The sequence below is a fragment of the Mobula birostris genome, chromosome 2, assembly GCF_030028105.1.
Source record: "Mobula birostris isolate sMobBir1 chromosome 2, sMobBir1.hap1, whole genome shotgun sequence".
Lineage (NCBI taxonomy): Eukaryota > Metazoa > Chordata > Chondrichthyes > Myliobatiformes > Myliobatidae > Mobula > Mobula birostris.
In genome coordinates, this window is record NC_092371.1 from 226,342,943 (window position 1) to 226,415,031 (window position 72,089).

The 72,089-nt window shown below is 42.6% G+C and overlaps 1 protein-coding gene across 1 annotated transcript; it reads right to left on the reverse strand.

Annotated features, from left to right (window-relative positions):
• Positions 1–9,607: 9,607 nt before the first annotated feature.
• On the reverse strand, positions 9,608–20,591 carry LOC140211179 (axonemal dynein light intermediate polypeptide 1-like). The gene is made up of 6 exons (XM_072280734.1): positions 20,523–20,591; positions 20,274–20,383; positions 18,656–18,825; positions 15,705–15,883; positions 12,824–12,988; positions 9,608–9,643 (listed from the first exon to the last, which is right to left on the reverse strand). The coding sequence occupies exons 1-6, from the start codon at positions 20,589–20,591 to the stop codon at positions 9,608–9,610; spliced, it is 729 nt and encodes a 242-aa protein (XP_072136835.1).
• Positions 20,592–72,089: the final 51,498 nt, after the last annotated feature.

The following is a 72,089-nucleotide window of genomic DNA, read 5'->3' on the forward strand; positions in this document are numbered from 1 at the left end:
TCCTGCACCTTACTATCCTTTTCCTGTCTCATTGGAACACCACGCAAATATCCCCTGAACATTTACCACATTTCTGCCGTACATTTCCCTAAGAACATCAGCTCCCAATTTATACTTCCAAGTTCCTGCCTGATAGCTTCATATTTCCCCTTACTCCAATTAAACATTTTCCTAACTTGTTTGCTCCTATACCTCTCCAATGTTATGGTAAAGGAGATAGAATTGTTATCACTATCTCCAAAATGCTCTCCCACTGAGAGACCTGACACCTAACCAGGTTCATTTCCCAATACCAGATCAACTACAGCCTCTCCTCTTATAGGCTTATCTACATATTGTGTCAGGAAACTTTCCTGAACACACCTAACAAACTCCACCCCATGTAAACTCCTTGCTCTTGGGAGATGCCAATCAATATTGGGGAAATTAAAAGCTCCCATCATGACAACCCTGTTCCTATTGCACCGTTCCAGAATCTGTCTCTCTATCTGCTCCTCAATGTCCCTGTTACTATTGGGTGGTCTATAAAAAACACCCAGTAGAGTTATTGACCCCTTCCTGTTTCTAACTTCCACCCACAGAGACTCAGTAGACAATCTCTCCATGACATCCTCCTTTTCTGCAGCCGTGACACTATCTCTGATCAACAGTGCCATGCCCCCACCTTTTTTGCCCCCCTCCCTGTCCTTTCTGAAACATCTAAAGCCTGGCACTCGAAGTAGCCATTCCTGCCCCTGAGCCATCCAAGTCCCTGTAATGGCTACAACGTCATAGCTCCAAGTACTGATCCACGCTCTAAGCTCATCCGCTTTGTTCATGATACTCCTTGCATTAAAATAGACACATCTCAAACCATCAGTCTGAGCACATCCCTTCTCTATCACCTGCCTATCCTCCCTGTCCCTCTACAAGCTTTCTCTACTTGTGAGCCAACCACACCTTCCTCCGTCTCTTCAGTTCAGTTCCCAACCCCCAGCAATTCTAGTTTAAACTCTCCCCAATAGCCTTAGCAAACCTCCCTGCCAGGATATTGGTCCCCCACAGATTCAAGTGCAACCCATCCTTATTGTACAAGTCGCACCTGCTCCAAAAGAGGTCCCAATGATCCAGAAATCTGAATCCCCGCCCCCTGCTCCAATCCCTCAGCCACGCATTTATCCTCCACCTCACTCTATTCCTCTACTCACTGTCACATGGCACTGACAGTAATCTCGAGATTACAACCCTTGTGGTCTTGCTTCTCAGCTTCTTTCCTAACTCCCTGTAGTCTGTTTTCAGGATGTCCCCCTCTTTTCCTACCCATGCCATTGGTACCAATATGCACCATCACCTCTGGCTGTACACATTCCCACTTCAGAATGTTGTGGACGTGATCAGAATCATCCCGGACCTTCGCACCTGGGAGGCAAACTACCATCCGTGTTTCTTTCTCTGATTATGTTTTCATAAAAAAGATGTTTTCTGAAAATCCAGAAAATAATTAATATTTATGGTTCAATGATGAGGGAACGTCAGAGATAAGTTGATGTTTGGCACTGTTTACATAATAACTGTTAACAGCTTCCTTACTAATTTGTTTATTTCCAATTCACTTGACTCATTGAAAAAGAAATTTAATCGTTTTCACACCTAACATGAACATATACTCGTGTTTTTAGATAATGATCAGGAGAGGGGAGCCAGTTTAAATCTGTAAATTTCTAACAAACCAAGTGGCCCAAACTACAAGACAATAGCATATGTCAGGCTGGGAAACTGTATTTAAAAGCAAAACCTAACAATCTTCATTTGCAAACACGAGAAAATCTGCAGATGCTGGAAATTCAAGCAGCACACACAAAATGCTGATGGAATGCAGCAGGTCAGGCAGCATCTATAGGAAGAAGTACATTTGATGTTTCGGGTCGAGACCCTTCATCAGGACTAACGGAAAAAAGAGATAGAGAGAGATTTGAAAGTGTGAGGGGGAGGGGGAGACCCAAAATGATAGGAGAGGACAGCAGGGGGAGGGATGGAGCTAAGAGCTGGGAAGTTGATTGGCAAAAGGGATACAGGGCTGGAGAAGGGGGAGTATCATGAGACAGAAGACCTTGGAAGAAAGAAAGGGGGAGGGGAGTACCAGAGGAAGATAGAGAACAGGCAAGGAATTATTGTGAGAGGGAAAGAGAGAAAAAATAATTAGGGATGGAGTAAGAAGGGGAGGAGGGGCATTAACAGAAGTTAGAGAAATCAATGTTCATGCCATCAGGTTGGAGGCTACCAGACGGAATATAAGGTGTTGTTCCTCCAACCTGAGTGTGGCTTCATCTCGACAGTAGAGGGGGCCATGGACTGACATATCGGAATGGGAATGGGACATGGAATTAAAATATGTGGCCACTGGGAGATCCTGCTTTCTCTGGTGGACAGAGCGTAGGTGTTCAGTGAAATGATCTCCCAGTCTGCGTTGGGTCTCACCAATATATAGAAGGCCACACCGGGGGGGGGGGGGGGGAGGGAAAGATGTGCTTGGTGGTGGGATCCTGTTGGAGGTGACGGACGTTATGAAGAATTATATGTTGGAGGCTGGTGGGGTGGTAGGTGAGGACAAGGGGAACTCTATTCCTAGTGGGGTGGCTGGAGGATGGGGTGAGAGCAGATGTGCATGAAATGGGAGAGATGCGTTTGAGGGCAGAGTTGATGGTGGAGGAAGGGAAGCCCCTTTCTTTAAAAAAGGAAGACATCTCCTTCGTCCTGAAATGAAAAGCCTCATTCTGAGAGCAGATGAGGAATTGAGAGAAGGGGATCACACTTTTACAAGTAACAGGGTGGGAAGAGGAATAGTCCAGGTAGCTGTGAGAGTCCGTAGGCTTATAGTAGACATCAGTAGATAAGCTGTCTCCGGAGACAGAGACAGAAAGATCAAGAAAGGGGAGAGAGGAGTCGGAAATGGACCAAGTAAATTTGAGGGCGGGGTGGAAGTTGGAGGCGAAGTTGATGAAGTCAACGAGCTCAGCATGCGTGCAGGAAGCAGCGCTAATGCAGTCGTCGATGTAGTGAAGGAAAAGTGAGGGACATATACCAGAATAGGCTTGGGACATGGACTGTTCCACATAGCCAACAAAAAGGCAGGAATAGCTGGGACCAATACAGTTGCCCATGGCTACACCTTTAGTTTGAAAGAAGTGGGGGGAGCCAAAGGAGAAATATATTAAGAGTAAGGACCAATTCCACTAGACGGAGGAGAGTGGTGGTCTTCATCTGTCTGCTTTTGAAGAAATATTAACACAACAGTGGCAAGTTCATTGCATAGCTAAGTATGTTTTAAAGAGTCAAAGGAGGCAAGCAAGTTAGTGAAGTTTTGTTGGCGGATTAATATCAAACCAGAATTGGAATAGGACAGGTATTTCAAATGTCGGTATGACTAGACCGGATCACAGAGATGGGGCGGGGGGGGGGGGGGGGGGGTTCAAGATAATGGAAAATACAAAGATTAAATGAGAACTTTAAGTTTGAGGTGCTCCTACATGGAGCCATTTTAGGTCAGTAAGCAGAGATGCAACAGCTAACTGGGATAGTGCAAGTTTGGACACAGGCAGAGTTTCAGATAATCTTCAGTTTATGAATAGTATGTGGGCTGTCAACAAAGAACGCAGTGGCATAGCAAAGACTAGTATAAGGGATGTTGAAATATAGTTGGCTAAAACGTATCCCTCTAATTGTCTGCCCCTTTCCATTCCAACATCAGGGTATTATATTACATTGGCAAGATATTATGGATACTGTAACAAGTTGAAGGTTTGAGAGGAAAGGAGAGAAGTTATATTTAATGATTGGTTCATTGAAATGGGATAAATATTTTGATACCAAATGCTCATCAGAAAACACAATTCACAAAAAAAAATCTTCAGGTGCAGCAAAACCAACAGGAATTTGATAGTGTAGTGGAAACATCTTTTAATGTTTACATTTAAGCAAGCTGTTGGTTCATGGAAACCATATGGCACGATTTCCTACTTATACAATTAATCAGATTATGAGTACCATTGCATTGAAAGCAGTTTATATGCATCAGTTTACAGACTAACTACATCCAGATGTTCTGATCTCTCTACTCTGAAGCCCACCCGAGACCCATCGCCTTATTCTTCTACTGTAAGCTTCATTCTTCAGAGGCTCTTTATTGCTCCCATCTATTATCAGTTATTTTCCTTTCTTCACCATTAAACTCTTTGTATCAGATATCTTTTCAAACCTCAGGGCTGGACTTTCACGCATTTTCGATGCAGCATCTGTAACCCCGAGCTGGTTTCGACCCATTATGTTCTGGACCTTGCTCACTGCCACTTCTTTTGACTATAGACATTTTTATGTAAGGATTACATGGCTAAATCTTTTAGGCAGTAAGTGAAGGAAAACGACACCGTAGTCTGTTTTGTTAGACTTTAAATAAACTCTGACATTGGTGCTATTGAGGCAATCCAGGATTAAGATCTGATAAATTAATATCTGTGAATAAGTGGCCATAGATGCCATAAAATAGTATTTGCATCAATCCCCACAATTCTCATGGAAACTGCCTCTAATCACGGTTCTAAAAAGAAACATCTGCCTTTTTCAGTTACAGGGAAAGGAACGGCTGAAGAATCAGAATGAGCCCCGGGCAGAGATTCAAGAATGGATTTCACATTTGCTCTGTCTTGAGTTTATCCTACAGACTGCAGTGGATTTTCTCTGGAAATCTAGTTTTCTCTAGTTGATGTTATTGACGTACTTATTGAGGTGTTCTTCGGAAAATGCTAGCACAGCACCTAACTTACCTTGGCATCAGTGAATGCAAAGGTGCCTGTTTGCTGGAGATCAGTTTTTTTAAAACCATACCTTACAGGATTACTTATAAGAAACAATATAGAATTGTATAAATTTCAATAACCAAAGGGGCTATTTAGTTTATCATGGCAATGCCATGTCTAAATTAAACCTAGTTGATGGACCAGATAGACCTTTCCTATTTCATGTTCCTAATTTTTAATTAATTTTCCTTCAGGATTATTAACTTCACCCAATAGCAATTTAAAATATTCTATCTTTCTTTTTAAAACCTTCAAGTTATAAAAAAATCTCAGAACTTCCAACATTTTGCTTATTGTAATTAAATTTATTCCTTTTGAAGATAAGGTTGTAGAGTTTTGCGTATAGTCTGCACATGAAGAATCTGAATAGATCCTTTGATACTGATGGATAGAAAATCCTGAAGGTTCATTAATATCCCAAATCTGATGTGCTCTGCAAATTGTACCCTGCCACCAATTCACTGCCCAGTGAACATAATCTTCTAATTATTTCCTCAAATCATTTCAGAACTTTGAACAGTTCCATCTTAAACCTATGTGCTGCAGTGAGCATTTAGTGAGAACAGTGGTGCCTGGGATGAGATTTGCGAGTGCTGTTATAGTCTGCTTGGTGCAGGTGGCAAAAATCCTCTTAACCCGATTCTGGCTAGATAGATGACAACTTTGTATCATGTGCAGGAATAACAGTGGCCAGTTTGGCAGAATGAATTAATAGCAATCAAGTGGAAAAAGGAACAGTCTGTGAATTCAGACAACAGTTTGAGTTGAAATCATAAGCAGATGGTAATTATATGACTATAATTCTGTTACTGAAAGTTTACTGAAAATTAAGTCATGTGCCACATTATTTTCTAGATGGCCAGAAAAGGCTTGAGTTCATTTAAAATACTAAATCTGCATCCAGTTCTAATATGAACCTACAAATTAATGTGCAGATTTTCTGCTGCCAGAATATCACACTCGAGAAAGGCTTTAGATGTGCAGAAGTTCCCCTAAACCCACTTTGGGCTGCTTCACTTAATAGTAAAAGTCCTGGTCTCCCATTCTAAATAACACTCCTCACCTCCCCTCAGTTTGGTTTGTCTACTATCTCCCTTAGTCTTCTGCTTCACAACGCATGTATATGTCTACGTCTTGGTCTAAATCATTCTGCTACATTATTTTCAGTTTAACATCAACTTTGAAAAATAGGAACCGCACTAGTTCATTTGCTATTTCAGCTTCCTCTGCCATTCATTGCAATTATGGCTGATCCCCCATCTCAGTATCATATTCGCAAATTACTTTGTCTTATATTCAGGAGCTTAGAATCTACAGTCTTTTGTGTTCCGCAGGTACACTATCCTCTGAGTGAAGACATTTCTCCTAAAAGTTTTATTTCAGATACTGACAGTGTGATCCAATCACAAACAAGAGAAAATCTGCCGATGTTGGAAATCCAAATAGCACACACAGAATGCTGGAGGAACTCAGCAGGCCTGGCAGCATCTGTGGAAAATGAGTACAGTCGACATTTTGGGCCAAGACACCTCAGCAGGACTGACAGTGTGATCCTGTTTCTAGAAACCTTGGGGCAAGGGAAACAACTAGACTGTTTTATCCTGTCATAATTTTGCATGATTCTATCAGACATTCTCTCATTCTTCTAAAACTTCAGTCAATACAGACCAAGTCAATCCAATCCTTCTGTGTACAACAGTACCTCCATCCAGGACTTCCTCTAAGGTATGTATAAGTAAGGAGATCAGAACTCCACAATATTTCATATGTTCCTACCAAAACTCTCTATAATTGTAGGAATACATCCTTCCTCCTATATTCAAACCTCTTGCAATGAAGGCCAACGTTCCATTTGCCCTCTGGACCCACACATTTGCTTTCAATGACTGGTGTAAATGATTACTGGATTGCTTTATTCATCATAGTTCTCGGTGTCAGGGGGTTGGTGGAGTGGAAGGTTGGAAAAAGGGGTGAGGGGGCCTGAGTGGACCAGAAAGACGGAGAAAAGAGCACAGGGGTGTGGGTTATCTACTGGCCATGGGCTTGGGAAAGTGGGTTAAAAAACAGCACAACTTTATGGGGTTTGTTCAGCCAGGCAGTTCTTCGTGTCCATTATTTTCAAAAGATGGTACAGTACATAGGCAATTGAGCCTTGTACAGCCAAGGATCAGGGCCTGTCTATACCACCCACAAGGCCAATCTAAACGAATCCCATCTGCTTGCACATGGCCTGTATCCCTTTCTTCCCTGCCTGTTCACGAGTCTGTTAAATGTCTCTTCAACAATGTTGTATCACTTCTGCCGGTTTCCCTATGTATAGTTATGCTATTTGTTATGTTTTCAAATCAATTCCAATGATCCAAAAACTGTGAATTTAAAAATCAAATATGGCCAATTTGCATTCAGGTTAGAAAAAAAGGCCAAAGATTGCAAATTTCCACAGATGTACCGTGCAGAGCGTTCTAACTGGTTGCATCATCTGCTGGTAAAGTGGGGGGGGGGGGGAGGGCATTGCACAGGATCGGAAAAAGCTGCAGAGAACTGTAAACTCAGCCGGCTTCATCGTGGCCAATAGACCCCAACCCGCCCCCCCACCCCAGCAGGTAGGACACCTTTAAAAAAGTGATGTCTCAACAGGAGGCATCTATTATTAAAGACCCCCATGACCCAGGACATGTCCTGTTCTCCTTGCTACAAACAAGGTGGTGGTACGGGAACCTGAAGACACGCACTCAACATTTCAGGAACAACTTTTTCCCCTCTGCCATCAGAGTTCTGAATGGACTGTGAACCCATGAACACTACCTCAGTATCTTCTCTTTCTACTTATTTAATTTTATTTTTTATCTATATTTTTTATTGTAAATTATGAGTTTTATTATTATGTACTGCAATGTACTGCTGCTGCAAAACAACAAATTTCACAACATACATCAGTGATACTTTTACTTTATACTTTATTGTCACCAAACAATTGATACTAGAGCGTACAATCATCACAGCGATATTTGATTCTGCTCTTCATGCTCCCTAGAGTACAAATCAATAGTAAATATCAAAAAATTTTAATTAGATTATAAATCATAAATAGAAAATAGAAAAGCGAAAGTAAGGTAGTGCAAAAAAACCAAGAGGCAGGTCCGGATATTTGGAGGGTACGGCCCAGATTCAGGTCAGGATCCGTTCAGCAGTCTTATCACAGTTGGAAAGAAGCTGTTCCCAAATCTGGCCGTATGAGTCTTCAAGCTCCTGAGCCTTCTCCTGGAGGGAAGAGGGACGAAAAGTGTGTTGGCTGGGTGGGTCGTGTCCTTGATTATCCTGGCAGCACTGCTCCAACAGCATGCGGTGTAAAGTGAGTCCAAGGACTGAAGCAACACACATAAAAGTTGCTGGTGAATGCAGCAGGCCAGGCCAGAGGATGGGTAAGGGGTATATTCAGAGGGACAGAGGGAGAAAAAGGAGAGTGAGTGTCTTCTCCCATCATTTTGGATCTCTCCCTCCCCCTCCAACTTTCAAATCCCTTACTCACTCTTCCTTCAGTTAGTCCTGACGAAGGGTCTCGGCCTGAAAGGTCGACTGCACCTCTTCCTAGAGATGCTGCCTGGCCCGCTGCGTTCACCAGCAACTTTTATGTGTGTTAATTCCTGTTGGTTGCCAAGGACTGAAGATTGGTTTGTGTGATGTGCTGGGCTGTGTTCACGATCTTCTGCAGTTTCTTCCGGTCTTGGACAGGACAACTTCCATACCAGGTTATGATGCACCCCAGAAGAATGCTTTCTATGGTGTCCAATATTAAACCCAATTCTGAACTCCACTCTCACAGTGTGTAGTTGACTTTTAATTAGTCTCCCTAACTATTCAGCAATGTTCTGTCAGCAACCTGGATTTTACAAGGTACAGTTATACTTTCAGTAATAATAATAATAATAATAATGGGGTGCTCAGGGAGGGGTAGCTTCTCTGGTCTGGTCAAGGAGCTTGTTGTATCCATTTTTGGGTAACTCACTCACCATCTGACACTCAGCTCTCGCCTGTGGCTCCAAGTAGTTGTTTGTATGTGACAACGACCACAGCAGGGTACACAGATTCAACAGGCTGGCTACATCAGGAGAGGATAGGCAGCCAGTCTCTTATTCCAGCAAGACAGGAACGTGCCTGTCCTCGCACGTGAAGTGAGCTCCAGTGGAATGGACAGATGAGATCAACAGTGAGATCCATCGGCCGGAAAGGTGGTTCAGCAACACTTAGTGGAGAGCGGAGGACATGACAAGGCACAAAAGAAGTGATGGTCATCCACTGAAACCAAGGAAGACCACAGTTCTGACCACTACTTGTACCAGTGGACCCGAACTTCCAAGATTGACAGAGTGAAACTACACCAGTGCAGTGGCTTTTCCAGTATAAAAACTTTCCTGCACAAGTTTCGTTGTGCAGTTCACATCCTCTAAATCCAACATCAAGTCCAGTCAAAAGAAGAACTGCACTATCTATCTTTGTTGGATATGACAGAAAACCAATCAATAATAAGAAAAGTCCAATGAATTCTTTCAAACACTTGTTTTATTGTAATCCATTAACACTCAGAGAATACCTGTTTTACATCTGTGGATAATTACTAATTTGTGATTACCTTTGATGATGTTAAATAGAATAACTTAGTTGCTTTAGGAAATGGGAATCCGTCCATTGCCATACAAGGCATTGTCCCAATACTGCTGATGAAAACATACATCAAAATATCATATTGCCATGTAAGGAATACAGCAGGGTGCAGTTCATCTCCTGTAAGTAATGACAGCTTCAAGTTGCAGCTGTAGAAAACAAAAATAATGTAAAGTACAGTGTGTGAAAATTATTTTTAATGTGTAGTTCAACGCTATAATGAACAACATTAAGTATTCTTCAGGACATTATATTCTACCTCTGAAATTCAGTTCCATTGACTTCTGAAAGACTATGCCCATGACATAAATGCAAGCAGGCTTTTTCCACTAAGGTCATGGGTTAAGGGTGACAGGTGAAATGTTTAAGGGGAACATGAGGGGAAACTTCTTCACTCACAGAGTTGTGAGAGTGTGGGATGAGCTGCAAGAGCAAGTGGTGCATGCAAGCTAAATTTCACTGGAGAGATACATTGATGGGAGGTATGGAGGGCTATAGTCTGGGTGCAGGCCAATGGGACTAGGCAGTTTAAATGGTTCAACATAGATTAGATGGGCAGAAAAGCCAGTTCCTGAGCTGTACTATTCTATGACCCTATAAATTTACTATTCTATGAATATACCAGCCAATATGGGCACAGCAATCTTCTACAAACAGCAATGAAAGTAAGTTGCAGCATCTGGAAATACAATCATTCGTAACTCAGGCTTTTTCATGCCAGTGCAATGGGAGTGTGGCAATCAACTGTGTTCCTTGTGGAAAATGTCTATTTGAATTCAGAGGATGCAGTGTTTAACTTCCCTACGAGATGAGGACAAGTGGCTCAATATAACACACTTCTAAATGCATTAATACCCAGGTTGGCTTCAGTGATCAAACTCCAAAGAGCACCTGTCCACTGAGCCACAACACAGTTGAAAATGCCTTTGGCATTCTGAATTTTGATGACTGGTAGGGAAGGAAAGCAGTGGAGGGAGCACTGCCCTTCATGACTTTGTGACAGTATGGAACCTGCATCAGAAATGAAATGAACGTGGGCAATGAAATCATTGCTACAAATGAGTCTACTGCACCTGGGAAATTTTTTTTTGCCCTGCTTACTTGATTCAGTTGTCATGTCTCAAAACACACACACATGCATCATATTCTTGCTGCTTAATTCATTCCTTGCTATCTCAGCACTTCTGAACATCTCAAACAACTCGAAGAACTGGCCTCTTTCTCTACCACACAATCAAAGCACATGCCTCTCTCCTGCACAAACACACACAACCAAAGTACACTCCTCTCTTCCTTTCTCACAAGGAAACGATGTTGAAATAGGATCTCACGCCGCCCCTTGAGCCTGCTCCATTAATAAACAACATCAGAGCCGGTCTGCTACCCTGACCATTTTCTACCCTGTATTTCGATTCCTCTAGGTATTCAAATAATCTGTTCAACTCTGAATTTAGTCAATGACTGAGCATCCATAACCATCCAGAGTAGAGAATTATGAAGATCACTACCATTTGAATGAAGGAACGAATATAATTTTGGAAGAACATTGCCAACTCTCAGATCAAAACACTGGATCTCTAGAGTCCAGGATCTACAGTGTCAGCTTTTCAATGAATTGATTGATTTTCATTTTAGTTTTAAATAGCCAAACTCATACTTTGAGATTGTGACTCCCAGTCGTAGACTCCTCAGCTAGGGAAACATCCTCTCCATAACTACTAAAAATTTTGCACAATTCAAAGGATCACTTCCCATTCTTCTGAACTCTAAAATTGTTGAGTAGACTAATACTCTATCTCTAGTGAACCATTACTATATTTTCTCTTTAGAAAGAATACCCTTTTTCTAAAGCAGGGCAACCAAAATAGAACATTGTAACAGTGTCGACAAAAATCGACACGAACGTAATTACTTCTGAATCACCCTGGTTTCCTTGGCTGCGTAAGTCTAGTAAAATCTCTCAAGTCCCGCCAAACTCATGAGACTGAGATGGCTCAATCCTACCCCAAAACTCGGTTTGTGTGGATGCTGTGTAATTTGCTACCCTGTTACAAATTAGTGCCACGGAATAACCAACAGTACTCTGCATACGATTAAAGGAATTATATTTATGAATCTTAACTTAAGGGTTAGTAAAAAGTAACAAAAAGAGCCCATTCTAATTAAACAGTCAAATGTGCACAAGTTGGAGCTCATCTTGAACTTCTCATCTTGAACTTCTCTGTCACTCACGCGCTGGGCCCTCGGTCAACGTGAAAGCACACACCACCTTCTGAACGTCATTCACAATCCATCTCAAACAAATGGGTCTCCCACCGGATTGCACGTTATGACCGGTTCTCCCCCGTGTCTTCTCTCTTCATCTCCCGCCCAAAAAAAAAACCCAAGCCCAACCTTAGAGTCCCTCAGCAGAGAAACCTCCCTTAATTCGACCATCCTAACGGATGGCACACATTTCTCCTCATCTCTTATCTTCAAAAATAACCCAAACAAGCTGAAAACAGAGCAAGCTGAAAAGAAGCTGCTCTTACAGAACTGCCACAATGCAATACATACAGCGTAACAGTTAAAATGTTCATTTTATTCCAACCCCCAAATAAATGGCAACGTTGTGTATATATAAGAAAAAACCCACCCCCCAAAAGGTAATAACATACAATATAACACGTAACATACACGGCGAACTTGACCCTTAATGTTCCCAGTTAATTCTGCCTAATGAAATTAAGGAGTCCCTACAACATTCCTAGATGTGTTCTAGCCAAGACCTTGTACAAAAGTAGTAAACATTTCTATATTTTACCCAAATACTCCAGAAATCAAAGTTACCATTGTGGGTCTAACTGCTGCTGTTCCTGCATATAGGCTTTCAGTGACTTACGTACAGAACCTTTGAATAACAAGAAGTCTAAATCTCTGCCCATATTAAAAACACCAGCATTTCTGTAGCAAAATGGATGAGCTCACATTTTAATAGATTGTACTTCGCCTACCCACATGCTCAACTTGTCTTTGATTATTTGGATTTCTAGAAGGTATTCAATAAGGTTCCACATAAAAGGCTCGGGAGCAGAACAAGAGCTTTCTTGGTTTTGTTGCAAACATGGTAACTAGCCATCAATCCAACAACGTTGATTAAGATTGCCTTAAAGACCATTACTTCCAAAGAAATGAAAGAGTATTTATCTTGCAAACAGATGATCTCTCCCTTACTTCTTACAACACTACAAAACTGATTAAAAATTCTAATATTGACTTAAAGGATGACAAACAAACATCTCTTGGCTCATCATCTTTAAAGAAGGGCTCCCTTGATTTGATAACTATACCTTCAATTGTTGATTGATTTTTCTAAGGTTAACAATTTCTTCTGAATTTTTCTTATCATCCAGCTGTTTCCTCTCAGTAAATCGTTTCTCAGCTGCATTATATTTATCCTTCATTTCACTGATTTCATTTTGAAGAGTGGTTATTTCTTGTTTAAGTTCTTCAATCTATTGTAAGAGAAAAAGACAAAAGATATTTCAGGTTTTGATCAATGGACAAAGTAACACTACAGCAGTTTACAAAATAATTCAAAATAACATTACAACTTCTGCAACAATATCAATTTTAGGATTCTCAATGTTTTTTTCTGTCTCTGAACTGAACCATTTAAATTTAAAAAAAAACAGAAATACCAGAAGTACACAACAGATGAAACAGTACCAGGAACAACAAAGCTTGCATCTCAAATTTTCTTCCCCGTTCAAGACATTGTTTGTGTTTATTCATAGTAAGTTGGCTTATTAAGTAAAAGTGTGTCAAGATGTGTCAAGGAGGCAGCAGAAATGAACTTATAGACCATTTAGCCTGGCCTCTGTGGCTGGGAAGATGTTAGAGTCAATTGTTGAGGATGAGGTGATGGAGTACTTGGTGACACAGGACAAAATAGGACTAAGTCAGCATGGTTTCCTTAAGGGAAATTCTTACCTGACAAACCTGTTGGAATTCTTTGAGGAGATTACGAGTAGGATAGATAACGGGGATGCAGTGGATGTTGTACATTTGGACTTTCGGAAGGCCTTTGACAAGGTGCTACACATGAGGCTGCTTACCAAGTTAAGTGCCCATGTATTGCAGGAAAGTCACTGGCATGGCTAGAGCATTGGCTGATTGGTAGGAGGCAGTGAGGGGGAACAAAAGGATCCTGTTCTGGTTGGCTGCCAGTGATTAGTGGTGTTCCGCAGGGGTTGGTGTTGGGACCACTTCTTTTTAAGCTATATACCAATGATTTAGATAATGGAATAGATGGCTTTGTTACCAAGTTTGCAGATGATACGAAGGTTGGTGGAGAGACAGGAAGTGTTGAGGAAACAGGCTGCAGAAGGCTATAGAAGACAGATTAGGAGAATGGGCAAGAAAGTGTCAAATGAAATACAATGTTGGAAAATGCATGGTCATGGACTTTGGTAGTAGAAATAAATGTGCAGACTATTTTCTAAATGAGGAAAAAAATACAAAAACTCTGAGGTGAAAAGGGACTTGGGAGACCTTGTACAGAACACCAAAAAGGTTAACTTACAGGTAGAATCAGTGGTGAGGAAGGCAAATGTAATATTACCATTCATTTTAAGAGGACTAGAATACAAGAACAAGGATGTGATGCTGAGGCTTTAAAAGGCACTGGTGAGGCCTCACCTTGAGTATTGTGAACAGTTTTGGGTTCCTCATCAAGAAAAGATGTGTTGGCATTGGAGAGAGTTCAGAGGAGGTTCACAAGAATATTCCCCAGAATAAAAGAGTTATCATATGACGAACATTTGATGGCTTTGTGTCTGTACTCGCTGGAATTTAGAAGGATTGGGGGGAGCGTGATCTCAATGAAACCTTTCGAATGTTGAAAGGCCTAGACAGAGTAGATGTGGAAAGGATGCTTCCCATGGTGGGAGAGTCTAGGACAAGAGAACACAGCCTCAGGATAGAGGGGTGTCCATTTAAAACAAAGATGCAGAGAACTTTCTTTAGCCGGAGGATGGTGAATTTGGGAAATTTGTTACCACAGGCAGCTGTTGAGGCCAGGTCATTAGGTGTCTTTAAGGCAAGAAATTGATAGGTTCTTGATTGGACATGGAATCAGAATCAGAATCAGGTTTATTATCACCGGCATGTGACATGAAATTTGTTAACTTAGCAGCAGCAGTTCAATGCAATACATGATCTAGCAGAGAAAAAAAAATAATAAATAAACAAGTAAATCAATTACATATTAGATTAGATTAAAAACGTGCAAAAACAGAAATACTGTATATTAAAAAAATAGTGAGGTAGTGTCCAAAGATTCAATGTCCATTTAGGAATCAGATGGCAGAGGGGAAGAAGCTGTTCCTGAATCACTGAGTGTGTGCCTTCAGGCTTCTGTATCTCCTACCTGACGGTAACAGTGAGAAAAGGGCATGCCCTGGGTGCTGGAGGTCCTTAATAATGGCATTAAGGTTACAGGCAGAAGACTGGGGAATGGGGTTGAGGAGGGGGAAAATGGATCAGCCATGATTGAATGGCAGAGCAGACTTGAAGGGCCAAATGGCCTAATTCTGCTCCTATATCTTATGGTGTTATGATATCACAATCCTGAGGAATGCATTGTTAGTTGGCAAGACTTCCAATTCGATGTTCATGTTCCAGACAGCCCAAAGTGCATAACATGTTGTTAGCTTGAGAAATTCAAGGTCCAGGTTTGAAGAACAGGGCTTCATACAACCATTGGTATAACTGCAGTGCATTTCAGGAAGCTGAGTACTAGCAAACATCAGAGGGTCATCTATCAATTGACTTCAAAGAGGATTCTGGGTCTGTAGAGAAGAAAGTAAGATAGTTTTCTTAATTACTTTGTTTTAGCTTGTCATATTTCAAACTGCATTTTAATGTTTTTAATTTTAAAATGAATCGTTTTCCTTTAGTATTTTACTTTTGATGCATCTTAAATGTCTGTAGATGCTCTAACTGTACCTTTTGTCAAAGTCTATCACAACTGTTTAGGTCAGCCCTCCGCTCTCTGCACCTGGCCCAGATCAGTAGGGCTGTGCAAGGACCACAGGGGGTGCTTTAGAACAGTTAAAGGAACAAATCCAGCAGATTCTAACCCACTGCTTTAATTTGCTCAAGCAATAATCTCTTATATTTCAGGCATTCATCTTAAATCCTCTCACTATTGTTTTTGGAATAATTTACCTGTTGGCGCAGTGAAATTTTTCCTAAATCTCCTTGCAGAGCCTTCCTCAATCCAAATGCAACACTACTTTCATACAAGGTCTCATACGCCGCGAGAGTCATGAGGATCTCATTACGCACTCTAAGGAGCAGCAGTCCACGTTCTGGACAGTTGATGGTGACCTGCCTAATCAGCTCATCTGTTCAATAATGCAAATTAAGGACAACACAGATATTAAAATGAACACAATTTCCACACTGCAGAGTTTTAAAACTGCAAAATTTAGTGTTATTTAACCTGTTTTCCCTGTCGATGTCCTCATTTAACCAACTGAGTCTAACTAGAATCTCAATTCTGGGGATGTTATCCAGGGAAAAGATTTTGATATTGGATCCCTTTTCCTTCCAGTAAGTTAGGAGGATTGTGAAAAGGCAAAGTTGCTAGTACTTTTATAGTGCCTTCATATGAATTGTTATCTACCTCACAGTTCTAATAGGCATCCGTTAGTCTCATGAGACCATGGATTTGCGCCTTGGAAGGTTTCCAGGGCGCAGGCCTGGGCAAGGTTGTATGGAAGACCAGCAGTTGCCCATGCTGCAAATCTCCCCTCTCCATGCCACTGATGTTGTCCAAGGGAAGGGTATTAGGACCCACACAGCTTGGCACCAGTGTCGTCGCAGAGCAATGTGTGGTTAAGTGCCTTGCTCAAGGATTGTGTCCTGCTGCCTCAGCCAAGGCTTGAACTCACTATGCAAATCACTAGACGAATGCCTTAACCACTTGGCCACGCGCCAACACACCTCACAGTTGCATTTGCATAAACCTACTAAGTGATGTTCTCTTGTTTGTGAAGGTGACAGGAAATCGGTCTACTGAAATAAAATAAATTAAAAACACATTTTGAGAAAAGCAGACCAGGGAGGTTGATGTGAAAGTAAGAGCTATTGAAAACCATCTAGATTAATTGTGATTACAACTGCAGAATATGTCTACGGCTCAAGAAACAAAAAAACTTTAACTGTAACACTAAAATTCATTAGAGGTGGGAAATTTTTCCAAACAATTTGTTCTGGAAGGAAATCATAGCTCTTAGATTACATTCTATTTTATTGGTCAGTCAAAGGGGCTGCTTGTGGAGAGTGCAGCAGTTAAAGGGATCTAGTAGGAGTTGCTTATAAACCTCCAAACAGAAATTGTATTTCAGACATCATACAAATGAGGATGGTTGGTGGAGTGGAGGTACATCTCTACCAAGGGAGGTGTCAGACACCTTCCCTTCACTAGTTTGCAGGTCATCCTTGGGCAATGTGTAGCAGCTTCTTAGTCCCTTGATCAGGGTCACATGAAGCCTTGGGAGTAGGTGGTAGGTGGTTACATGAGCAGCTGTGTATATCACAAGTCCTGTTTATGTGACCACTGATGCCAGGCAGACACTCTCTGAGGAGTATTGACAATGGCTGGAGTCACCCATCTTGTGAAGACACTGCCCAGAAGAAGGCAATGGTAAATCCCTTCTGTAGAAATCTTTGCCTAGAACAATCATGGTCACCGTGATCGTATACATCATATGACAAGGCACATAATAAATGGATGAACAAATCAGGTAATAGTGCATCCATCTAGGGCAGCGTGTACAATAACTATGGGATCTATTGTCCACATAGAGACCAGGCAAACCAACGTAGCTGTAAGAGCATGGGAGATGAAGTTATGGAGGTTATAAGAAATAATTTTGTAGGTCAATATGTTGTTGAGAAAATGAAAGAGCAGGCTATTTTAGCGCTTTATCATGTGATGAGAAAAGGTTAATTGAGGTTCTGATAGGTCTACTAACCATGCAGTTTAACACCTAGATGACATTAATTGAGCATGGTTGACACAAAATTATTACCAAACTGTATTTCAACTTTTTCCTCAGTCAGACAGCACAGAAGCAAGACAATGTGCACCCATGTTCATCCTGACCATTGAACATCCATGTGCACCAACTTTTGATCTGTAGCCCTCTGTACTTTTGCAATTCATGTGGAGACACCTCCCTTTGCAAATGCTTCTTGACCTGTCGAGTTCCTCCAGCAATGTGCTCTTTAATAATTCAAGCACTCCTCTAGAAACTTCTTAAATTATGTGAGAGTACCCACCTCCATTTCCTTCCTCAATCTACAGTGTTTTTTGGCTTATTCATGATAGTATAACTACCAATAACCATGAATAAAAACATACATTTAGGCAAAATTAGATATTAGGTCAGAAAAAAGGTCGATTTTGAATGTTGCTGGAGCATAAAATTAAACAACTTCCTTAGGAGTTTGCAAAGACTTGGCATGACATCTAAAACTCTGACAAACTTCTATAGATGTGTAGTGGAGAGTATATTGACTGGCTGCATCACAGTCTGGTTTGGAAAAACCAATGCCCTTGAACGGAAAATCCTACACAAATTAGTGGATACAGTCTGGTCCATCACCAGTAAAGCTCTCCCCACCGTTGAGCACATCTACACAAAGTTTTGGTGCAGGAAAGCAGCATCCATCATCAGGGAACCCCACCACCCAGGACATGCTCTCCTCTAGCTGCTGCCATCAGGACGAAGGTACAAGAGCCTTGGGACTCACAAGCCAGGTACAGAAACAGTTATTACCATCAGACTCATGAACCACAGGGGATAACATCACTCAGCTTCACCTGCCCCATCACTGAAATGCTCCCATAACCAATGGCCTTGCATTCAAGAACTCTTCATCTCATGTTCTCGACATTTATTGCTTACTTATTTATTATTTCTTTCTTTTTGTATTTGCACACTTATTGTTGTCTTTTGCACACTGGTTGAACGCCCAATTTGGTGCAGTCTTTCATTGATGCTATTATGGTTGTACTTTGACAGTAAATTTACTTTGGAATTCATTAATAATGAACTTGCTTACAGTATGTGTGAACATCGGCACCTCAGAGTGAAGAATTCACTTACCAAAGCATTGTGCATACAACTCCCGGCGAATAGGGCAAATGCCCGTTTCCCGAGCCTGCCTTTGCTGCAGCTTTCTATCTAAGCTGTCCTGCAGATTTATCACATCTGTTCGAATGGCTGGAACAGTAGATATTTGTTGAATCCACATCTGCCCATTCTCCGACCATTCTCTTTAAGAGGAGGTAATATTAAAACTAATTTTCCTGTTTTACTTGATACAATTTCATTTTCGCAAACATTCTCTGTGATGCATTTACAAAGATTTCCATACTTTACACTTACTGTGTCTAATCTTTTTACAAAAAAGGGATGCTATTCAACCCACCAAAATGGGTATTTCCAGATTTTCCTCCATTTTACCTCTTCTTACCAATGTCCCTGATTGGCACATTTCTCTTGGTAGCCTCTGCACCTGCCTCACAGTTCTCTGTTCATTTGAACACTTACTGAAGCACTACTATTTACTGAACTCCACAGGGCCTTTCACTTCTTGTGTTTATGAACATCAGTTGAAATAAAAGCAATTTCACACCGTGTTTTTGTTTAATCAAGCTCTGTTGAGTAGAGAAATATTTGCTTTGGAAAAGACTACAGAGGGAAGAGACAAAGTACAGAGTGAAGGTATGTTTGCGTATTCAGTGAACACGTCGGAAAGGCCAGCAGGAAAATGGGTAAATATTAAAGATTAGCCAAATTTGACACATACACATTGAAACATAGTGAATTGCATCATCTGCGTTAATGACCAACAGAGTCCGAGGATGTATTGTGGGCTAGCCTGCAAATGTCGCCATGCTTCCACCTCCAAGACAGCATGCCCATAACTTACTAACACATTCGTCTTTGCACTGTGGGAGGAAACTGGAGCACCTGAAGCAACCCACACCCACAGGGAGAACGTAAAGACTCCTTACAGACAGTGCGGGTAATTGAACTGCAATTGCTGGTGCTGGAAGATTTTACACTGGTTGCTATGCTACCTTAGCATCCATCACCAATACCAATACACAATCCCCATGAAAGGCTATGTCAGCAAATTGTTCGTGAATGACACAGTCGGCACAACTGGGCAGATGGACTATACTTGCTTCTGGTTCTTTTGCTCATAATTCTATTTAGTTTGAGAAGGGGGAAAGCATAGGCTATAATCTACTTCTATTTCATTAACCCAGAAGTAAATTCATCTGTGCATTGCAGTGAAATAATTTGTATTTCATATTAGACCTCAATTTCAATCTTTAGGGCAATGTGGTAAATTCTAGTTAAATTAGTACAGGCAACTGTATAGAAGCTTAGTGATAGGTAATTCTCTCATGAAGCCCAAAGCAAAATGTCAAGAGCAAGCATTTGTGAACTAGATTGAATGACAGCATCACTATTAATCCTTCCTTTGCATTCCTTAATAAAAAACAATTTAGTTAATTTGATTTTTAAAAACTAGGAGCCATTGCAGATTTTCAGGGCAATTGCTTTTTAAAAACTATTTGCCTACACTGTAAAGGAATACCCACTACAAATAATGGATAATATTGTCTCAGGCAGGTCTTTTGGAGATTGATAACGCCCAAGAATATTAGGAAGATGAAAGTGAGAAAGAAAGCTCACTGAAATCACTGACCTTGGAGGTAATATTGCATTCAAAATGCATTCTATTGACTGTTTATTACTTTCTTCTGCTTTCCTTGCTCCTGTAAGAACACATTTTGTCGGGCTTACTTTTGTGTGTGCCTGGATAAACAAAGCATGTTGAATTAATATTCTTCTGGGAAGGAGGAGAGTTCCAGACTCGATACTTTTGCTTAATATTTCTTCAAACTTATGAGATTCTGTGAGAAGCAGCACCACTGAGAGTCAGCTGTACTCCTACTTTGAGAGCTACAGCCAGACGGAGCAAGACTAGGTCTGGAAAACTATCTCTATCCTGCTTCGAGATCATGTTTTTCACCAAAGTTCAAATCTACACAAAGAATATTTGTATTTTGGATGAGTCCAGCAAATGATGGATGCCCTTATATGGAATAGAGTACTGCTTGGATATGAATTTAAAACCAACTTGGCCAAATGCCATATCAAACCCAAACCAAGCATTTCTACATTTTCCATATCTAATCCAACCATCACAGCAAACATAACAATCTCAAACATGTCACTGATCTGTTTGAGCATAAAATGTCAAATCTGAACCTCACAATTTACTGAAAGTTACTTTATTACTAAGTGAGCCTGAACTGGATACATTATTGGAATAGCCTAGCCTGACTCACATTAGAAATCTTTATTAGAGCAGCTGTCCAATTTGACCTGAGCTGGCCCGATCCTGTCATGTACAGTCAGCTCTCGTTGGGACTGGGTCGTGTAAGCAGGTTTATTTATTTAGAGCCCAATGGGTCACGCTGGCCAGGAACCCATCTATTTAACCCTAGAGTAATCACAGGACAAAATAAAATAACCATTTCACCTAGTAATGGGTACATCTTTGGACTTTGAGAGGAAAACCAGAGCACCCAAAGGAAACCCATGCACTCACAGGAAGAATGTACAAACTTTCTTACAGAGGATGCTGGTCTTGAACTCTGAACTCTGACACCCTGAGCTGTAATAGCGTCACATTAACCATTGCGCTACCATAGGACCGTGTATCGGAGACCTCCAATTTCCAGTCCTCAAGCAAGTAAACAGCCAATGAACTGTCTGTGCGTCAGATTCACTCCAATAAAACCATACTATGAAGGGAATTTTGAAAAGGTTGTTAATCATGAACCTGACCTTCTGTGCATATATTTGTAGGCTGAAACTTTATCTCTTGGCTCTTCTACTCCCTTTGAAATTTGACAATCAACCATGTACATCTTCCCATCCAACTCCCGCCTATCAGAGTCATAGAAAAGTACAGCACAGAGGCAGACCCTTCAGCCCATCTAGTCCAGGTTGAACAATTTACGCTGCCTAGTCCCATCGACCTGCACCAGGACCATAGCCCTCTGGACTCCTAGCATCCATATACCTATCCAAATTTCTCTTAGCCATTGAAATCAAGCCTGCATTGACCACTTACGCTGGCAGCTCACTCCACATTCTCACCTCCCTCTGAGTGCAGAAGTTTCCCCTCAAGTTCCCCTTAAAGTTTTCACCTTTCATCCTTAACTCATGACCTTTGGTTGTAGTCACAAGATCACAGGGCAAAGGAGCAGAAGTAGGCCATTCAGCCCATCAAGTCTGCTCCACCACTCCGCCATGAGCTAAATTATTCTCCCGTCTAGTTCCAATTTCTGGCTTTTTCCCCATATCCCTTGATACCCTGACTAATTAGATACCTATCAATCTCCTCCTTAAACACCCTCAATGATCGGGCCTCCACGGCTGTATGTGGCAACGAATTCCATAAAACCACGAACCTCTGGCTAAAAAAAGTTCTCCTCATCTCCGTTTCAAATGGGTACCCTCTAATTCTAAGACTGTGGCCTCTTGTCCTGGACTCACCCACCAAGGGAAACAGCCTTTCCACATCAACTCTGTCCAAACCTTTCAACATTCGAAATGTTTCTATGAGATCACCTCTTATTCTTCTAAACTCCAATGAATACAGTCCAAGAGCCGACAAACGCTCCTCATATGTTAGCCTCTGCATTCCAGGAATCATCCTTGTAAATCTTCTCTGAACTCTCTACAACATCAGTAGGGGTCCCAAAACTGCACACAGTATTCCAAATGAGGTCTCACTAATGCCCCATAGAGCCTCACCAACACCTCCTTACTCTTATACGCTATTCCTCTTGAAATGAATGCCAACATAGCATTCACTTTCCTTACTGCCGATCCAACCTGGTGGTTAATCTTTAGGGTATCCTGCACGAGGACCCCCAAGTCCCTTTGCACTTCCGATTTTTGAATTTTCTCCCCATCTAAATAATAATCTGCCCGATTATTTCTTCTTCCAAAATGTACATCCGTACATTTCTCAACATTGTATCTCATCTGCCATTTCTTTGCCCACTCTCCTAAACTGACCAAGTCTCTCTGCAACCTTTCCGTTTCTTCAACACTTCCTGCTCCTCCATCTATCTTGGTGTCATCCACAAATTTAGCCACAAAACCATATTAATCCATAATCTAAATCATCGATATACATTGTAAAAAGAAGTGGCCCCAACACCGACCCCTGTGGAACACCACTAGTAACCGGCAACCAATCAGAATAGGATCCCTTTATTCCCACACTTTGCTTTCTGCCTATCAGCCAATGCTCCACCCATTCCAGTATCTTTCCTGTAATCTCATGGGCTCTCATCTTATTAAGCAGCCTCTTATGCGGCACCTTATCAAAGTTCTTTTGAAAATCCAAATACACAACATCCACAGCCTCTCCCTTGTCAATCTTATTTGAGATTACCTCAAAAAATTCCAATAGGTTGGTGAGGCAGGATAGTCCCAACCAACCTCAGTGGAAAAAGCCTGCTTACACTTACCCTATCTATACCCCTCATAATTTGTATACCTCCATCAGATCTCCTCTCAATCTTCTACATTCCAAGGAATAAAGTCCTAACCTATTCAATCTTCCCTTATAACTTAGATCCTCCAGACCCAGCATCATCCTTGTAAATTTTCTCTGTACCCTTCCAACCTCATTTAGACTATGATTAGATGATGAGGACACTCAGTCCTCATTTATTGTCATTTAGAAATGCATGCATTAAAAAATGATACAATGTTCCTCCAGAATGATATCACAGAAACACAGGACAAACCAAGACCGAAACTGACAAAACCACATAATTATAACATGTAGTTACATGAGTGCAAAGCAATACCGTAATTTGATAAGGAGCAGACCATGGGCATGGTAAAAAAAAAAGTCTCAAGTCCCGATAACCCCAACGTCTTATGCAGACGGTAGAAGGGAGAAACTCTCCCTGCCATGAAACTCCAAGCGCCGCAAATTTGCCAATGCACTGGAAGCACCCGACCGCAGCCGACTCTGAGTCCGTCTGAAAACTTCAAGCCTCTGACCAGCCCTCCAACACCAAGCACTGAGCATCAACTCTACCAAACACTTCAACCCCGCCCTGGCCGCCGAGCAACAAGCAAAGCCGAGGACTCGGGGCCTTCCCCTCCGGAGATTCTGGATCACACAGTAGCAATGGCAGCAAAGCAGGCATTTCAGAAGTTTCACCAGATGTTCCTCCATGCTCTCACGTCTGTCTCCATCAAATCAGGATTGTGCACGGCACCCTACTTGACAGATAACAGACATCATCACCGGAGTGGCCGCGCAAGCTGCGTTGCGTTGCGCCGCCATCTTCTTCTCCTTTTCCACCATTTACATCTTTCCTGTAGGTAGGTGACCAAAACTGCACACAATACTCCAAATCACAATGTTTTATACAACTTCAACATAACATCACATCATACTTTATTATATTAAATTTCATTCAATATCCATCTTCCCAATTTGCTAGCTCATACCTTCCTAATCTCACTGATTCTTCATACCAAACCACTATTCTTCCTTATTTTGCTCATTTTCCCCCATTTAACATGACCAGTTTAGGTTCCACTAGGAAGACTTGACTCTAGACGTTATTATGTCGTTGGCCTACGCATGAAAAAATGAACTATATTTCAGAGGCATATTAGTGCTCGATCGAGGTACAAGCCTGCACTGGTTCCCGACCACTCACGGTGACTTTCCTGTAGCCACATGCACATTTGCACATCTGTGGTACCAATTACCCTTGGGAGCCAGCTCCTGTAAATATCCCATGAGATGGAGTGGGCTGTGAGGCGCAGAGACGTCGGGAGGTGGATCCTGAGGTGCAGACCTCTTGATAGCTAGCCACTGTCGAGGGCCTTTAAACTTTTTTTCAAACTAACAGATTCTTTTAAAAAGTTTATGGAATATTGAAATAAAATAAAAATTTACTTAAAATTCACCATATTGCTAGTAATATATTCAAAATATAAAGCAAAGAAAAATAAGTAAATACCATGCCTGCGCTTAACTTGGTCATCAAGGTCTGCTGTGTACATCAGCTATGGCTGGGTTAAATATGACAAACTAGTTGTGAATTGCAACTGGCCCTTTGGCTCAGTAATTTGCAGAGTTCAATGGGACTCCCAGTGGGAAGCAACTACATTTCAGCCCCTTGCATTCAATCAAGGAGCTTACTAAAATTTAAATTCACGGGAATTAAGAGAAAACTCCACTATCTGGAAACTGTCCAGGTCCACTGCTGGGGCATTACCTAACCCAAAATGAACACATTACTGCTGTTGGACATGGTATAGTGGAGACCAAATCAAGTCAGACTCTGGACTCACTGTCTGAGCATGATTATCTATACTTTCAGGTTTATGTATCTGCTGCCTGATGGGAAGAGGGGGAAGAGGGGAGAGAAGAGAGAAAGCGTAGGGTGGATGAGGTTCTTGATTATGCTGGCTGATTTACAGAGGCAGGGGCAAGTGCAGACAGAATCCATTGGGGGGGACAGGAAGTTGGTTTCCATAAAGTGCCAAGCTGTGTTAACAACTTTCTGCAGTTTCTTGCAATATTGGGCAGAGAAGTTGCCACACCAAGCTGTAATGCATCTAGATAGGATGCTTTCAATAATACATCGATTAAAAATTGGTGAGGGTCAAAGGGAGCATGCCAAATTTCTTTAGGTTGATGGTCAGTATGGACAGGATGAGTTGAAGAGCCTATTTCTAAAACATGAACTGAGTGGAACTAACAGGGTGGATGTCAAGAGGGTGTTCCCATAGTCTGGGCATCTAGGATCAAAGGGCATGCTTTCAGAACAAGGAGTCACCCATTTGTGATGTGGACGAGGGAGAGTTCCTAGGCCAAGACAGTTGTTAATCTGTGGGCTTCTCCTCCTGAAAGATCTGTAGAGGTGGAGTAATTGGTGGAGAGTGACAGTTTAGTAAGGGAATCAAAGGGTTTTGGAAGGTTCAATCATGCAGCAGACTGAAGGAGGTGATTATCCTAGCCCTGCCCTGTTTTTATATTGTGTTCTAATTCAACTTGTTCAGCATATTCAGTATATTTGCAAGACGAGAGGATGGTGGTTTATAACCAAGCTGCACTTATAATTGCAGAGGGTGGTGCATCTCTGGAAATCAGTACCCTGGAGTATTTAAAGAGATTGTAGATACACTTTTGAAAAGTCATGGAGCTGGCCACAAAAGAGAATGAACCCTGAGAGAGATCAGCTATGAGCACATGGGAAGGCAGAGCAGGCTGGAGGGCTGAGTGGTTGTCTTCTGTTTCTATGATGTCCTTGGTCAAATAAATAAATGAATGAGGAGTCATGGCCTCCTCTGCTGCCAAGAGGAGACCAAACTCAGGTTGGAAGATCAACACCTCAATTTCCTCTGGGTAGTACCTGACCTGATGACATGAACATTGATAGCAACTTCCGGTAATTTCACCTCCCCTCACCCCCAACTCCTCTCTTTTTCCATTCTTCATTTTGGGTATCCTCTCAGCTCCTCTTCATCAAACCCTCTGGTTCCCCTCCTCCTTTCATTTCACAGTCTACCAGTTTCACCTACTAGATCCCCTCTTCTTCAGCTCTTCACTTCTTCCACCTATCTCCATTCAGCTTTTCACTTCATTCTCCCTCTCCCGCCCAGCACTTTCCTCTTCGCCTAGTCTCACCTATCACTTGTCAATTTATACTCCTCCCCTTCCCCACCTTCTAATCCTGGCCTCTGCTCCTCCCTTTCCAGTCTTGATGAAATCGCATTGACTGTTTATTCCCCTCAATAGATGCTGCCTAGCTTGCTGAGATCCTCCAGCATTTTGTGTGTTAGCATCTTCCTTCCGCACTCAAATGTGGTAACATCACCAAATCCCACTTCTCCCCAAACAGTCAATATCCTGGAAGAAATTCCCATTGATCAGCCACATAAACACAGCTCAGGATCTGTCTAATATGTGGTAAGTTACGTTATCTATTCCCCCAAGCTGTTCTAGTATCTTCAGTACGTTAAGTGTGTGGTGGAAAACTCCCTACTTCCTTACATGTGCCCTTCACAAGAGGTTCACTAACATCCAGGATAAAGCAACCTGTTTAAATGTCACCAACCGAACATTCCTCAACTGTTTCAATGATTTTGTGACCTGGTGTTTTATATTCTGTGTTTTTTGCTCTTTGTTGTTGTTTGCCCGACTTGTTTTATTTTTGGTATGGGTTCCATGGTTTTGTTTCGTGGCTGTCTGTGAGAGGATGAATCCCAGGGTTGTATACTGCATGCATACTTTGATAATAAATGTAATTTGAACTCCACTGGCCCCCTCTGTCACTAATGCACCATGGTTGCATTATATACCATCTACAAAATGTACTGCAGCAAGTCACCTGTTTAACAGCACTCCTTTACAATCTCTGCAAGACAAGCATACCACACCCATGGAAACAACTGCATGTTCCAAGTATTAAACAATTCAGAGTTTAAAACGTTTATCATTGTTGGCCAAACCCTGCATCACCTTAGGGAAAGAGGTATTAGTTTCACCACGCAACAGCAGGGACTTAAGATCATTATTCAGCCCCTGTCAACTCTAAGCTAGCTGTTTGAGAGATGTGCTTTAAATCCCTACCTTGTGTGAGATAAAATGGATCTCAAAAAAATATAAACCTTAGAGTCTACCATGGGAGTACAATTTTTATATATCAAATACAATTTTTATATATTGACCATTATGTGACTCACATCAAGAGACATCAAATCATATTAAGTTTAATTATCATTCAAACCATATATAGGTACAGTTGAACGAGACAGTATTCCTCTGGGGCCAACGTGCATAACATACACTCAAAATCGTGAAAGAAATAAAACACATCATTACGTAAGTAAACACATGTATAATTCCTTCCAATCTCATTTTTTCTATTCCTTTCTTTTTCTTTCCTTTCAGGATTTATATTACATCTCCACTGGACGCATCTGCTTTGTGAATGTTCTTATTTCTTGAATTAACTACTCCCAAATTTTCTCATCGAACTAGATCAGTATAACCCAATCCTTAAACTAAAAATGTCCTGATGCAAGAAATTAACATGGTTCTTCCATCTCGTTTTACTGTCCACTATACTGTAAAAAAACTCCCATCAGAACAATGGTCATCCGATCGCTTTAAATGCATACGCCCTAAACAGAAAAAGAACTTTCAAAATTGCCGTGTTGCAGATGTTTCCATCGTTCATTTAAATTTGCCGAATAGATATTCACTGTTCAATATAGATTCGAGATAACGATGTGGGTAATGAAAGATAAAATTTTGCAATATATCATATTTTCAATTTTATAGATATAAATATCTATAAGAAAATCGCATTTGGAAGATAAACGCGTCGTCAGCACAATGCAACGCCGCTAAATGGGGCTGTTTTAATTTTGAGTTTCAATTAACTATTCAATCTAAAACTTAATTAATTTGCATATCTCGATTTGATACTTGAACTTTCACGCATTTAAAATCTCGTGTCTAAAGCTTGGTTAAATACTTGCTTGAGAAGGTGATGCTCCAGTTTGCGTACTAATTAGAGCCGGATTTGCAAACTTCAGCAGAGTTTCCGAAGCGGGGATCATTGTTCGGACCTTTGCTGATAAAATAAACTCACAGTCAGAATCAACTGGAAAACAGGGTCCGGTCTATCAGGGTCATGTGTAAATCCGCGGCTCGGTGTCCAGCAGGCTAACAATAAGTCTCCATGGAAACTGCGTGCGTATCCCACCACCGCTCCCCCCACCCCCAAGAGACCCGTGTCCGCAGGTCGCCGGTGGTACGGAAATTGGCATGGGGTCTGGACATAAATTTGCAGATGCACCATCCAGTAGGAGCATCTTAATCCCAATTTGGGATACCAACAGATTATCAAGACAAAAACCAGGGCCCGACTCCTGATAATAATCTAGGACTCTGAAACTGGTTTGGACACCAAAGACCATAAGACAAAGGAGCAGAAGTCGGCCATTCGGCCCAGCGAGTCTGCTCCGCCATTTTATCATGAGCTGATCGATTCTCCCATTTAGTCCTGCTCCCCCGCCTTCTCACCATAACCTTTGATGCTCTGACTACTCAGATACCTATCAATCTCTGCCTTAAATACACCCAATGACTTGGCCTCCACTGCCGCCTGTGGCAACAAATTCCATCAATTCACCACCCTCTGGCTAAAAAAATATTTTCGCATCTCTGTTCTAAATGGGTGCCCTTCAATCCTTAAGTCATGCCCTCTCGTACTAGACTCCCCCATCATGGGAAACAACTTTGCCACTTCCACTCTGTCCATGCCTTTCAACATTCGAAATGGTTCTATGAGGTCCCCCCTCATTCTTCTAAACTCCAAGGAGTACGGTCTAAGAGCGGTCAAACGTTCCTATTATGTTAACCCTCTGATTCCCAGAATCATTCTAGTGAATCTTCTCTGAACACTCTCCAACGTCAGCACATCATTTCTTAAATAAGGAGCCCAAAACTGCCCACAGTATTCCAAGTGAGGTCTTACCAGTGCCTTATAGAGCCTCAACATCACGTCACTGCTCCTATACTCTATTCCTCTAGAAATGAATGCCAACATTGCATTGGCCTTCTTCACCACTGACTCAACCTGGAGGTTAACCTTAAGGGTATCCTGCACGAGGACTCCCAAGTCCTATTACATCTCAGAACTTTGAATTCACTCTCAATTTAAATAATAGTCTTCCAGTTTATTTCTTCTGCCAAAGTGCATAACCATACACTTTCCAACATTGTATTTCATTTGCCTCTTCTTTTGCCCATTCTCCCAATCTATCCAAGCCTCTCTGCAGACTCTGTTTCCTCAGCACTACCGGCCCCTCCACCTATCTTCGTATCGTCAGCAAACTTAGCCACAAAGCCATCTATTCCATAATTGTTGATGTACAACATAAAAAGAAGCGGCCCCAACACAGACCCCTGTGGAACACCACTGGTAACCGGCAGCCAACCAGAATAGGATCCCTTTATTCCCACTCTCTGTTTCCTGCCAATCAGCCAACACTCTATCCACGTATGTAACTTTCCCGTAATTTCATGGGCTCTTATCTTGTTTAGTAGCCTCATCTATGGCATCTTGTCAAAGGCCTTCTGAAAATCCAAATATACAACATCCACTGCATCTCCCTTGTCTAGCCTACTTGTAATTTCCTCAAAAAATTGCAATAGGTTTGTCAGGCAGGATTTTCCTTTAATGAAACCATGCTGAGTTCTGCCTATCTTGTCATATGCCTCCAGGTACTCCGTAACCTCATCCTTGACAGTCGACTCCAACAACTTCTCTTTGATATTATTTGCTAGCTTCCCTTCATAGTTCATCTTTTCCCTCTTAATGTCCTTCTTAGTTTCCTTTTGTAAGCTTTTAAAAACTTCCCAATCCTTTGTCTTCCAACTAATTTTTGATTCCTTGTATGCCCTCTCCTTTGCTTTAACTTTGGCTTTGACTTCTTTCGTCAGCCACGGTTGCATCCTTTTTCCATTCAAAAATTTCTTCTTTTTTGGAATATATCTGTCTTGCACCTTCCTCACTTCTCGCATAAACTCCAGCCACTGCTGCTCTGCCGTCCTTCCCACCAGTGTCCCTTTCCAGTCAACTTTGGCCAGTTCCTCTCTCATGCCACTGTAATTTCCTTTACTCCACTGAAATACTGACACATCAGATTTCAGCTTCTCTTTCTCAAATTTCACAGTGAACTCAATCATGTTATGATCACTGTCTCCTAAAGGTTCCTTCACCTCACTCTCTCGAATCACCTCTGGTTCATTACATAATATCCAATCCAGTACAGCCGATCCCCTAGTGGGCTCAACAACAAGCTGTTCTAAAAAGCCATCTCGCAGACATTCTACAAATTCTCTCTCATGAGATCCAGTGCCAACCTGATTTTCCCCATCCACTCACATGTTAAAATCCCCCACAATTATCTTAACACTACCCTTCTGACAAGCCTTTTCTATTTCCTGTTGTAATTTGTAGTCCACATCCCTGCAGCTGTTAGGAGGCCTGTATATAACTGCCATCAGGGTCCTTTTACCCCTGCGATTTCTTAGCTCAACCCATAAAGATTCTGCACCTTCCATCCTATGTCACCTCTTTCTAATGATTTAATATAATTTCTTACCAATAAAGCCACGCCTCCCCCTCTGCCTACCTTCCTATCCTTCTGATACACCGTGTATCCTTGGACGTTCAGCTCCCAGAGACATGCATCCTTTAGCCATGTCTCAGTGATGGCCACAATATCATACCTGCCAATCTGTAGCTGTATGACAAGATCATCCACCTTATTCCTTATGCTGCTGGAAAAGGAAAAGACAAGCCTGTGATATAGCTAGTATGGAAACCCAGATTCAATCCCGATCTGTGCCGCTGTCTGGCTAGAGTGTACACATGCTTCCTGTGAGTGGGTGGATTGCTGCCAAATGCTCCCACCATTTCGAAGACCCCAAGGCTTGGTAGGTTAATTGGGTTCTGTAAATTGTCCCTCGTGTGTAGGCCAGTGGTAAAATCTGACAGAAGTTCAAAGTAAATTTATATACAAACATTAAAAATTCATCTTCTTGCAGGCACCCACAAAGCAAAGGAACACAATAGAACAACAAAGAACCAAATTGAAAAGAAGGAAGTCCAAAAAATATGGGGAAAATGTAATATTACTTACTGCCTGTTATGTCGCTGGCATTTAGGACAGCGATGAATTTTCTCCACCTCTGATGGTGTTCAGAGCTTCCTTCATCATGTCAGGAGCTTCCTCTTGGTTTTTGCTACTGTCAGTCGTGCAAGTCCTGGGTGGAGGCTCAGACCAGAAATGGGAAGATCCATGCACTCCGATGTAGAAGGATTCTTTGTTGTTTCTGTAATAATTTTGTTCTACCAGTCAAAGTTGTTAGCCTTGAGATGAGCCCTCAAACCTGGAATACCAGTGGACTACTCTTGGTCTGGCCTCGACTCTTTGGCCTGTTTGACATGGGTGACCATGCCAACAGCCAAAGCAGACAGCCCTGACTCCAGTCAACATAACTCTCCAGGACACTGAGGCACGCAAGCCTCCAAACCATGACCAGATTGTGGTCATCTTGGAGGAATGTAATGTTGGTGTATGGGTGTTTGATGGTCAGTATTGACTGTGGCCATCAGGCACACTTTCAAGCTGTACCTCTTGATTATTCCAAGATTTTATGACCTCACACAAAGTTGCACTTGTAGACCAGGATATCAGGATTTATCACGGACTTGCACATCTGAACAATGAAACCAGGGCTTTACAAAAGGATAAGGTCTGGAGGTGGGACCAGACTTGCAATCAGACCAAAATATGAGGATGCAGAGTTTAGATCCTTGGGTAAGTGTTTGTAAGATTAAAGTTTTCACTTGAAGAGGAGCTCCTTGAACTCAGCAGCTTGTGACCTGCTTATTCAGGCCTCCTTTGTGTTACAGTACAAATCTCAAAGCTGTTAGGCAAGCTCACTTCAGTGGAAATGGCTGAAACCATCCATGTGCACCTGTCAGTGTCCAGATCGGGGTCCCTTTAAATTTACCTTGTTTATGTTACGATCCGGACCGTTGACTTCCTGTTTTCCCGTGTCCCTCAACTTTGGTGATTAGAGGCAATTAACGCTGGGCTGAACCGGTAGTTTATAGTATGCGGCTTTCAGCAGTTCGGCGCGGGAGCGTCTGCAAGGTCATCTAAGGTACGGTGTGCCGATGTCATCTGGCCGGAGCAAGCCTGGTCTCTGCCGAAGCGAGTACCGGTAATTCACCTCTCCTCACCGGAGCAACCCAGTCCAGTTACCTCGCCGAAGCGAGCCTGCAAAGTTTCCTCATCAAGGTGGGTCCGTCAGTTAACCCGCCGGAGGGAATCAAGAACCACTGTCTACTGTTCCCAGGCCGAGTCGAGAGCTCACCACTACCCAGAGGCTCCAAGTCAAGTCCTGGCTCCGGCGGCATTCAAGCACCAAGTCAAGTCCTGTCCCTAGCGGCTTCCCAGTTCTGAGTCAAGTCCTGGCCCTGGCAGTCTGTGATTCCTGTCCTACCCCCTTGTCTGAATCCCTTCTCTGCCCCTCTCGCCTCTAGCCCTTGTCTGCAGCCCCCGCCTGCACTTTGGTCTAGTTCCATCGCCGGAGCTAGATAGGTACTGTCTGGTGTTCATTTGTGTTGGTCTTGTCTTGTCTTGTCCTCTCCTCTGTGGGGTAAGTCTGGCCGTCTTGCCATTGCCCCGCGGGGAGTCATGTCTTGTCCTGTCCTCACCTCCGTGGGGTAAGTCAGGCCGTCTTGCCGTTGCCCCGCGGAGGGTCATGAGTCCCGGTCCTATGTCCTGTACCCAAGGAGAGGTCCCGGCTCTCTGTTCTGTGTGAGTCCCGGCCCTATGTCTTGTACCCAAGGAGGGGTCCCGGCTCTCTGTTCTGTGTGTGAGTCCCGGCCCTATGTCCTGTACCCAAGGAGGGGTCCCGGCTCTGTGTTCTGTGTATATGTCTATGGTTCCATGTACCTGCTCTCCCGAGACCCAGGCTCTGTTTTCCACGTTCCTCCTCTCCCTAGCCCATGTCATGTCCTTGCCTAGTTCTGGGGTCCAAGCCCGAGACAAGACCCAGGTACTGGGTCCTTGCCCAGACTCGGGCTCAGAGTCCATACCCTAGCCTCTTCATGTCTCCTCTAGTTCTGGGAGCCGATTCCAAGTCCAAGCCCAGACCCTTGGTCCCAGCCTAGTCATAGTCCTGAGTCCTTGTCCAGTTCGCTATTTCCTGCTCCTGCCTTGCTCTCCTGGTATGGAACAATAAACTAAATCTAAGTAACCTCACAAGATGTGTCTTGCATTTGGGTCCACCTTTGCTCCCAATGCCCTCGCCCATTGTGGCAACACTGAAATAATAACCTGGGCAACGTTGCAGGCCACTGGTACCTGCCCAAATGCCAATTTATAGTGAGTTAAACTATGGTTTTTCCTACTGATTTCACTACTTTTTTCCCCCAAGAAAAGCCTAAATTCAGACAATATTGAATAAACAATATCACAGCACAACAGAGATGGTGGCATCTATCGTGTTTGACAATGACAGGAAACCTGTACGGCAGAGTTTTTAAAATGGATAAACCATTGCACTGGGGCAGTTCCACTCTCTTTACCCCAGGTGTCCGGGTTCAGCAGTACGAACGAGCATCACAGACTGGGGTCTCCTTTGGTTAGTAAGAGATTTGAAAGTGGGAGGGGGAGGGGGAGATCCAAAATGATAGGAGAAGACAGGAGGTGGGGGGATGGAGCCAAGAGCTGGACAGGTGATTGGCAAAAGGGATATGAGAGGATCATGGGACAGGAGGCCTTGGGAGAAAGAAAAGGGGGAGTGGGAGAGAAACCCAAAGGATGGGCAAGGGGTATAGTGAGAGGGACAGAGGGAGAAAAAGGAGAGAGAGAAAAAGAATGTGTGTATATAAATAAATAACGGATGGGGTACGAGGGGGAGGTGGGGCATTAGCCGAAGTTTGAGAAGTCAATGTTCATACCATCAGGTTGGAGGCTACCCAGACGGAATATAAGGTGCGGTTCCTCCAACCTGAGTGTGGCTTCATCTTTACAGTAGAGGAGGCCGTGGGTAGACATATCAGAATGGGATATCAGACATGGGACGAAGGGTCTCGGCCCAAAACATTGACTGTACCTCTTCCTAGAGATGCTGTCTGGCCTGCTGCGTTCACTAGCACCTTTGATGTGTGTGGCTTGAATTTCCAGCATCTGCAGATTTCCTTGTGTCTCCTTTGGTTGTTGTGGATGACTCTACCCTGACGTCCTCTGTGTGTTGTCATGCCTGTCGCTCTCCACCGAGTGTTATTTATGTCTTCCTGGCCTTTAGATCATGCTGTAGGTCTCATCTGCCTAGTCCGCTGGAGCTGATTTCACATGCTAGGACAGGTGTGTCCCTGTCTCACCAAGGTGTGAGGGCACAGGTAACCCTCACCTTGTTTGGCCTGCCTGCGAAGCGGTGTGCCAGGATGTGGTTACTGTTGCATGCAAACAGCTACCTGGACCAATAGGTATGAGTGAAGTGTCTGGTGGGGACCAAAGTTAAACAAGCCAGCTCAGAATGGACACGACAATGCAGAGATACAATGCCGATAAAATAGCATGAAAGCTCATATCACTAGGCTTAAAGACAAGAAGGCTGCGGGTGAGTGGCTAAGGATTTCCGGAGCAAAGGCAGTTTTACTACTCGGGGTAAAAGAGAGGTAAGACTGCGCAGGCGCGTGACGTCAGCCAGTACAGCGGGTAAAGTTGAAAAAGAAGACCGCCATATCCAGCGGGCAGCGATCGGAGCGGGCAGCAGAGTGAGAGGTAGTAGAGTGATAAGGCTTTGCCTCAACGGCTGAGGTGATAACGAGGTGAGGTAGGTCTACCTGTGTTCATTACGGAAAGGAAGTAGTATGAGTGTGAGGCCGGTTTTCTGTGCTCGGTGTCAGGTGTGGGAGGTCCTGGAGTCTCCCTGCCTCCCGGATGGCCAAATCTGCGCCCGGTGTGTCAAGCTGCAGCTCCTAAGGGACCGGGTTAGGGAACTGGAGATGCAGCTCCATGACTTTCGTCTGGTCAGGGAGAGCGAGGAGGTGATAGAAAGGAGTTATAGGCAGGTGGGCACACCGGGGCCACGAGAGACAGACAAGTGGGTTACAGGAGAGGGAAGGGGAACAGTCAGGTACTAGAAAGTACCCCTTGACAATAAGTACTCCTGTTTGAATACTGTTGTTGGGGGACAGCCTACCTGGGGGAAGCAACAGTGGCCGTGCCTCTGGCACAGAGTCCAGCCCTGTGGCTCAGAAGGGTAGGGAAAGGAAGAGGAAGGCAGTGGTGGTAGGGGACTCTATAGTTAGGGGGTCAGACAGGCGATTCTGCGGACTCAGGAAAGAAACTCGGATGGTAGTTTGCTTCCCAGGTGCCAGGGCCCAGGATGTTTCAGATCACATCCAAGATATCATGCAGTGGGAGGGAGATCAGCCAGATGTCGTGGTACATATTGGTACCAATGACATAGGTAGGAAAAAGGAAGAGGACCTGAAAAAAGCCTACAGGGAGCTAGGAAGGAAGTTGAGAAGCAGGACTGCACAGTAGTAATCTCGGGATTACTGCCTGTGCCACGTGACAATGAGTACAGGAGTAGAGTGAGGTGGAGGATAAATGCGTGGCTGAGGGATTGGAGCAGGGGGTAGGGATTCAAATTTCTGGATCATTGGGACCTCTTTTGGGGCAGGTGTGACCTGTACAAAAAGGACGGGTTGCACTTGAATCCCAGGGGGACCAATATCCTGGCGGACAGTTTTGCTAAGTCTACTGGGGAGAGTTTAATCTAGAATTGTTGGGGGGTGGGAACCGAACTGAAGAGACTGGGGAAGAGGAGGTTGGCTCATAAATAGAGGAAGCTTGGAGACAGTGTGTGAGGGAGGATAGACAGGTGATAGAGAAGGGACACGCTCAGATGGACGGTTTGAGATGTGTCTATTTTAACGCAAGGAGTGTTGTGAACAAAGTGGTTGAGCTTAGAGCGTGGATCAGTACTTGGAGCTATGATGTGGTGGCCATTACAGAGACCTGGGTGGCTCAGGAACAGGAATGGTTACTTCAAGTGCCGTGTTTTAGATGTTTCAGAAAGGACAGGGAGGGAGGCAAAAGAGGTGGGGGTGTGGCATTGCTGATCAGAGATAGTGTCACGGCTGCAGAAAAGAAGCAAATCATGGAGGGATTGTCTACGGGGTCTCTGTGGGTGGAGTTTAGGAACAGGAAGGGGTCAATAACTCTCCTGGGTGTTTTTTATAGGCCGCCCAATAGTAACAGGGATATCGAGTAGCAGATAGGGAGACAGATCCTGAAAAGGTGTAATAATAACAGAGTTGTTGTGGTGGGAGATTTTAATTTCCCAAGTATCGATTGGCATCTCCCTAAAGTGAGGGGTTTAGATGGGTGGAGTTTGCTAGGTGTGTTCAGGAAGGTTTCTTGACACAATATGTAGATACGCCTACAAGAGGTGAGACTGTACTTGATTTGGTATTGGGAAATGAACCTGGTCAGGTGTCAGATCTCACAGTGGGAGAGCATTTTGGAGAGAGTGATCATAATTCTATCTCCTTTATAATAGCATTGGAGAGAGATAGGAACAAACAAGTTAGAAAAGTGTTCAATTGGAGTAAGGGGAATTATGAGGCTATCAGGCATTATGGATGCTAAAATTGGGAATAGATGTTCTCAGGGAAAAGTACTGAAGAAATGTGGCAAAAGTTCAGGGGACATTTGTGTGGAGTTCTGCATAGGTACGTTCCAATGAGACAGGAAAGTTATGGTAGGGTACAGGAACCGTGGTGTACAAAGGCTGTAATAAATCTAGTCAAGAAGAAAAGAAAAGCTTACAAAAGGTTCAGAGAGTCAGGTAACATTAGGGATCTAGAAGATTATAAGGCTAATAGGAAGGAGTTTAAAAAGGAAATTAGGAGAGCCAGAAGGGGCCATGAGAAGGCCTGAACGAGCAGGATTTAGGAAAACCCCAAGGCATTCTACAAGTATGTGAAGAGCAAGAGGATAAGACGTGAAAGAACAGCACCTATCAAGTGTGACAATGGGGAAGTGTGTATGGAACCAGAGGAAATAGCAGGGGTACATAATGAATACCTTACTTCAGTATTCACTATGGAAAAGGATCTTAGAGATTGTAGTGATGACTTGCGGCAGACTGAAAAGCTTGAGCATGTAGGTATTAAGAACAAGGATGTGCTGGAGCCTTTGGAAAGCATCAAGTTGGATAAGTCAGTGGGACCAGATGAGATTAACCCCAGGCTACTGTGGGAGGTGAGGGAGGAGATTGCTGAGCCTCTGGTGATGATCTTTGAACTATCAATGGTGATGGGAGAGGTTCCGGAGGATTGGAGAGTTGCGGATGTTGTTCCTTTATTCCAGAAAAGGAGTAGAGATAGCCCAGGAAATTATAGGCCAGTGAGTCTTACTTCAGTTGTTGGTAGGTTGATGGAGAAGATCCTGAGAGGCAGGATTTATGAACATTTGGAGAGGTATAATATGATTAGGAATAGTCAGCATGGCTTTGTCAAGGGCAGGTCGTGCCTTACGAGCCTGATTGAATTTTTTGAGGATGTGACTAAACACACTGATGAAGGAAGAGCAACAGATGTAGTGTATATGGATTTCAGCAAGACATTTGATAAGGTACCCCATGCAATGCTTATTGAGAAAGTAAGGAGGCATGGGATCCAAGGGGACATTGCTTTGTGGATCCAGAACTGGCTTGCCCACAGAAGTGGTTATAGATGGGTCATATTCTGCATGGTGTGCCTCAGGGATCTGCTCTGCGACCCTTACTCTTCGTCATTTTTATAAATGATCTGGATGAGGAAGTGGAGGGATAGACTAGTAAGTTTTCTGATGACACAAAGGTTGGAGGTTTTGTGGATAGTGTGGAGGGCTGTCAGAGGTTACAGCGGGACATAGATAGGATGCAAAGCTGGGCTGAGAAGTGGCAGATGAAGTTCAACCCAAAAAAGTGTGAAGTGGTTCATTTTGGTAGGTCAAATATGATGGCAGAATATAGTATTAATGGTAAGACTTTTGGCAATGTGGAGGATCAGAGGGATCTTCGGGTCTGAGTCCATAGGATGCTCAAAGCAGCTGCGCAGGTTGATGCTGTGGTTAAAAAGGCATACAGTGTATTGGCCTTCATTAATCGTGGAAATGAATTCAGGAGCCGAGAGGTAACGTTGCAGCTATATAGGACCCTGGTTAGACCCCACTTGGAGTACTGTGCTCAGTTCTGGTTGCCTCACTACAGGAAGGATGTGGAAGCAATAGAAAGGGTGCAGAGGAGACTTACAAGGATGTTGCCTGGATTGGGGAGCATGCCTTATGAAAACAGGTTGAGTAAACTCGGCCTTTTCTCCTTCGAGCAACGGAGGATGAGAGGTGACCTGATAGAGGTGTATAAGATGATGAGAGGCATTGATCGTGTGAATAGTCAGAGGCTTTTTCCCAGGGCTGAAATGGTTGCCACGAAAGGACTCAGGTTTAAGGTGCTGGGGAGTAGGTACAGAGGAGACGTCAGGGGTAAGTTTTTTACGCAGAGAGTGGTGAGTGCGTGGAATGGGCTGCCGGCAACGGTGGTGGAGGCGGATACAATAGGGTCTTTTAAGAGATTTTTGGATAAGTACATAGAGCTTAGAAAAATGGAGGGCAATGGGGAAGTCTAGTAATTTCTAAGTTGTTCGGCACAACTTTGTGGGCCGAAGGGCCTGTATTGTGCTGTAAGTTTTCTATGTTTCTATGTGACAGTCTATATCGGTCTGTTAAAAGAACAGTCTCTTATACAATAGGATGGAGTCAACCTCACAATCTATCCTGTCATGGCCTTGCACCTTATTGTCTGCTATGTACCTCCTCTGTAATTTGAACACATTATTCTGCATTCTGTTATTCTTTTCTCTTGTATTATCTCTGATACTGATCTAATGAAATGATGTATAGTGGGTTCCCATTATTTGGGACACATCTGGCACAATTAAGCAGCTGTCCCAATTAGCAGAAGTTTCATGGAAGTAATTAAAAAAGTATAAAAAGGACAAACTACTGTTTAATTGAGTGACGAATTATTTATTTAAATGAAGAACGGAACATATCAGAACACTACTACAGTACTATCAAACTATATTAGTTCATAATAATTATTGATATAGGATACCATGTTCATTTGTAAATGAACAAAATCCTCGCAGGCACCAAGTGCATTTGCTCACTTGGGCCAGAAACCTAAACCTTTACTATCCATATACAAAATCTTCAATTCACAGGGAACTACAACACAGAAGCATGCCCTTCTGCCCATCTAGTTCATGCCAGTCTATTACTGTGAATGCCTGTAAGAAAATGAATCTCAGAGTTGTATATGGTGACATATATGTGCTTGGAAAACAAACTTACTTTGAACATTGAGATAATGGACTACCTTCAGACAAGGCTACTGATGACTGCATCCTCCAACTCCACATAGAAACATAGAAAACCTGCAGCACAAAACAGACCCTTTGGCCCACAAAGCTGTGCCGAACGTGTACTTACTTCAGAAATTACCTAGAGTTACCCATAACCCTCTATTTTTCAAAGCTCCATGTACCTATCCAGGAGTCTCTTAAAAGACCCTATCATATCCGCCTCCAACACCATCACCGGCAGCCCATTCCACGCACTCACCACCCTCTGCATAAAAAACTAACCCCTGACATCTCCTCTGTACCTACTTTGAAACACCTTAAAACTGTGCCCTCTCATGCTAGCTATTTCAGCCCTGGGAAAACCTCTGACTATCCACACAATCAATACCTCTCATCATCTCATACAACTCTATTACATTTTCATTATAATATTCAAGACAATTGTTGATACCTTCAAATTCTCAGTACTGGTCGACCTTCACTAATCTGGCACCATTGGGACCTGAAAAGTGCCAGATTAGTGAAAATGCCGAATTACAGAAGGAGCTAGATAGGTATCTCATGGATAGGGGAATCAAGGGTTATGGGGACAAGGCAGGAACCGGGTATTGATAGTAGATGATCAGCCATGATCTCAGTATGGCGGTGCAGGCTCGAAGGGCCGAATAGTCTACTTCTGCACCTATTGTCTATTGTCTATTGTCTATTGATCTCACCTGGTCCAGGAACACCACTGGAATTGTGAAACGGGCCCAGCAGAGATTGCACTTTCTGAGGAATCTTAAACAAGCATCACTCCCCACTAACATCTTAACTATATTCCACAGAGGCGTGGTTAAGAGTGTGCTGACTTTTTGCATCACAACCTGGTACTCCAGCTGCAGTGCTGTCAACAAAAAAGCCTTGCAGAGGATGGTTAGGGGAGCAGAGAAGGTATTGGGGTCTCCCTACCTTCTGTCCAAGACCTCTTTCAGAGTCGATGCCTCCAGAAGACACGGTACATCATTAAAGACCCCTCACACCCTTTCCATGAACTGTTTGTTCTTCTGCCATCAGGCAGACAGTACAGGAGCATCAAAACTAAAACCACAAGGCTACTAAACAGCTTCCTCCCACAGGCAGTCAGACTGCTAAATAGCTGCTCCACCTGACTCTGCTTTTAACTTGCACTGGACACATAATTGATTTTAACTGACATGTGGCTGTTGTGTTTTACTATCTATTGTTATGTTTATTATTTAGTGTTGCGTTTGTTATGTTATGATTGCACTGCTCCTGGGAAACGCTGTCTCATTCTGCCCTGCAGAGCTGGTGTACGGTTAGAATGACAATAAAGTTTTTTGAATTTGAATCACATTAAGCATAATCAGTGCCAGATTATAGAAGGAACCAGATTATGGGTAGTTGGATTAGTGAAGGTCGACCTGTAGTTCCTAGCTTGCTGAAGTAGTGGAATGATTTCTTTTTCATTCCCCACTGTCTCTGGCATCTCCAAGTCTGAATGCTTGAAACCACCGTGAGCAAAACAGTTCTGACATGGCTTACTGCTTATTTCCCACCAACTATCAGTGACAAAAAATCACTGCTTTTTGAACACGAGTGCATGCAATTGATGCTATTTAAAAACCGTTCACTCTAAGCATGATGTAGTGTCTAATGGCCACACAAGTGCACTCGTCTGATACTAGTTAGAAACTCATTGGCAACAGTTTCCTGTCCCAATTAAACAGCATAGTGTCTCAAATAAATGAAGGGAATTGTGGGTATTTTCTCAGTTAATGTTTGTTCTTGAAATGTTGTTCTAAGTAACTGGCTGCCCTGATTAACCGAAGGCCTAGTTAACTGAAATCCACTCTTAAGTGGATGGTATGTAAAACAAAGTTTTTAACTGTATCTTAGTGCATGTGACATCAGTAAACCAATTTACCTAAATTTAAATTAAGTCAATCTTTATCAACATAAACTTTCACGACAATTGTAATAAATAACATCTGTTTGATTTTTGTAAGACATCTTGAATTAAAAGTGTTTGTCTTGTGTCAATTCAGAATAAACAAACTTTGCATACTCATATTAAATTCTAAAATATCACTGGTGAATGATGCTTATGTTCAAGTTTAAAGGTAAATTATTAGCTTTATTTGTCACATGTACATCCATTGAAACATACAGTGAAATGTGCCTTTTGAGTCAATAACCATCACTGTCTGAGGATGCACTGGGGGCATCTGTGGAATTCGTTACCGCGGGTGTCTGTGGAGGCCAAGTCATTGGGCATATTGAAGGCAGAGGTTGATAGATTCTTGACTGGCCAGGGCATGAAGGGATACGGGAAGAAGCAGGAGATTGGGCTGAGAGAAACTGGATCAGTCATGAAGAAATAGTGGAGGAGACGTGATGGGCTAAATGGCCTAATTCAGAATCAGAATCAGAATCAGGTTTATCAGCATGTGACGTGAAATTTGTTAACTTAGCAGCAGCAGTTCAATTCAATACATAATCTAGCAGCAGGAAAACGAAATAAATAAACAAGTAAATCAATTACGTATATTGAATAGATTTTTTAAAACGTGCAAAAATAGAAATACTGTAGAATTTTTTTAAGGTGAGGTAGTGTCCAAAGATTCAATGTCCATTTAGGAATCAGATGGCAGAGGGGAAGAAGCTGTTCCTGAATCACTGAGTGTGTGCCTTCAGACTTCTGTATCTCCTACCTGATGGTAACAGTGAGAAAAGGGCATGCCCTGTGCTAGAGGTCCTTAATAATGGATGCTGCCTTTCTGAGACACCACTCCCTAAAGATGTCCTGGGTACTTTGTAAGCTAGTACCCAAGATAAAGCTGACTAGATTTACAACCTTCTGCAGCTTCTTTTAGTCCTGTACAGTAGCCCCTCTATATCAGACAGTGATGCAGCCTGTCAGAATGCTCTCCACAGTACAACTATAGAAGTTTTTGAGTGTATTTGTTGACATGCCAAATCTCTTCAAACTCCTAATAGAGTATAGCCACTGACTTGCCCTCTACATCGATGTGTTGGGACCAGGTTAGATTCCCAGAGCTCTTGACACCCAGGAACTTGAAGCTGCTCACTCTCCCCACTTCCGATCCCTCTATGAGAATTGGTATGTGTTCATTCGTCTTACCCTTCCTGAAGTCCACAATCAGCTCTTTCATCTTACTGACGTTGAGTGCCAGGTTGTTGCTGCGGCACCATTCCACTAGTTGGCATATCTCACTCCTGTACGCCCTCTCGTCACCACCTGAGATTCTACCAATAATGGTTGTATTGTCAGCAAATTTATAGATGGTATTTGAGCTATGCCTAGTCACACAGTCATGTGTATATAGAGAGTAGAGCAGTGGGCTAAGCACACGCCCCTGAGGTGCGCCAGTGTTGATCGTCAGCGAGGAGGATATGTTTTCACCAATCCACACAAACTGTGGTCTTCCAGTTTGGGAAGTCAAGGATCCAATTGCAGAGGGAGGTACAGAGGCCCAGGTTCTGCAACTTATCAATCAGGATTGTGGGAATGATGGTATTAAATGCTGAGTTATAGTCGATGAACAGCATCCTGACATGGGTGTTTGTGTTGTCCAGGTGGTCTAAGGCCATGTGGAGAGCCATTGAGATTGCATCTGCTGTTGATCTATTGTGGCGATAGGCAAATTGCAGTGGGTCCAGGTTCTTGCTGAGGCAAGAGCTCAGTCTAGTTATGACCAACCTCTCGAAGCATTTCATCACTTTCGACATGAGTGCTACCAGGCGATAGTCATTAAGGCAGCCCACACTATTCGTCTTAGGTACTGGTATAATTGTTGACTTTTTGAAGCAAGTGGGAACTTCCGCCCATAGCAGTGAGAGGTTGAAAATGTCCTTGAATACTCCCGCTAGTTGGTTGGCACAGGTTTTCAGACTTCCTGAAGTGAGGGCATGGAATAACATGGTAGGCATTCTGGTTGGTGGTGTAGCAATGGTCCAGTGTGTTGTTTCCTCTGATATTGCAAGTGACCTGTTGATGGTAATTGCTTAGTGATTTTTTTTTCCAGACTGGCCTGGTTAAAATCTCCCAAAATGATGGTGAAGGTGTTAGGGTGTGCCGTTTCATGCATGTTGATCCCATTGCTTAGATCATCTAAAGCCTGACTGACATTGGCCTGAGGGGGAATGAAAACTGCTACCAAAATGACCCTAGAGAACTCTCGTGGTATGTAAAAAGGACGGCACTTTACTGCCGGATATTCCAGGTCTGGTGAGCAGAATTGGGACATCATTGATATATTTGTGTACTAAGAAGAGTTGATCATGAGGCGTACTCCTCCACCTCTGCTTTTGAGAGACTTTATAGATTTAACCTGACGTTGTACAGTAAACCTGTCCATCTGGATCACTGCATCCAGTACAGAAAGGGTTAATCAGGATTCCGTGAAACAAAGGACACACGAGGTCCTAATGTCCCTTTGATTCAGCACCCTGGCTCTGAGATCATCGATTATATTCACCAGAGACTGCACGTTTGCCAGCAAGATAGTCGTTATAGGGAGTTTAAAACCCTGTTTCTTTAAATGCACTTGTTTAAAACCCTGTTTCTTTAAATTCACTTGTAACCCTGATCTGCTCCTAATTCTCATATGTGTAACCAAATGTCGCCAACTGACATATCCCAAAGCAGAATAGAATGTGCTGAGGGTTAATATGCCACCATAAATGATCTGTAGGGAAGGATATCAAACTAGGGTGCTGCCACATCTGTATCTAACATAACACTGTTAGGAATTGAAGCCATAGTGACATTGATATATTCCATATGAATATATTGAATTTGTTAATACAGTGAGTGAAGATAATGATTTGCTCTGATTGTATTCTAAAGAGAGTTTATTTTTGGAAAAACTGAGAGTTAAGTAACTTAAATTTCAAACAAATCTGCCTGACAGCTCAAGGATTGTCCATTTTAACATGTCAGAAAGCCTGAAGATTTAAGGTTATTTTTACATAACCTTTTTTTTGTGAGGAGGTAGGTTTATCTGGTTTGATAAGGTGGCTTTTATGGACAGTTTTAGTACATCTGGCTTTTATGGACAGTTTTAGTACATCTAAGTGCATTTTTATTTTTATTTCAGCAGGTCCCACTAACAACCATTTGGTGAACTTCACTTTATTGCCTTCTTTATTCTGAACAAATGCAGATGTATAAAATTGAAATATAATCCAGAACATTAAAAAATATAGCAGTGGGACTGTTTTTGAAGATCTAGCATTTGATGTATTTCATTAATGTAATTTATTTCCAAGTTAAACTAAAAGAGAGAGTGCTAACTTATTTCCCTGGCTGACTCCTGAACTGGAAGTACAAGCACTGCAAGTTACCACTTTCTGACAAGTGCCAGCTCTATTTCATAGTGCTTCACATAATTTTTTGAAAAATGGATAGTAATGTTCAAATAATTTGCTCAATATTTTTCAGAAAAAAGATTAAGTTTGCACTAACCAGAGTACAATGAGGCAACAGCCATTTAATCCATTCTCAAGCAATATTTCGAGTAGAAATCCCAAACAGTTTGCAGAAGGTAAGTTAAGAGAAATTCTTGTACTTTAAGCTGGGAATGCAGCCAAAGAGAATCCTCAGCTGCAGAGCAGTCAAATCTATATTTTTGGCAAACAATAGGGAGACAATCACTGTTGCTTAATGTAGCAGAATTAGAGGTCGTAGGAGAAGTCACCATCATCATTATGTGCCGTGTTGCTTAGGAGAAGCACTACTTATAAAACAAGGTAGCTAAGTGGCATCATTGCCAAGTTAAGCATGCTGATTCATTTGGTTTGCAATATCAGAAATCTAAAGGCTTCTTCAGTGAGACCATAGGAGCAGTCAACAATTAACAATATCAAGAAAGATCAGTTTTTACAGTGTCCAGAATTCACAAATATTCTGTGTTCAAAAAGTCAAATGATTAGCTAAGCATCAGTATAGCCTTCAATATAGCCTGCAGTGTTAAATTTACCTATTTCTTATTTTCTCTTTGGCAGTTAATGATAGAGTCAAATTTTATTTATCAGCTTCCAAAGGTGAAGATTATTTGGGGATTTATTTTACTTGTTTGTGAGACATGTAAGTCACTGGAAAACACAGATATTCATTGTTTCCTCCCAGTTGCCTCTGGGTCTGAGACCCTTCCTAGTCATTTCAGAGGTTAATGAAAGTATCAATCACATTGGTGGGTCTGGAGTAACAAATGGATTGGGTAAGGATCTGAAGGACATTAGGGAACAGGAGCAGAATGGTGGGGAGGTTAACTACAATATTGCGGCTTCATTCTAGAAGCACTGTCACTTGAAGCGCCATCATTAAAAGATTTAAACACAGTGCATTGATTAATATTCCAGGCTTCTAGCTTATAGAATAGCTTAACAAAATATTGGTGCTTACTTAAAGGACATATTCCATAATAAATTGTGTTAAGGATTTAATTAACAATGTGTTTTGCCAATGAAACAACAAAACCAAATCTTTGACACCCAAGCTTGAAGATGACAAGTAAAAGAAGTTTTCATGGATTGGTGCTTAACTGTCTGTGTTGCTCAGGAAGAAGTTCTGTGCAAGAATATTTAGAATATAGAATGCTATAATATCAAATATTATACAACAGAAGGATACATTCATCCCACTAAATCTGTGACAACTCATATGTAGCAACCATTATAATTTTCAGCAAGAATTACCAGTTTAAATTATCCTCAAAGACTCTGAAGAATAATAAGCCATTGTGTTTTAATCATTCTTTGTTCCTTTGTTTTTGCACATACTTACACTCACAAACATACGCTCGGTAGCTACTATTTTAGGTATAGAAGTGGAATGAGATGTGGTGTTCTGCTGCTATAGCCCAGCCACTTCAAGGTTTGACGTGTGGTGTATTCAGAGATGCTCTACCGAACACCACTGTTGTAAGACACAAATATTTGAGTTACTGTTGCATGGGGTGCATGGGAGGCGTAGCATCTCTAGATAGGGGGCTTGTCGCACTCCTTGGAGTGGCTCGTCATCTATTGGTCCCCACTGACGCCCAGCTCTCACCTGTGGCTCCTTGTAGCTGCTTGCATGCGACAGCGGCCACACCCCGGGCAACAGCTTCGACAGGCCGGCTAAACCAGGTGAGGGGAGCCAACGGGTCTGAAACCCTTGGACAGATAGGAATTTGCTCATCCCAGCATGCGAAGACTGCTTCGGTGGATCAGGCGGAGGAAACCTCGGTGGTTCAATAGCTGAGAAGGCGTTGCAGCAGCGCGTTGTGGAGTGCGTAGGGCATGGCAGAGCACTTAAGAAGACGCGGCCATCCAATGCAGCCAAGGAAGTTGCCAGACGTAACGATTCTTCGTGCCACTGGATCTTGACTTCTGAGGCTGAGAGTGTGGGATCGTCTCTGTGCAAGACTTTTTCCACTTCAATATCTTTCACGCACTGGTTACATGGTGCAACATTCATCTCCCAACTTTCAATTCCTACCAGTCTTCTACAAGTGGGGGAGTGGCGAAGCAACAGGTGGAGGTGACCACTGGGAGTTGTAGTCACAAACCCGCATGTAGGCGGCCTTTGGACAAGTGGTTGTTCTTCTCTGTACCCAGGGTAGCAGAGGAGTCCGGCAGCACCAATGGCGACTGAGCAGCCCTTTTCAGGACAGCACTGCTCACCCTTTGATAGGGAGGGGCCTAGAAAAGGTGGCCTAAACATTGCCTGCCCTACAGACAGATAACTGGCCAGCTTGCCGTGGCTAGCAGTTCATCCACCAATGTGGTTACACTCAAAGGAGAAGAAAGAAACTTCTGTTAGGGTCCTGGAATGTCCGCACCCTCATGGACAGAGAGAACTCAGCAAGACCCCAAAGAAGAACAGCCCTTGTTGCCAAGGAACGTTCACACTACAACATCGACATCACAGCCCTAAGTGAAACCAAGCTTGTGGAGGAAGGACCCCTGACTGAATCCACCAGCAGCTACACTTTCTTTTGGAAAGGAAAAGCGCAAGATGAAGAGAGGATTCATGGAGTTGGATTTGCAGTCAAGTCCAGCTTCCTGAAACAACTCTCCGACCTGCCCGTGGGAATCAAGGAAAGGCTTATGTGGCTACGCCTGCCCCTCAGCCACAACGTCACATAACAGTCATCAGCACTTATGCCCCCACCATGACCAGCAAATATGAGACCATTGAACAGTGCTACGCCGACTTTAGCTCTGCTCTGTGCTCAGTCCCTGCCAACGACAAACTAATCCTGCTCAGTGACTTCAATGCCCGAGTAGGCTGCGATCACAGTTGCTGGGAAGGGGTTTGAGGCAAACATGTTATAGGCAATATGAACAGCAACAGCCTCTTGCTCCTTAGCAAATGTGCAGAATACAACCTCCTCATCACAAACACAGTGTTCAGGCTGGCGAGCAAGTACAAGACAACATGGATGCACCCAAGATCCAAACATTGGCACATGATCGACTACGTTATAGTACGTCGCCAAGACATCCGGGATGTCCTCATCACCAGAGTCATGTGAGGAGCGTAGTGCTGGACTGACCACAGGCTTGTCTGCACCACATTGAAGCTATGCATTGCTCCCCACCATCCCAAGCGTCCTAAGTTCATCAGAACAGCTTATAACACTGCCAGACTCCAAGAGCCACTGTATCTTTGCAAGTTCCAGACCACCCTTGATGAGAAGCTGTCTGACAACGGACCACTAGCTAGCGGGCCAACCCAGAAGTGGAATCAGTTTAGAGAGATGGTGACGGAGACAGCAAAATCAGTCCTCGGCCCCAAGGACCAGAACCACCAAGACTGGTTTGACAAAAATGACAGTGCCATCAAAGGCTAGGAAGAACAAAGCATTCATGGAGTGGCAAAACGACCCAAGCTCCATTCCCAAAAAAGAACGGTTCAAGTCCCTTCAGGCCCATGCCCAATGGGAAATTCGCAAGATGTACGACCTGTGGTGGGGTAGGAAAGCAGAAGAGGTGCAACGCTTCGAACAACTCGAAGCTGCTCTTCAGCTCCATCAAGATGATCTTTGGCCCCTCAAGATCTGTCTCATCTCCACTGTTGCCCGCTGATGGAACCACACTGCTACAGGACAAGGAGAGCATCCAACACAGACGGAAAGAGCATTTCAGCCAGCTCCTGAACCGCCCTTCATCGGTCGACCAGTCTGCTCTGGACCAAATCCCCCAAGAGCCTATTCACGAGGAACTAGATGGTCCTCCCTCGATAGATGAAGTCAAGAAGGCTATCACGCAGATGAGCAGTGGCAAGGTGCCCGGCAAGGGTGGGATACCTGCTGAACTGTACAAGGCACTCAGCAAGGAATCACTTGAGGCTTTCCACAGCACCCTGACTAGCATTTGGGAAGAAGAAGAGATGCCCCCTGACCTCAGAGATGCAACGATAATAGCCCTGTACAAAAATAAAGGTTCAAGGACCGACTGCAGGAACTACAGAGGTATCTCGCTACTTTCCATTGCCGGAAAAATTCTCGCCCGCATCATCCTCAACAGACTGATTCCAACAGTGTCAGAAGAGAACCTTCCCGAGTCGTAATGCGGCTTTTGTCCCGAACGCAGCACTGTCGACATGATCTTCACAGTAAGACAGATACAGGAGAAGTGCCTGGAACAGAACATGACATTATACTCTGTCTTCATTGATCTGACGAAGGCGTTTGACACGGTCAACAGAAACGCACTGTGGATCATCCTTAGAAAGCTTGACTGCCCACAGAAATTCACTACACTCATCCGCCTGCTCCATGATGGCATGACAGGAGAAGTGTTCTCAGATGGTTCCCTGTCTGAGACTTTCAACATCTCAAATGGTGTGAAGCAAGGGTGCGTTCTAGCACCAGTGCTCTTCAACCTCTTCTTCACTCAAGTGCTGAAGCATGCTGTTAAGAACCTAGACCTGGGTATCTACATAAGATATCGCCCAGACGGATCCATGTTTGACCTGAGACGCCTTGCTACAAAGACCAAAACGTTGAGGAGGCTCATCACTGAAGCCCTGTTTGCTGACAACTGTGCACTCATGGCCCACCAGGAGAGCCACCTGCAGACGATTGTCGACAAGTTCTACGCAGCCTCAAAGCTGTTCGGCCTGACAATCAGCCTCGGTAAGACAGAAGTTCTCCTACAACCTGCACCAAACAGTCACCCTCCTCAGCCATGCATCACCATCGACGGCATTGTCTGAAGAATGTGGAGAGCTTCAAGTATCTAGGAAGCACCATCTCCAGTGACAGATCCCTTGACAAAGAGATCATAGCATGGATCCAGAAAGCCAGCCAGGCACTCGGCAGACTCCGTGTCAAAGTTCTGGAGCACAAGGCCATTCAGCTTTCAACCAAGCTCAAGGTGTACAAGGCTGTGGTCCTCACCTCTCTCCTGTATGGCTGCGAAACCTGGACCCTGTACTGCAGGCACATCAAACAGCTGGAGCAGTTTCACGTGCGCTCTCTGCGGTCGATCATGAGGATTCAATGGCAGGACCGAATCACCAACCAGGAAGTCCTTGACAGAGCCAACAGCACAAGCATTGAGGCAAGGATCCTCCAGGCCCAGCTACGCTGGACTGGCCATGTAATCCACATGGATGAAACAAGAAACCCCAGGCAGCTGCTCTACGGTGAGCTTGAGCTTGGCAGTCACAATCAGGGCCACCCCAAAAAAAAGATTCAAAGACAATCTGAAATCATACATCAAATGGGCAGACCTCCAGCCTCGACAACTTGAGGAGTCCATAGCCGACAGGACTGCGTGGCGCACCCTGACCAGAAAAACTGCATCTGACTTTGAGGATGACCAAAATCAGCGCCTTGCAACAGCACGAGACCGACACCACAAAGCCGAGTATGCACCTGTTCTAACAACCGCCATTCCATGTCCAACCTGCAACCACATGTGTGCTTCGACCTTCGGCCTCCGAAGCCACATGCGTATCCACAGATGACTGCACAATGTTTAGTCTTCCTCGGACCCCGAGAGACAACCACCACCACTTTCCTGTCAGCCTAAACCAGTCTGGCCATTCTCTTCTGATTTCTCTCATTAACAAGGTACATTCTCACACTGAACTGTTGTTCACCGGGTGTTTTTTTTCAATTTTTTCCCACCATTTTCTGTAAACTCTGGAGAATGTTGTTTGTAAAAAAAAAAAAAATGAGATCAGCAGTTTCTGAGATATTCAAACCACCCTGTCTGGCACCAAAAATCCAATGGTCCAAACAGTCGAAGTCACTTAGACAGCACACATAAAAGTTGCTGGTGAACGCAGCAGGCCAGGCAGCATCTCTAGGAAGAGGTGCAGTCGACGTTTCAGGCTGAGACCCTTCGTCAGGACTGCTGCCTGGCCTGCTGCGTTCACCAGCAACTTTTATGTGTGTTGCTTGAATTTCCAGCATCTGCAGAATTCCTGTTGTTTGCGTTTTTAAAGTCACTTAGATCATATTTCCTCCCCATTCTGATGTTTGGCCTGAATAACAACAACCTTTTGACCATGTCTGCATGCTTTCATGCATTGAGTTGCTACCACATGATTGGCTGATTAGATTTTTACATTAACGTGCAGGTGTACAGGTGTACCTTATAAAGTGGCCACTAAGTGTATAACCATAATCGTTGTTTCAAAACGATCTTGCTACTTCCCTCTGGGATATGGATAGAATATGGTCTTACCCTGGCTGACTTTGAGCTCATTCCGCCTCTGTGATCATTATAAATTTGAATGTTCAACAGCTGCACTCCTAATCCCGTGGACTTGTCTATGTCACTCATCCTAGAAGATGGTATAGATTAACTTATTGGGTTCCAGAGAGTCAGGGCAGATGTAAAATTCATTTCACTTAATTAAATCTGTCAGGAACATCTTAGTTATCAGTTGATCATGTTTACATCAGACTTAAATAAATAAAGACGTGTTATAAATGAGGAATGTAAATAATTTTTTTTGTAGGCCTCTGCCAGAAACACTGCATAGATATTAATAGTGATAAGAGCAAAATAAATTCAGGCTGGGAAATAAATGCACTTGGTGAATTTTGGGGATAGGGAATGCAGTACACTGTTTCAATAGCTTTCTCATATACATTCCAGAAAAGCAAAACCTTGTCCAGCACCTGGTTGTCCACCTCTCAAGGATCATTGCAAGGACTTGCTTTCTCACATGCAGATAAGTTAAGCAAAAGCAAAATTAAAAATATAAAATCTGCTGACAGGAGTTAGATTTATTATTGCAGAGGCTGTAGGCTGTTAGTGATAGAGTCAGAGAGTCAAAGAACACTACAGCACAGAAACAGTCCCTTTGGCACATCTAGTTCTTGCCAATCTGCCTAGTGCCATTGACCTACACCAGGACCACAGCCCTCCACACACCTCCCATCCCTGTACGTAGGGATGTACATTTGAGTGGCAAACTGAATAAAAGTGCTTAACAGGTAAGGAGATGTTAAGAAAAACATCTAAGTTTCTCTTAAATGTTGAAATTTAACCCGCTGGCACTTCCCCACTTCCACACTCTCACCACCTCCTGAGTGAAGAAGTCCCCCCTCATATTCCCCATAAACATTTCACCTTTCACCCTTAACCCATGACCTCTTGTTCAAGTCTCAGTCAACCTCAATGGAAAAAGTCTGCTTGAATTTACCCGATTTATACCCTACATAATTTTGTATACCTCTTTCAAATCTCCCCACTATCTTTTATGTTCTAGGGAATAAATATCTAACCAATTTTATCATTCCTAATAACTCACATGCTTCAGACCCAGTAACATAATTGTAAACTTTCTCTGTAGTCTTTTAATCTTATTTACATCTATTCTGTAGGTCGGTGACCAAAACTGCACACAATATGCCAAATTAGGCCTCACCAATGTCTTAGACAAACTCAGCATAACATCTCATCTCCTCTACACTGTACATTGATATATGAAGTCCAATGTGCCAAGAACATTCTTTACGACCTTATCTATCAAATATTCCTTCATTCTCCTACACTGTAGGGAATTGAAAGTTCGATTCTTTCAATTTGGTGATTGCAAGACAACTTTATGTGATGATATGGCGGTGAGTCTCTCAAGGCTGTACTAATATTTAGCTTGAAATCTATTTGACAAGCAGTTTATTCCAGCTCCAACAAACTTGATCTTTCAATTGCTAGCCAACCATTTCTCCCTCTCCCTTCCCCTTGCCAATATTACTGTTGACATGTCTGATATGCCAGAGCTGATCATAAGATAACAGACATAAGACAAGTCTTCCAAACCTTTTCGTAAGTCCACATTCTCTGCTGGTATTTTACTGCAGGCCCATTCACCCATTAAATTCACTCTGTCTTCACATAAGAACACAAAGTTCCCTCTGTTCCCTCTGTTTTGAGCAGAAATTTTAATATTAGGTCAATGATAAGCACTGAGGTAGCAAAGATTATTTTCAGTTAATGGCCGCAGACATGGATCATAAGAAAACATGTTAAGCACTTTTATTCAGTTTGCCACTGTGTTTAATATTTGGCGTTGGTCAGAAAGTATTCTGACTGAGTAATTTATTTACCCGATATCAAATGCACTCATGTACGTAATTATCAGTGAAAGTCGCTGAAGGCTTACTCTCTTTACAGTTAAAATAGAGACAAAAAGAATAGTTAAGAATTCTGTGAAGTATTTCAATGAAAAATTGAGAGGCTCAGGAGGTCAGATAGAATATGCAGAGAGTGATTAACAACGTTTATCTGGCCTCCATTTCTAGAAAGAAAAGATATTTTGCATGGGCAGACAGGCACTGATTTATTCTCAGGAAGGAATACCGAGGCCCTTTCATTCAAAAACTTCATCAATCATTACAACAGAAGTCCAGCTGCTGCAGAAACAAGAGTGGTTGGCATGGTAGCATTAGCAGTTACTGTGACGCTATTGCAGCTCTGGGCGTACTGGAGTTCAGAGTTCAATTCCATGACCATCCTATAAGGATTCTCTGTACATCCTCCCTGTGGAGTGTGTGGGTTTTCTTCAGGTCCTCCAGTTTCCTCCCACAGTCCAAAGACTTGCATTTGCATTCCAAATTGGTAAAAAACAAATAAAAATCAATATTCAGAATATAATGTTACAATTAAGAGAAAAGCAGGGAGACAAATAAAGTGCTGAAGTAGACTGAGAGTTCAAGAATTCATCTTTATCCTACAAGAGGTCTATTCAAGAGTCTTATAACAGTGGGTTAGAAGCTTTCCTTGAACTTGCTGGTACATGCTTTCAAGCTTTTTTTAAAATCTTCTGCCTGATGGAAGTGGAGAGAAGAGAGAGTAACTGCTGTTGTTGTTATCTCTTTCTCTGGTCATCTTAGATCTTATCTGGCGCCCAAACTAAAATAGCAGATTTAATAGACCAGAACTTCAAAATGAAAGTAAGACCACCAAGCCTCCAAAGCATTGAAGCAGAAGTCTGTATAGCAAGCTCTTCACAGAGATACGTGGAAATCCCTTTCACACATACTGTACTGTGCAAAAATCTTAGGCACATATGTATAGCTAGGGTGCCTAAGACTTTTGCACAGTACTGTTGTAAATTTATGTATTGTACTGTACTGCTGTCACAAAAAGCAAATTCATGACATTTGTGAGTGATGATAAACCTGAGTCTCTATTGTGGACTGGGAGTGGGAAGGGGGCAGGGAGAGTGGAATCTGGTTGGGGAAAGGGGAAGGGAGAGAGGAGGGAGCAGGAAGCACCAGAGAGACATTTTGTAATGATCAATAAACCAACTGTTTGGAATCAGATGACCTTGCCTAGTTTCTCAAGGCTGGGTGGGTCCATCTCCTGCCCCAGCACTCCTTCTCTGCCACCTGTCCCTCACCCCTCCCGTGGCACTCCACCCTCACCATTCCCAACATCCTTTGCTCCTGCCACATTTACAATGTCATAACGGGGGGTGTTGATGGCGGACCCAAGTGCAAGACACAGACACTGAAGTACAAGGAACAGGACTAGGTGTGTCAAGAAAGCAAGGGAAGTGGGGAAGAAACGATGCTGGACAAGACACAGGCCCTGGATGAGACAAGGATACAGGACCTGGGCTAGGACTAGATTAGGAAAGCAGAACCTGGACGAGGAACTAGGAACTTGGAACCTGGACAAGGACTCCGAGCCAGAGACTGGACAGGAACCCAGAACCTGGGTCTTGACTCAGGCTCGGACTCCGGATCTAGGTTAGGATAAGACGTGGCTATAGGACGAGGAGTGGCAACAGGACTGGATGTGGTGGCAGGACGCGGGACTCCAAGGCAGGACGAGGCACCAGAACTGGATGAGGACACAAAGCTCAGACTTGGATTTGGGAGACTGGAATGCAGAGCCTTGGTCTTGGGAGATAGGAACATGGAACACAGAGCCTTGGTAATCTTGGGAGATAGGAATGCAGAACACAGAGCCTTGGTAATCTTGGGAGACAGGAACACAGAACACAGAGCTAGGACCCCTCCTTGGGAACAGGATGTAGGGCTGGGACTCATACACAGAATGCTGAACACGACCAGACGGTTCCCAATACAAGGTAGCGGCAAACGGCCGGACCTACCTAGCGAAGGCATGGACACAGAGATGGTTCCCAACACTAGGTAGCGGCAAATGGCCGGACCTATCTAGCGAAGGTGAGGACAGAAAGAAACTATTTCAAACAACGAAACACAGTTCCTTATCTAGACACAGCAAGGCCCCAATCTTGCCCTGACAGTTGAACCTGATGGCATTACAGGTGAGGACACAGGCGAGGGTAGTAGGCGAGGCAAACTGAAGCTGAACCCAGGAGCTATTTATGTAGCCAGCCCAAAATGTGAGTATTTTAAGGCACACAATAGGACAAGGAAAAACCAGAAAACCTGGAATACAGATCGATGGAACGGACCGTGAACCAGAATGTGGCTTCATGGACCAGACCATGAAATACAAACTCGCTGTCTGCTCCACGTTGACAAATACAGTACAGTGCAAAGGTGTTAGGTTCCCTAACTGTATATATGTGTTTAAGACATTTGTACAGTACTGTACATGTAGGAAAGCTGTTGTGAGAACTAAGTACTTACTGCAATATTTTCTGAAATTACTTCCATCTCCTCAATTGATGCAGCATTCTGTTTAAACTTCATTGACATGTGACAAGAAGCCCAGTGTCCAGGATTAAACTTAAACATCAGTGCTTCTGTAACTGAGTGATTAACAAAAGTTTAGGAAACAGCCTACATCTCTTCAAGGGCTTGCTCACACAGAGCATTATGTGTTATGTGAAGCCTGAAAGTTGAACAATGGAACTTATTTTCTGAGATGCTGTGAATTTTGCAGGTTTAAGTTAATCCCTCCTCCAGTCTATATTAAAATCCAGTGTCTAATGTCAAACTGATTTAATGTAGTTTTAGATTTATATATTTTAAGTGTTTTAAAGTTGGTAAATTTTTGCATTCTCTTTAAATATTTCTTAAATGTTCCTAAGCTGTCTGGGACTTTTCCCATAGAGAATCATGAAAGATGCATTCGGAGCTATTCTATTCAGTAATATGTTACAGTTTTGGTTATGCTGCATTCTTCATGTGCATATTAAATCTACATGTAATAATATATAAATTATATTTTTATGTCAATATTTATCCTGTGTGTAATACACATAGACACTTTTGCCATGCTATTGTAACACATTTGGCCATCATTCTATATTGCAGTTAGAGCCATTTACATTACAGTTATCAGTTCTCTTCTTCCTCAGTTTGATAGCTTTCCTGCCTCTTTCCCAAGATGACCAAATTTGCAGTCCTCATATGTCTGCCATCGTTATTTACCTATTTTCAGAAACAAAGACAGCAGGTAATGGTTCTGAGTAAACCAGATTATATTCCTGGTGGCTTTTGATAAGATATTGCTGTAACACCATTTCTTCCGATGCCTCATTTTGCAGTGGGCCTTGTCCCATCTAACTGACTTTAGTGTCACTGGCTTTTGTTCACATCTGTGTTTGGAGTGTGACATTCTGGGCCCTTTTTCCTGTTTTGCCATCACCAGGCATCCCCTCACAGCCTTGCTGGTATCATTTTAAATTTCATTTAAACAGCATGCTAACAGGCCCTTCCAGCGCAATGAACCCATACACCCATGTAACCAATTAACCTAATAATCCGTGCTTCTCTGGAATGTGGGAAGAAACCAGAACGCCAAGCGGAAACCCAATCAGGTCACGGGGAGAGCATACAGGGCCCTTACAACCCAGAGCCCACGTCCTATTGGATAGAACGGAAGCTGACTGCCGTAGAGGTTGTTACAACAGAGAAAGCTCTGGGCTATGGAGAGCTTTGCAGGAAAACAAAGACATAGGGAGATACATGCCAGCCCAGGTTGCAAACCTAAACCCTTCATCCCCGCCCACCCATCACCAGCTGTCGCAGCAGCTACTCTACGCTGATTCATTGCACAAATACTTCATTCACTGAAACCACTGTTTCATAGACAAGCATGTCGGTCAATTTGTACAAACATGCACAAGATTTGAATTAATTGTGAGATGACAGGTGACAAGAAAATGAATAAACTCCACATTTAAAAAAAAAATTTCAATGACTTCTTCATGTAGTGGAATAAGCAAACCTTCAACGTCGCCCCAGAACAAAAAGGCAGCGCATCTTAATCAGGCTGGAACCATCCAACCTAGAAACAATAATGCTTCCTGAAAGTTTGGTTGGTTGCAGACATTTCAGCTCCAGTCGAGAAATCATTATCAGTGTGTAGCTGAGGGTGGTGTCTCTCAGGATCCCAGCTTATATACTCCTCGGGGTCCAAATGGATATTGATTAGATGTTGTGATCTTGACCATAAGACATTGGAGTAGAATTAGGCCATTTGCCCATCAAATCTGCTCTGTCAGTCAGTCATGGCTGATCCTTTTCCCCGCCCTCAGCCCCACTCCCTGGCCTTCTCCCCATAACCTTTGATGCCGTGGCCAGTCAAGAACCTATCAATCTCCGTCTGAAACACACCCAACAACCCGGCCTCCACAGCTGCCTGTGGTAACAAATTCCACAAATTCACCACCCTCTGGCTCAAGAAATTTGTCCACATCTTGGTTTTAAAGGGACGCCCCTCATCCTTCTAGATTCCAGCGAGTACAGGCCCAGAGCTACCAAATATTCCTCGTATGATAGACTTTTCATTCCCAAAATCATCCTTGTGAACCTCCTCTGGACCCTCTCCAAAGTCTGCACATCTTTTCTTAGATGAGGAGCCCAAAGCTGTTCACAATACACAAGGTGAGGCCTCACCAATGCCTTATAAAGCCTCAGCTTCACATCCCTGCTCTTGTATTCAAGACCTCTTAAAATGAATGGCAACATTGCATTTGCCTTCCTTACCACTGACTCAACCTGCAAGTTAACCTTTAGGGTGTTCTGCACAGTGACTCCCAAGTCCCTTTGCATCTCAGATTTTTGGATTTTCTCCCTGTTTAGAAAATAGTCTGCACATTTCTTTCTACTACCAAAGTGCATGACCATGCATTTTCCAACTCTGAATTTCATTTGCCACGTTCTTGCCCATTCTCCTAATCTGTCTAAGTCCTTCTGCAGCCTTCCTGTTTCCTCAACACTACCTGCCCCTCCACCAATCGTCATATCATCTGCAAACTTGGCAACAAAGCCATCTATTCCATTTAAATCATTGATATACAGCAGAAAAATAAATGGTCTGGTTGGTTTGTTCAAAACACTGTGAACAGTTTAGCAGTAGAAGATCAGTAGCAGTAGATGTAGCAGTATCTGCTACTGCTAAACTGTTCACAGTGTTTTCATCAGCCAACCAGATCATGATGTCCAATCAAAGTCCATTCGAACCCCAGGGGAGTATATAAGCTAGCATTCTGAGGAGACAACACCCTCAACTACATACGGATGATGGCTTCTCGACTGGAGACAAAATGTCTGTAAACACTTTGCCAAGCTTGGCAACAAACTAAATTTCCAAACAGCCAAACCGAGCTCCAATATTCCACAATATTTCAAATAATACTTCCTATATACAGACTGCCCAAAGCCTACATGTAATGGAAACTGCCCGTCATAGAGATTGTTACAACAGAGAGAGCTCTGGGGTGTGGAGTGCTGTGCTATATTATTCTTCAAATTTATCCTTCTTTTCCATTTCTGATGAAGCATCAGACCTGACTGGTTAAGTCCATTTCGCTTTCCACTGTCACTACCTAACTGGTCCAATATTTTTTTAATTTCAAACTTCCAACATCATCTTAATTTATCCTTAGTTCAATTTGTTTTCGATGAGTTGCTCAGATTTAAAATAAGGCTTTATTTTGCTAGTATCTTGTTAAAGTATGTTTTAATAGTGATGATAATTTCCTCTTAGAGTGAAATCACACTGCAAGCAAACATTGGAGAAATTTCCCCTGGAAAGCACTTCAAGCAAATCCTCCTTTTCCAAATTAAAAAAAAAATAAGATAAGTTTGTTAGTAAAGCATATAGAAAGAAACATTTCACTGGTAGAAGGATCAGTTATTATCAACGAATATAGACTTAAGATAACTTGCAAACACAGTTTCCTATAAACTCATCCAAATGAAAAATGCTGAAAAACTACACATCAGTGCTTTGAAATCTGACTGTGAATAGAACGAATCACAACTGACACCATATCATCAGAGCTGAGACTTTTGTTGGACCACATTTGCAGTATTATGATGAATTTTGTGCCCATTATCTAAGAAAGAATGTGTTGGCATTGGAGAATATCCAGAGAAAGTTCATGGAAATAATCCCAGGAATGAAGGGTTAATATATGAGGCGCATTTGATAGCTCTTGTAAACACAAAATACTCTGCAGATGCTGGGGTCAAAGCAGCACGCACAACACGCTGGAGGAACTCAGCAGGTCGGGCAGCATCCGTGGAAATGAACAGTCAACGTCTCGGGCTGAGACCCTTCGTCAGGACTGAAGAGGGACGGGTCAGGGGCCCTATAAAGAAGGTGGGGGAGGGTGGGAAGGAGAAGGCAGGTGGGTGCCAGGTGAAAAACCAGTCAGGGGAAAGATAAAGGGGTTGGGGAGGGGAAGCCGGGAAGTGATAGGGAGAAAAGGTGAAGAAGGAATAGGGGAAAGCACAATGGGTAGTAGAAGGAAGCAGAACCAAGAGGGAGGTGATAGGCAACTGGAGGAGGGGGCAGAGTGAAACTGGGACATCTCTTTAGAACAGAGATGAGGAGGAATTTCTTTAGCCAGAGGATGATGAATCTGATGAACTCATTGTCACAGACAGCTGTGAAGCCAGGTCATCGGGTGTATTTATGGCGGAATTTAGAACGTCCTTGCTTACTAATGGCATCAAAGATTATGGGGAGAAGGCGGGAGAATGGGGTTGAGAGGGATAATAAATCACCATGATTGAATGGCAGAGCAGACACAATGGGGCGAATGGTCTAACTCTGAACCCCTGCTTTATGGTGTTATGGTCTTTATTGACTGGAGATAGATTAGTTGTTACTGGAATACACTGCCTGAAAGGATAGATTACGCAGTCTCCGCAGTAACCTCCTGAAGAAAATTGGCTATAACCGGAAAAACAGAGACCTGCAGAGAATTGGGGTAGGAGTAGGTGAAGGGATTAAAAGGATAATACCTTACTGCCTCTGGTAAAATGTGAAAATGGTCCCCATCTTCTTGGCTTAATATGATGCAATAAAGAACAAGAGTCCGCAGTATTTTATAAATAGATATGGTTGATGATAAACTGGTTCATCATATCCAAAATCATGTCTGTAAAAAATCCAGCATGTAACTGTAATGCTTCAGTCATTGGACTTCAAAGTATCAGAAATATCAGAAAAAATGTTTCCTGACCTCAGTAAATAGGCATGTCTGGCCATGGAATGCAGAGTTTTCTGACCAAATGCCAACCAAAATTTCTCTAAAAATTGACTCATTTGATCTAAAAGTGTGTCCATTTCCATTCACATTCACAAAACTGAAGTACTTTGGGGCTAATGAAAAAGGGCAAACTGGCCATTGCAGCATGATTTTAAAAGTTAAGTGTCAAAAATAGCTTGAAAAGATTTCCCCAAACCCAAAACATACTGTCCTTTAATTGTTCATTTTTTGAAATACTTGGAAACAATCAAAGGAAAGATACAAAAATTAGAACACAACAAAAGGACAAAATACCTAATGGTGCTGAAAATAGGTAGTTACATAACTTGGTTGCATTCTGGAATAAGAGGTTTGTAGGCGTGTTTTTTATACGTTGAAAATCATGACATTTCTAATCAATAGGTTTAAAAGGACAGGTTAGAAAGGGGAGAACATTGCATAAACATGTCAGACCAAGCAAGCTTCAATGTCACTAGTATGCTTAGAAAGCCTTAGGCTTCATATTTTCATCAGAGAAGTTCGAGCTAATAATGTAGTGACCCCCACTGTTTTTCATGCATCACGGCTAACACAGTCTAACACACGGCTAACATGATAGCTTTATCGTGATCAGTTAAATCCACGTCTAATTTTAAGATATATGTATCGAAGAGGATTCAGTTTGGTTGGTTTTCTTAAATTCTCCCGTACCTCACTGGCGTGTCGCGGGGGAGGGGGGGGGGAGTGTGCAGACAATTTTGCCATTTCTTTAGTATTTCTCTGTTTTATGAAGCCGAGTTGTTAGCTCGATGCTCAACCCAGCACGGATGGAAAGTGTGCAGGGAGCTGGCCAGATTCGAACCAGGACCACTCGCCCTGAGATCCAGTGAGGGTGCCGTTACACCATCAACTGGCTCAGTTGGGTTTTGTTCTGATAAAATTAGTTTCCAAGAGTTTATGAATGAAGTTCAGTTGCCTATAAATTTAGGAAAGTTAAAAATATCATGAAGTGAACATAACCCCAACAAACTTCATTGGGTCACAGATCTTCCCTGTCAGACTTTTGAAGCAACATTTTATGTTCAGGTATTGCTTTTTGTTTTATTTTGTGGGTGGTGGGGTGGAGATACATCTCTAGCAAAGGAGGTGTCAGGCCCCCTCTAGCCTGCAGGTCATTCCTGGGTGAAATGTAGTACCTGCTTAGCCTCCGCATCATGATTACGTGAAGCCATGAGAGCAGGTAGTGGATGATCGTATGAGCAGCCAGTTCATATCACATCCTGCTTATGTAACCACTGACACCTGGCAGACAACCCCTAAAGAGTATTGATACTGGCTGTGGTCACCTGTTTTGTACAGACACTGCCCAGAAGAAGGCAATAGCAAACCACTTCTGCAGAAGAATTTGCCAAGAACTATCATGGTCAAGGAAAGAGCATGATCACCTATGTCATATGACAGGGCACATAATATATGTTTGCATTTTATAATTTATAGATTCATAGAACCAATTTTGGTTGCCAACACTTCCATGCAGCACCCTAATATTCAGTTTCATTAAAAGGATGATTTCATTTTTACCTTGTTCAGATAAGGAAAATAACTGGTCAGATAATTTAGCAGACAGGATCAGATGTGGGATAGACTCCAATGCATACAAAAATATACTATATACTACTGTAAAGCAAACGTAGGTGCATTCAGAGTGTAGAAAGTAGCTTAAAATTGTCCATTACATTCAAACAGCACACACAAAAAATGCTGGTGAACGCAGCAGGCCAGGCAGCATCTACAGAAAGAGGTACCATTGACGTTTCGGGCTGGGATCCCTTCATCAGGACCAACTGAAAGAGGAGATAGTAAGAGATTTGAGAGTGGGAGGGGGAGGGGGAGATCCGAAATGATAGGAGAAGGCAGGAGGGGGAGGGATGGTGCGAAGAGCTGTCTCACTCAAACTTGTGTTGTAGACTCATAAGGTTGATAACTCAGCAGTGTTATTAGATGCCTGCTCATTACAAAATTAATGGGCACTGAGGTAATTAGATCCCAATGCTTCTTCAAGATGGCAATCTTCCTCCAATTTGCTTTAGCAGGACATGTAAAGAACTACTATTAAAATATTTATCTGGTTACATCTTGCCTTGATCCCTCTCGCAAAGTCCAATTCCAAGGAATTGATTGTGGACTTCAAGTAGGGGAAGTCGAAGGATCACATATCAGTCCTCATCAGAGGATCAGAAGTGCAACAATGAGCATTTTCAAGTTCTCAGTGTCAACATCTCTGAGCATCTATCCTGAGCCCAACATTTTGATGCAATTACAAAGAAGGCATGACAGCATTAGGAGTTTGAGGAGAATTGGTAGGTCACCAAAGACACTCCCAATTTCTACAGATGTACCATGAGAGCATTCTAACTGACATGGAAGGCCACTGCACAGGATCGGAAAAAACTGTAGAAAGTTGCAAACTCAACAGCCCCATCGTAAACACTAGCCTCCTCAACATTGAGGACAGCTTCAAAAGGCACTGCCTCAAAAATGAGGCATCCATCACTAAGGACCCCCACCACCCAGAATATGCCCTCTTCTCATTGTTATCATCGAAAAGGTAGTACAAGAGCTTGAAATTACATAATCACTGTTTCAGGAACAGTTTCTTCCCCTCCACAATCAGATTTTTGAATGGATAATTAACCAATGAACACTTTCGTAGTATTTTTCCCTCTCTTTTTGTACTACTCATTTATTTTATTTTTCCTTTTTTATATACTTCAATGCAAAAAGTATTGTACAAAAGGCTGAGATCAACTCCTAGAATTATGACATTGCATTCATTAGTGAGACCTGATTGCAGGTGAGGCAGGACTGGTACCTCAATATTCCGGAATTGCATTGTTTTAGATGTGACAGAGAGGGAGAGATATAAAGGAGGAGGGGTGGTGGTACTAGTCAGGGAAATGTCACAGCAGTGCTCCATCAGGACAGGCTGGAGAACTTGACTAGTGAGGCATTATGGGCAGAACTGAGAAATGAGAAAGGAATGACCACGTTAATGGGGCTATATCACTAACCACCCAACAGTCCTAGGGATTTAGAGGAACAAAATTGTAAAGAGAATGCAGTCTGTTGGAAGAAACATAAGGTTGTTATAGTAGGTGATTGTAACTTTCCACATCAACTTGGAATCCCATACTGTGAAAGCAGTAGATGGGATAGAGTTTATCAAATGTGTTCAGGAAAGTTTCCTTCATCAATATTTAAAAATACCAATGACAGAGTGTGTGAGAGAGTGTGGATCTACTATTAGGGAATGAGACAGGGCAGCTGATAGAAGTTTGTGTAGGGGAACACTTTGCATCCAGTGACCACAATGCCGTTAGTTTCAAAGTAAATATACAAAGAGATACGTCTGGTCCACACATTGAGATTCTAAATTGGAGAAAGGCTAATTTTGATGGTATCAGGTATGATCTGGCAAGTGTGGAGTGGGACAGGCTGTTTTCTGACAAATGTGTACTTGGAAAGTGGGTGGCCTTCAAAAACGAAATTTTGAGAGTACAAAGCTTGCACGTGCCTGTCAGAATAAAAGGTAAAGATGACAAGTACAGGGAACCTTGGTTTTCAAGAGATATTGAGGATGTGGTTAAGAGAAAAAAGGAGGTGCATAGCAGGTATTGGCAGGTAGGAACAAATGAGGTCTTAGGCAATGCAAAAGAACACTTCAAGAAATTAAGAGGGCTATAAGAGGCATGAGGTTGCTCCAGCAAACAAGGTGAAGAGGATCATAATGGATTCTACAGGAATGTTAAAAAGCAAGACATGTAAAAAGTCCATGTGCGGAGCCAAAACAGATGGGGAAAATCTTAAATGTATTTTTTGCATCTGTATTTACTTGGGAGACAGATACAGAGTCTATAGAAGTGAGGCAAAGCGGCATCAACTTCATGGACCCTGTACGGATGACAGAGGAAGAGATGTTTGCAACTTGAGGCAAATCAGGATGGATAAGTCCCCAGGACCAGAAAAGATGTTCCCTCGGACCCTACGAGAGACAAGTACAGAAATTTCTGGGGCCCTAGCAGAGATATTTAAAACATTGTTTGTGACAAGAGATGTACGAAAGGATTAGAGGATAGCCAAAGTTGTTCCGCTGTTTAAAAAAGGGTCTGAGCAGAAACCAGGAAAGTATAGGCTGGTGATCCTGACAACAGTTGTGGGAAAGTTACTGGAAAGTATTCTAGGGGACCAGAAATATGAGTATTTGGATAGGCATGGAATAATTAAGGATAGTCAGCATGGCTTTGTGTGTGGTAGGTCACATTTAACCAATTCAATAGAGTTTTTCAAGGAAGTTACCACAAAAGTGGATAAAGGCAAGGCGGTACATGGACTTTAGTAAGACATTTGACAAGCTTCCACATGGGAGGCTGGTCAAGATGTTTCAGTCGCTCAGCATTCAGGATTGGATTAGACATTTGCTCAGAGGGAGAAGCCAGAGAGTGGTAATAGAGGATTGCCTGTCTGACTGGAGGCCTGTGACTAGAAGTATACAAAATTATGAGGGGTATAGATAGGGAAAATGGAAGTAGACTTTTTCCACTCAGGTTGGGTGGGACTACAACCAGAGGTCATAGCTTAAGGGTGAAAGGTGAGAAGTTTAAGGGGAGCATGAGGAAAACTTCTTGACTCAAAGGGTCATGAGAGTGCAGTATGAGCTGCCACTACAAGTGGTACATTCGAGCTCGATTTCAAAATTTAAGAGAGGTTTGGATAGGTATGTGGATAGAAAGGGTATGGAGGGCTATGGAGCCAGTGTATGTTGATGGGTATGGGCAGCTTAAATGGTTTCAGCATGGACTAAATGGGGGGGAAGGTCCCTTTGCTGTGCTGTACTTTCTAAAAATCTATGACTCTGTATACTTATTGTAATTTATAGTTTTAATTACCGTATTATGTACTGCAATGTACCGCTCCCGTGAAACATCGTGTTTCACAACACATGCTAGTGGTATTAAATCTGATTCTTTCTCTCTAATATTTGGCACAAAGTGAACACTAGAGCATTCTACCCATCAGTGACACTTAAGATTTGCATGGGTAGAATTTCAAAGCCTGCAACATCATTTGATACATCTTGGTGATTATTTTAACCAACTTGATTCCAATTTAAGACAACGTCAAGTCCAGATTTGATCAGCCTCATGATGCACCCCAGAAACCAGAGAAGCATTTTCCAGACTGGGCATGTATTTACAGGATTGCCCTATAACCATGGTTTATCTTCATGCAGTCAATTTATGTAATTAAGTTAATTTATAACCCTTGTTCAATTTCTGTAAGGACTTAATGAACCAGCAGGTTTGAAGCCTCCATCAAAATTGACAAGTGTTGAAAGATTCAGTTAGTAATTACTTGTGGTTCCTGCTAACAACTTGAAATGGTTTAGTGGTTTGTTTTATAGCTCCTTCCTGTTTGGTACATCACTAATTTTTGAACACTACACAATCATTGTTAGTCAAGCAATGCAAGTTTAGCGATCTGTGTAATAAATATGTCTTATTTTTATTTATTTAGAGATACAGCATACCGACCGGCGCTTTGTCAAATAGTTTTGCACATGATTTCCATTAAATATTACGAGGACTGGATTTCATTTGCTTCTCTGAAAGAAAAATGTGTTGACTTGAGTTGCCAAGTCAGTCAATCCCAAAAGACAAATCTGATTCTCTAATGAATCAATTACTTGATAAGCGATGGACAAAGGAACGTGATCACAGTGCAATTGTAATTAGCAAACATGTCCAAGCCACTCTAGTTGGAAAGAAAGAAATCTGCAGAAGTCCTGAGAGTTCAGTACAGTGAGATTCAAATGGCTCCCCATGCACTGTTCACTGACCACGTTGCTTTGTTCATAGGCACCGAAACATAAACACATCTAAGGGAGAGCTGTTGAAGCGGTAGGTAGCCAGAAGCTCGAGAAGGTTTCTAAAGTTACATTAGCATCTGAAAATTGCATGAAACAATGATTTGCATCAGAAAGGAAGGACAAAGAAAAGTTAATTCACAACATAAATCTGTACCTAATATTGTTTTAGCCCTGAGGATATACAGTAAGTAAAATCCAGATGTACTCACAAAGGGAAAAAAAATAATGTTGACTGAATTGAGGTAAGCCAAATACTCTACCTACTGAAAGAAAGACCAAACCCATCATTTAAATCCACTTTATTTTGTGTTGTTTTGTGAATCCATTGCAAATCACAGTACTGTTGCTGCAGTTGGCATTGCAACTTGTGTAAGATGAGATAATGTTTATTTTAACTCCTTTAATGCACACAGAAGGGGTTCTTGCATTCATATGCATTCTCATAAATGTACCTACTTCATCAGACATTCACAGAAAAAGCAAGATCCAACTAGTGACTAACTTGTGTCTGAAGTAACAAGCCATGGAATAGACATTTATTAATAAATGGTCATTGTTCACAACTACACAGGCCATGCCCGGGGAAAGGTTTGGATTGTGATAGCATTAGAGAACACTTAGAGATGATTTGTGACTCTTGAAAAGTTGATTGGAAAAGAAACATTACTGTTATGTGGAGTCCAGCTGAGCATTTCTTACAGATATACTTCACCCACAACAGGTCCACCTTGCCCCTTCAGTAATTAAGATCTATCACTGTAATAATCAGCCAGGTGGGAGAAACCCTGGGCACCCAGAGCACCCGGAGGAAACCCCCATGGTCACGAGAAACCACACAAACTCCTTACAGTCAGCGGCAGATTTGAAGCCAGGTCGCTGGAGCTATAATAATGTTATGCTGAATGTACCACCCTTGCTGTACTACTGCATCTCAATGTGTTGAGCAAGAGAAAAAATGAAACCAGTATTGTAACAATTTATTAACACAAAATAAAACTCCATAGCTATTGCCTCCTCTGTTTTCTTTCAAGTTTCCCAAACCTGCAGGTTTGTTTTTAATTTTCCCTTATGTCTTTCTCTCTTCGTCTGTGATCTTTCTTTCATTATAAGATCAGAATGGACTAATGGTTACACAATTTTTAATAAACTATTCAATATACATAATTGATTTACTTGTTTAAATATTACTGTTTTATTTTTTTCTCTCTTAGATTATGTATTGCTTTGAATTGCTGCTGCTAAGTTAACAAATTTCACGTCACGATAATAAACCTGATTCTGATTCTGATTCCGACAATGTTCAGTTCTTTCCACAGACCATCAGCAAGTGAAGCAGCCTGTTCCTTGAAACATTAAGAACTTGAAGCTTTCATCAGAAAGGTTACAATCAGCAGCCATTTCCAGCATGACAGAGTCTAACCATACATCCCAGATAGTCAAAGGCATTGTAGGAATCAAGTTCCCTACAATAAATGTCCTGGAAGTAACCACTGACCAGAAGGTCGCCTGGATCAGCTGTATAAATACTGTAGCGACACGATAGAATCTATACACTTATTTTAACATTAAAAACCTTGACACCATCCTAGACGATGCAGCTCGGTTTTGATTGGTGCCCCATCTAATACGCTAAATGTTCTCTTCACTATTGGTGCAATAGCAGTAGCACGCACCATTTACAATATGAACGGCAGTGATTTGTTTATGATGCACTTCAAACAGCACCTTACAAATCCACATTCTCTCTACCATCAAAAAGGAGAAGGGTTTTAGACGCCTGTGAAAATTTCAACCCATAAGCTTCTGTCGAAGTCGAACCACCTCATTTGCATTGTTGCTGGGTCTAAATCCCGAAACCCCTACACAGCAGTACTGTAGGAGCGCAAACACGGGGAAATCTGCAGATGCTGGAATTTCAAGCAACACACACAAAAATTGCTGGTGAACACAGCAGGCCAGGCAGTACCTGTAGGAAGAGGTACTGTAGGAGCCTTTTTTTTTGGTAGTTCAAGAACGTGGCTCACCACCACCTTCTAAATATTCCCAAATTATTTGAATTTGGAGCACCTGAGAGAGACCCACGCAGTCATAAGGAGAACGCACAAACTCACGGCAGATAGGACTGGACTGAACCCAGGTCTCCAGCACCGAGGCTGCAGCTCTACTATCTACCCAGCTCTGTCGTCCTTTTGTAAATGGTGCCGTTTCCACCCAGAAAAAGTTGATCGTAGACTACAGGGAAAGGGAAGTCGGAGAACACACACCAATCCTCACTGAGGGATCAGTTTCAGGTTCCTAGGCGTCAGCATCTCAGCGGGTCTATCCTGGACTCAACATATCAATTCATCCACAGTGAAGGCACGCCAGCGGCTATGACGCATGAGACACCTGAGCAGCTTTTGTACATCAACAAAGCTTTCTTCAGATGTGCAGCGGAGACCACTCCGACCGGTTGCATCACCGACCGGGTGGCAAGGAGGCACCAATGCACAGGATCGTAAGAGGCTTCAGAGGGTTGTAGTCTCAGTGAACTCCATTATAGGCACAAGACCCCCCACCATCAAGAACATGTGTTTATTTGTTTTATTACTTGCTTATTGGAACAGGCATTTCCAGTCCTTCGAGCCATGCTGCCTAGCAATCCCCCAATTTAATCCAAGACTAGTCAACGTGACAATTTACAATGACCAATTAACCTACCATACAGTACTTTTTTAAACTGGAGGAAACCCCCTTGGGTCACAGGGAGAACATACAAACTCCTTATAGGCAGCGGTGGGAATTGAACCTGGGTCACTTGTACTGTAAAGCATTGTGCTAACCACTACACCACTGTGCCGCCCTTCAAAAAGCAGTGCCTCAAGAAGGTGTCGTTCATCATAAAAGGACCCTCGCCATCCAGGATATGCCCTCTTTTCTCTACTACCAACAGGGAGGAGATACAGGAGACTGACAACCCACTCTCAACATTTTACAAGCTGTTTCTTCCCCTCTGCCGGCCGTTTCTGAATGGTCCAGGAGCTCATGAATACTACCTCGCTATTCTTCTTTCCACTACTTATTTATTTTTAATTGTAATTCATAATAATTGGTTATGCTGCACTGTACTGCTGCCACAAAATAACAAATTTCATAATTTATGTCAGCAACAATAAACCTGATTCTGATTAGCTCAGTTATAAGGATGGGAAGGAAATTTCTAATCTGGTTTAGATTAATCAGTTAGACAACAGATCCACCAAGGGTGCTCATACTATACATGTATCAGAAAGGAAAAAGAGCCCTTTCAGCTACAGTTTCCTAACCTTTTATTCAGCCATCAAAAAGAAGCCAAAGCCAGAGCTTATGAAATAGGACAGCAGGTTATCATTCCTGTATACCACCCAACATAAAAATCTATCCCTCGGGCATTCTTATATGTGCGTAAATTGATCAAACTTTGCTCCATTATCATTGAATTGCAAGCAAAGAACTCTTGAACAAATTCCCCAGGATCAGCTCCAAGAGCGAGGTCAAAATATATAGGATTTGTAATTTACTTAGAAAAGTTATATTTCTTTGTGATATTGTGCTTAATCTATTTTGTAGATTTTATTCTCACTTTCCAAAGTTATTGTGTGTTTTATGTACAACTGTGCTTCACATCCTGTTCTGGAGAAGCTTTGTTTCATTTGATGGTATAAATGTATGTAAGCTAAATAGCAATAAACTTGACTTAGCTTGATTTTAGCACCCTAAGATGAAAAACTAAAAATCGGTACAACATTCTAATTCTATAAAGTTCATGACTTAATCCAGTTTGATCATTTGTAGCAGAAGTATCATTTGGGATATAAAGTATTTGTTATTTAATTAAGATTTAGGGTAATTTAACCCCAACCAGAGAAATTTCCTACCCCATCCTAATGACTGAGCAAATCAGAATTTGCATTTGGTATTTATTCCATAATAACCACATCTGAAGTTTTTAAGTTTGACCAAAGCTAAAATGAGCTGCCAAGTGATCGTTTACCTCAGATGGATAAGCTGGATATGAAACAAACAACACAGTGATGGTTACATAAAAGCCACCAAAGATCTTTCAAATATTTTAAAACATTTTTTTTAAGTATGGAATTGTCATATGACATCTGGACTGTGGGCCAATTTATTGGATCCATTAGGATGTTATAAGCAGTACATCTGATATTAATAAGGCTACAGACATTTTTGTCAACAGTTCACATAACTCAAGGCTGCCTCCAATTAGCAGTAGAGTGTGGGAGATTTGCAAACCCATCTCACAGCTTTTTGAAGGAGGTTCCACATGAGTAGGTCCTTTACCGATACATTGGGTTTATAAACACCAACTAATCCTTCCCACATGCCCACCTGAAGAATATCAGAACTGACAGTTGTTTAAATCTGCAGGGAAACAAATGACTTTTTAAGAGGCAGGCTTATCATCATTTGGCAAAACCTGATAATATAAAGCCACTGAGGAGTAAAATGTTTATAAGTGTTCTTAAGTGCTCCAGCTTGTAGGTCCTTTTTAGAAGTTGCCATTAACAGTATCTCTTTTATGTCTGCATTGACAGAGGATAAGCCTATAATGAGGTGAAAGTATCTAGACTGGAGTGTTAGTTTGGTGTCAGCAAACTGTACAAGGTATTCTAAGAAATGTGGAACTTGTGTTGCATTAATATTGATCTCATCTCCAGGAATCAAAATATTTTTCAAAGATTAATTGTCACTTACACATTGAAATATTGAAACAAGCAGTGATTTGTGTTGTTTGTGTCAAGCTTGTTATGGGGGTGGCTTCTAGTGCCCATGTAGCATGCCCACAGCTTACTAAATCTAACCCGTATGTCTTTCAAATGTCGGAGAAAACCATGGTACGTGGAGGAAACCACACAGTCACAGGGAGAATTAACTTATTCAGACAAGTGTGCAATAGGCCTTTGAGCCACACCAATATACCCCCAGCCTAATCATGGGACAATTTATAATGGCCAATTAACCCATCAACTGGTACCCCTTTAGACAGTGGACCGTGACATCCTGCGTGATCACAGGAAGAAAGTACAAACTCCCTATAGGCAGCAGCGGGAATTGGATCCGGGTTGCCTGAACTCTAAGGCAGGGTTGTGCTAACCACTGCGCTCTCATGCTGGCCCATTTTGTGAATCTATTGCAAATCATATTATAACCATATAACCATATAACAATTACAGCACGGAAACAGGCCATCTGGGCCCTTCTAGTCCGTGCCGAACTCTTACTCTCACCTAGTCCCACCGACCTGCACTCAGCCCATAACCCTCCATTCCTTTCCTGTCCATATAGCTATCTAATTAAATGACAACATCAAACCTGCCTCAACCACTTCTGCTGGAAGCTTGTTCCACACAGCTACCACTCTCTGAGTAAAGAAGTTCCCCTTCATGTTACCCCTAAACTTTTGCCCTTTAACTCTCAACTCATGTCCTCTTGTTTGAATCTCCCCCATTCTCAATGGAAAAAGCCTATCCACATCAACTCTATCAATCCCCCTCATAATTTTAAATACCTCTATCAAGTCCCCCCTCAACCTTCTACATTCCAAAGAATAAAGACCTAACTTGT

Bases quoted from the DNA above. Each gene is read 5' to 3' on its own strand.
- LOC140211179 (XM_072280734.1), bottom strand. From the start codon at position 20,591: ATGATCTCGAAGCAGGATAGAGATAGTTTTCCAGACCTAGTCTTGCTC. The intron at 20,384-20,522 runs GTAGGAGTACAG...TTGTTTATCCAG, and splicing joins GTCTGGCTGTAGCTCTCAAA to GCACACACAAAAGTAAGCCC. The intron at 9,644-12,823 runs GTATAGTTATCA...TGTTTTCTACAG, and splicing joins AAATCAATCAACAATTGAAG to CTGCAACTTGAAGCTGTCAT.